Raw genomic sequence first — 72,089 nt, forward strand, 5'->3', positions numbered from 1 at the left:
TTTCCCTTTAGCATTGCTTATGGGAAGCTAGCAGGGAGTTTGGAAATCACTCCTTCTCCTCCTCCTCCTCCTTGGCTGAACTACAGAAATGCCTGCCACTTTGCTGAGTGGTAGAGGAATAATGGGAGCCATGGAAAACAAAACTGCACCCCCAATCTCGATCCTGTCCCCCAATGCTTGCCTCTCTCCAGGGAGGAATATGATTCATCCAGCAACAGCTGGCATTCCCCAGACAGCCCTACTTCACCAGCAGGTATCTGAGCCACGCTCTTGTCCTTTCGCCACCATTAAGAGATTTCAAATTTCAGCCTCACTTCTAGAGCAGCCAATTGCCATTTGACTATGCCACCAGCAAATTGGGAATAGTGGCAAGAGGCAGCCATGGAATCTATGGGTTTCTGGGAACTATAACTGGAAGGCACAGTGGTGCTAAAGTAGCCATAACTTCCCCAAATTTAATTCCCAGGATCCAGACATTCTGTAAATTAGCCCATTGATTACCCTGGTTCAATAATTGTTGCCTTATATCTTTCAGTTTTGTTCAATTGAAGATAATAAACAGACACAAGTTTTAATAATACACAAATAATAATTTTCTCTACTCTAGAGAAAAAAATTCTCTACTTGAAATAATTTAATTGTTCAACATTTCAATCTTAGCTTCATTTTTTACAGTAGGCCCCAGTTCTAATTATGTGGGCAAATATATTTTCCTTATTTTTTCTGTTTCTACCAGCAGACTCTGTTTCTTCATACCCATAGAACTAGGAAGATGCAAACAGATACAAATTTAATTCTATATGTTTTGAGTTGGGAAAATTTCCCCAAATTCATGTAAATCTTCAGAAATGTTTATAAAGGACTTGGCAATTACAAACAAAAATCATGGATGGTATGAGACATACCCTTTCAGATGATTGATGGAGAGAAAATGACACAAGCAGTAGCACACTACTACAACACCAGCTCCATCCTTATATATGATTGTGATATTTCATGCATGCATAGAAGGACCAGAGTTTGTATCACAATTGCAAGAAACTGCTTTTTTCATTTTTACCAAAGCTTGCATCTTGCAGTCACCTCTCAATAGGAAAAATGAAATAGAAACGTATCCATTTCATGGTTAGATTTTTCCCATGTTTTAAAGAACGCTGATGATTAAAAGTTCTCAACAGTTCACTGTGGGTAGTTAACTGAAGATCAAGCCATCCTTTATCCATGTTCCAGGATAACAAAGTCCCTGTGCTCCAGAATCAATAGGTTATGAAAGCTTGAAAGGTGCTGGTCTCCTCTATCCAAGGATAATGTAATTTTTAATTTAATCTTTGAAGCCTTGCATGTTTGTGCTTTTTTTTCTTGAGGGAGGTTTTTAGAACAGCATAATAAAATAGTAGAAGAATTATAATCCACATTTCTTATGCCTCTACTATGTACCACAGAGTTGAAGACTAAATGTGGGAAACAATTAAAAGCCATCTCAGAGAAGTAACTGCTTAAGACAAAAATAGCAGGAAGGCTGGCATTAATTGTATTTTCCCCTCCTTTTTCTGTCACTTTTTTGTTGTTTGTATTGAAAATGCTACTTAACACTTTTTGAAATGTGCTAATGAAGGAGTAAAATAAGAGGGAAACAAATGTGCTGTTCGCATAAAGGAAAGCTGAAATGAGATACAGAGTTAAAAAAAGAAAAGAAATAAGAAATAAAATTCTTAAAACTCAACAAACAAGGCAATATTTTGTCTGGCACTGAAGAGAGTTTAAAGCTGCTCTACAAATGGCAAACCTTTGATCTCTATTCATTGACATCAACATGGCTCTTAACACCTTAGCCCTAAAGCTGATTAAGGCTAAAACCTTTGCTCAAATTCTATAGTCTGACGGGTGGTGTATAAAAAATCCAAACAAAATACAACCCTTCCCACTATGCAAGAGACATCACACATCACCCACCCACCCACAATACATGAAACCCACATACACACCCACCACCACCATCCCATCACAATACAACATATAACAGAACAATAAGAAAGGAAAAAGAGAGCAGGAACTATGGCAAGCCCAATGTGCAGCTCCCTCACCTCAAGTTCAGTCAACAGCCAGGAATGTTTACAAAGGAAAATATCCTCAATCTCATCCAAACAAAATGTTTCAGGGACCAGAGGGCACATGGATGATATACTCCAATTATTTACAGTCCATGGTCAGGCTGATGATATTTTCCTGGGAAGCAAAGAAATTGGTCCCCCCCCCCCATTTTTGCATTGGAATCACAACATCAAACTTACCTGATTAATATGGTTTTAAATAAATGCCAGTTTTTCATACTACTAAGATTTCAATCAATTCCATTTGTACACATTATGGGAAACACCATTAAATGCTACTCATGTGAGGTTTCAGAATATGTGACTAATTCAAAACTTAAGATCTGTTTCATCGTCAGTTATAATTTGTGTAGAGAAAAAAAATCTTCAGATTTTGAAGAGAGAAATTCAGCTTCAAAGACCTAAGTTCTGATAGGGACAAGATAGTTTTATTGTCATAAAATCATGTTGTCCTTTACTCTTAAACCAAAGTCTTGCTGGATGTGGCAGTTTTTAAGTTATTGGCCAAACATTTGAAAACCAGGACTATTGCTGTTGAAAAGTAAGGAAACCTATCATTCTGTTTTAAATTATTTGAGTTTTTGGCATCTTATTTTGAGTAAATTGTGTGATGGCCTATAGATTCTTACATTATAAAGTGACTTGGGCAGAGAGGGTCTGAGAAAGAAAGTTTTAGAAAAATGAAAATTGTAGCTGCAATTGTGCAATCAAATCCCCACTCCTTTTTTATATGTAACTTGTATAGAAAGAGTTTTAATCATAAACCCACTACTGCATTCTAAACCTTTTTGATTCTCCCATACTGTGGATAGTTATGGTGATGCAAATGCCATTTTCTTGGGTATGATTTAACTAACTCAGTGTAAATTATCTAAGCAGTCAATCATGTAGAAAAGGGACAAATTTGGGAGATTTTCTTTAAGAATATTAATGTTAAAAATTCCATGATAAAAACTGATAACTGATATAACTGATAAAACTTCCAGAGAAGAAAAAGATTTTATTCCATGAAGATAAGCTGGAAGAAGTGACTTAAACCCAATAAGTTAATTGGAATTAGGATGGATCTGTTTGATATGTATAACTGAAAGAATGGCTTAATCCAAATTTTGAAATGTAATTTATATACACATACAAACACACACAGAGAGATTTCTTAAGGTAGGCAAATGTTATTGAAAATGTTTTTGAGAGTATTTGTATTAAGAGAAATTTAAAGAAAATTATGTACCAGTTTAAAGAAAAAATTTGTGTTAAAAAGGATGTTTATAAGAGTTTGGAAGAAGGGATATAAATGTAATACTGAAGTTTAAAGCTTGTATGTCAAGAAGTCAGGGAAAAAGATGCATTAGAAAGTTTTGACTTTTTAGTATTGAAAAAAAGGATGAAAAAAGAGTGGGGTGTTTTTCAGTAGGGTCAAAGAATTTGAAAGGATACTATGAATCTTGTTCATAAAAATCATGAGAGTTTACAGAGATTACTAGGTGCCTATAAGAAATATATACTATTTCCGTAGCAAGAAAAATAAAGAAAGAATGGTTAAATTGATTATTTTATTCAAAGTGGAAAGTATTTTTTTCATTTGGATATCACTTTCGTGCTTGTGATTAAAAAATGAAACTTTGACTTTGGTTTTGTTGATCAGAAAGATTTTTCATTATAGAAATGGCTAGTTATAATGTGTAAAAGCAAAAAGTTGAGATTGGAATGTTTGTATCTTGTACTGTGCTAAGTAGAGTTGAAGTCAATGTCCCCCCTCCCTTGGATCTCACACCCCCTTTTTCTTGTTCCTTTTCCTTCCTTAATTTCCTATTTCTATTTGTTTTTCTTTGTATTTTATATAATAAAAACTTTTTTTTAAAGGAAAGGGCTACTTTCACCAAGATAAAACCCAGAAATGCAGGGGAAGAAACAATTACATAGAACATAAAAATTTTATTCTGAAATGATCTCTGGCCACAACAATGAATGTAACAAATATTCACTAAAACAGTCTTAACTCCTGTCATCAGCTGTACAATACAGAAGTATCATAAAACTGGTCACAAGAATTTGGATTTAAAAAACTCCTACAACATATTTAATGTGAAGTGGCTGTGACAGCAGCAGCATCTCACATAAAAATTTACATACATATATACACAATACACATTCAATCATTTTTCACATGTTTTCAGTACACAAGAGTTGCAGCATACCAGTCACATGTCTAAGTTGTTGCTCATTTTAAAGAAATTGGAAAAAAGCAGCTATTGGACTGTGAATACATCTTTTTCATATTTTGTAGCACGGATGTAAATATCCCTAGAAACAAAATAATTCACAAATATTTTTTTAAATCTTACTCATAGCTTATCCAGTTGATAATGCTCAATTTTCATCATCTTAAACCCTTTTTTATGACATAATGTTTAACAGCTACTTCTGTTTGGGGAAAAAATCCTTAGGAAAAATAGATGGATTCAAAGAATTCTGACATGTATTTAAAGAATCTAATAATCCAGTTTGTTGCTACTTGAATAGACATAATTCCTTTGAGCTCTGTCACTGTCCAGTCCCGATGGATTTTCATGGCACCTGCTTCTGGTTTTCCCCAAGAATCATTCTAATCAACAGAGACTACATGACAATAGCCATGAAGTGCTTTTAAAAAATAATCGCTAAAAAAATTCTTCAGGGGTTCTTTCTGACTCCCTGACTAACCACAAAGTAGAAGTGGCATTAAATGCCTTGCACCCAAGTTGTAAAAATCCCCAGCCACATTTAGTGAAGCCAGACATATAGAAAAAGGAATGCACTTTGGTTCATACCAAATGCCCTGGGATTAATTCTCACTATAAAATTAAACAGTTTGAGGTAATTTTCTCTTTATATAAATACAGTTGACTCTGTCTAGTGCTGTTATAATAGCCAACACAATATTGTTCTTTTAAAAATTTAATCAGATCTTATGATTTCAGCTAAGTAATATGTAACACCCTATTTAACCCCTGAATAAAAATGAAAATCCTTGCAACAGAGAAGTCTGTTCCCTACTAAGTAGTATGATCGCCTTATGATATACATTAAGGCCTTGAAAATAGCAGGCAAAATGAACCAGAAACCTTTCCAATTTCTGTCCAGTTCATATGTTGGGCAGTTAGAAAACCCAAGTGGTCTTCTAAAGCAATCATTAATTTATAATGGTATTCCCAGAGGAGGTTTCTAGTGAATTATGCTCATAGAGACATATTAAAAAGAATTGTAGAACTTCAAAAATAGATTTCAATCATACTACATAGTACAGTTTTCAAAGGGTTAAAGAGACAAAGTTGAATACTCCATCACATGGCATTGTTTATAACAAAAGGCACATTGTTAATATCAAGGGCACAACTGTATCCTTCATGGTTCTTTTGCACATCTGTTGCCCCCTGATTATTCCAACACATTGACAATGCAAATTATCCAACCCTTTCATGTGCAAGAACTAAGTAAAATGAGACTGTAGCCAAAGACATTAAATGTCTGTGTCATTACTAAATCTGCAAAGATGCTCTGAATTTCCAGACAATTGTAACATTTTACACTGAACAAAATTTCCAACCAATGCACCCAAATTAAATCCCTTAGAAACAAAATCATATCAAAGCAAGAGGCAACTTCTTTCTACTTTATTTCCTTTCCCCAGTTAAAAATAATGGTACACAAAAAAAATCATGTAAGTCATTGAAAATGGCAGCCTCTAGTTGCTTAACTTCCTCCGCCCCCTAAATGATTCTGCACATGGTATTGTGGTCAAAAAGTTTCCGGCAGAACTGTGAACATGGTCAATCATAAATGCAATATTGGCATTCTAAATCTCATGTATTTGTCAGAGATTAAACTTGTGGATTTAACTCATGAATGACTCATAAAAATTACGAACAATTTCTATGAAATTTGTTAACATCTTCAAATTCAGGTAAAAATGTAATAATTACAACCATTTATTTAGCCTGGTGATTAAGATTTTTTTCCCGATTATTGGGAGAAAAATAGAGCTTTACCATTTTACACAGAGATGTATTCCTATGCTGATGAAACCTTCATCAGGCTAGAAATCTTTCCATTAATTTCAGGATGTAGTTTTCTATGTTTAAGATTTTCATTTGGGAACTGCCTTGTCTTTTAAGTAAATGGGAAAGTACAAATGCAAGAACTCAATCTCAGTTTTTATGGGTCAGTTGAGATTACTATTAGAGTCACAGATTGCAATTAATTCTATGATAGATCATGAATTATCCTATTTCACGTTTACTAATATACACGCATTGCATAGCCACACACTCTAGAAGCTGCATTTACACAAAATCGAGGTCAAATGTTAGGTGATTATTGAAGTTGTTAAAGATGACTAGACTTTCTAGCCAAAATTACTAATAGTGAGAAAAGGGCCTCTTTAAGTTCTCCTCCCCCAATAGGGTATATTTTTGGCAAACAGGTTTTTGTTTATTTCCTGAGAATTCTTTATTTTTCATTTATGCCAATTTTCAAAACATAAAAGTTCAGTAAAATATGTTGCTTCTGTTTCTTTGTTTTGAATGAAAAATCTGCATAAAAAGAAAATAAACTGACCGGAAACTTTTTGACTGCCTGGGGAACATGCTTTAAGTACTTAAACATTTTTACAACTATTATAATAAGATTTGTGCATAATAACAAATTATAAGTTTTACTGAAGTTTTCAGCACTCTAATGAAAGTTGTCACCATGCTAGCATCGGCAGTCCTTTCAACTCTCTTCAAATATTATCAATCTGTATGTAACATCCATTTTAGCAACATTTGTTTCCTTTGAAAAAATATATTGAAAAGGACACATTTTCTGAACATTCTATTCCTCCCAACCTGAAAATCTCAATCTGGTAGTCATTTTCCCCATATTGAATTGTTGAGTAAAATGTTACACTGGTCAAAACCTGGGGAAGGAGAATAAGAGTTCCTACCACTAGAATGGACCATTCAGAAATTCTGTAGAGTTGCTGTGCTTCAAGTGAAAAGACCAGCTTTTTTGTGATTAATCATATACCACAGCTGAGCCAGTAATAAATCATCCTAGCTCTTGGACAGCAGAAATGGTGAGATTTCACATTCTGAAGACTATTGGACTATCTCAGTGATTCTGCAAATTGTCACTGATATACCATTCTCCTTCCCATCTTCCATTCCTTTTATTTATTTATTCAATGTTAGTATTGTATGTGTTTTCCTGTTTTTAATTTTTTAATTAGTAAATAGGTAATGGCTAAAAAAATATTAGAAGACAGGATAAGTGAAAGTCTATGGGCTTCTTTTAGTCATTCATCTGTCTTCTTCCATCTCACCTTTCTTAATAGTTTGACTTTGGCAACAGAGCATCCACCATTATAAAGGATTTTAAATCTACTTCAGCCCAACAAAGGAAAATTTCAGCTTTATCTGCCACTTGTAAAATTCATATTCCATAAAACTCCTGGATTATTGGGCAACAGATTGTGTTAAGATTTCCATTCCCCTTATAGTTTTCTATTAAGATGATTCCAATTGAAAGTCTCCAATGCTCCATTATGAAAACGTACAAATTTACAGTTTGAAAGGCAGCCTGAGAAAATCCTTTTGCTCAGGATGCATATGTAGTTGTACATATGAAGATGAGCAAAAGAAAAGAATGTATTCAACAAGAATTTATTTCTATCAATGTATTTTACTTTAATTGTGAAATTGGGTATTTTATACTGAATTAAATAAATAAATTTAATAAAAACACAGTTGCTATAAGTAGTTTTATACTACATTCTAATATATTCATTTATTTTTCTTGTCTGAGACATTTTTTGGAATGTGGCCTTTGATGTTCTACTCATAACCCAAGGTTGCCCATGAAAGCCTGTATCTTGCTCTCTATAAAATCTAATATTATCTATACTAATATTAATAGAATATAAAGAACATCTTGGCATTTTGTAAATTGCATTTTGATTTTTTCTCCATGTAAACCTTTTAAATAGAGTAAATATGTAAATCAGATATTACTTTCATTTTTAAGGTTCTTTCACTTTTTCATTTGCTCTAGAAACATAAAGACATAACATCTTTTTTTTACCGTTCAGCAGTTAGAAATTTTGAAAAACTGAAGGAATAATTTTAAGATAACAGAGGCATTTTCATTAATGAATGTCTCATGTGTCATCTTCATTAAGCAATTACTAAGTCCAGATTCTGATGACATAGCTACATAATACAATTTTACAGGAAACAATGAGATGGAATGGGTGTTTCCAGTAACATAACCCTTGAAATGTTGAAGTAATACACCACGGTACACATTGGAAGGAAGTTGTCCCATTTCCCCAGCGTATGGAATTTTGCACATATGCCTGTAAGAGACAGCTTTGCTCCTGACAATATTCCCAAAATAAAGGCAACAGAATAGTTTCAATTGCAAATGGTAGGAGGAAAGTAAGAACGAACAAAATATGAATGTTGTGCTTTTGCATTTTTAAAGTCTAGCATCAACTGCTTGATTTTGCATATGGAAATAACTTAAAATATTTGACCAGTGTGTTCTCTCCATCCTTTCCTCACTTACCATTTAAAATAGGTTTGTGGGAAAATGGTTTTTGTTTTCACAGTGAAAATGTATGAATTCTGGGAACACACAAATACAGAATGCATTAATTGGACTGTATTAGTTGTAAACCAAGTCCAGGATTAGTGTTGTAGGTGAATAATATAATGAACACAGACCAAAACATGGTACGTTAGTTCAGTCTTGGCAAGATATAATCCAGTTGGTCTACATTGCTTCTGAAACAAAAATCAATGTTGCCTCTCCATCCCTTCATATCTGAACTTCAGTTTTAAGTATGGAACAGGATAAAATTAAATATAGATATAGGTCAACACAAGATTTTAATTTACAGTGGCTAATCAACCTTGTACTTTATTTGATGCAGCTCAGTATTCATAGCCTTAAGAAAAGAACTGCTTCATTTAATTTTGAGTCTTGCAGTTATATAGTGGGAGAGGAAGGAAAGCTTTTGTCAAAGCAGCTTTGTTGCTTGTATCAGCAGATCAAAAAGCTGGGAGGAAGGGACAGAAGAGCAGCAATGCTACTTGGCTATCAAGCTGCTTAGCTTGACAGTTGGCTTAGAATCACATTCAAAAACTCTCTGAATTTATTTCCCCAGTACAGGATACTTTTCTTTTCTTTAAAAAATTGGAAGTTTGAGGAACATTGAAGTTGTTTCCATGATATATTTTCAGTGTTGGAATGAGTGAAATTAAGACAAGGTTTATGGTTTTATGCATTCATGTTATATTAATCTGTATGTCTAAATGAATTTTGGATAAAAGATAGATCACTTATGCCCAGGCTAAGCTCTCGGCTATGCCCTGGCCTACAGCTCCTACAGTTCTTAGTCTGCATAACCAGTGACACCTCCAAAGGGATAGCTTGAGAATCACAAGGCTGCTGCAGACATATGTATCGTTCCTACAGCTAGAGCAAGAACAAGCTGGGCAGTGCCTATAAGTCATCAACATGCCCAGATTCATTCTTTGGTGCGCAGAAGTTCTGTGTCTCCCCTAATTATATTTTCTAAAATGTGTGTAGGTGTGTAGGTGTGTGTATACACACACACAAACACATGTAGATGTATGTATGAAAGACACTACTATTCTGCAAAGTGGGGTTTTTTGAGACATCAGAATTTACAAGAATGTGTCTCAGTTTTTATAGTCCCATAGATGTTTATTTTTTGTAAAACAAAAATGTGCAGGGAATTGAAATTCTGTGCTTAGTTTGTGATCGGGTCATCCATGCAGGGGAAGGAGAAGGCAAGGCAAAGTTTTTGAGGGACTGGGGGATAGATAAACTTATCTCCCTCTAAGTTCAACTTTTCATGTACATTGAAGCTTTATGGCTACCCAGAATCACATTTGGCTGCTGTGTTCTCGCAATTTGCAATTTTGCAATTTAATGAGCTTATATGCCGCCCAATCCCGGAGGACTCCGGGCGGCTTACAAATATGAAATAAAATAAAATAACACATAGGGGAAAGAAACATACACAGTTTAAAAAACACACAACATACATTTGGCTTAACTGGGGGTTGGACCTGATTTAAAAAATCAGCAACCCCAGGCCTGTTTTTGGTGGCTTTTTGGAAGGCCACGAGAGTGGGAAGGGTCCAGATCTCTGCTGGTAGATCGTTCCACAGAGCCAGAGCAGCTACAGAGAAGGCTCTCCCCCGAGTGGTCGTCAGCCAGCATTGTCCGGTCGACGGCACCTGGAAGAGGCCTAGCCTGTGAGTTCTTATCGGACGTTGGGAGGTGTGTAGCAGGAGGCGGTCTCTCAGATATCCAGGTCCAATGCCATGTAGGGCTTTAAAGGTAATCACCAGCACTTTGTAGCGCGTCCGGAGACCAATGGGCAGCCAGTGCAGCCCACGGAGGATAGGTGTAACATGGGTGTACTGAGGTACACCCGATATCACTCGCGCGGCTGCATTCTGGACTAACTGTAGTCTCCGAACACTCTTCAAGGGCAGCCCCATGTAGAGTGCGTTGCAGTAATCGAGCCTTGAGGTGACGAGGGCATGAGTGACCATTTGAAGTGCCTCCCGGTCCAGATAGGGCGAACCTGGGCAAAAGCCCCCCTGGTCACAGCCGACAAATGGTGTTCTAATGTCAGCTGCGGATCCAGAAGGACACCCAAATTGCAGGCTCTCTCTGAGGGGTGCAAACTTTCACCCCCCCAGGCTAATAGATGGAGAGTCTGGACTGTCCTTGGGAGGAAACATCAATAGCCACTCGGTCTTGTCTGGATTGAGTGCCAGAGAAATGCAAGAAATGTCCTCCCATTCTTCCTATTTGTCACCACCCACGTGGGTGCTCTCTTTCGTCTATGGTGCCAATTGTGACTCAAACACCTTGCCAAGGTTTTTGTGTTTGCCTATTCAGGAATAAATGTAAAGGTTCCCCTTACACATATGTATTAGTAGTTCCCGACTCTAGGGGACGGTGCTCATCTCCATTTCAAAGCCAAAGAGTCAGCGCTGTCCAAAGACATCTCTGTGGTCATGTGGCCGGCATGACTAAACACCGAAGGAACACGAAACACTGTTACTTTACCACCAAAGGTGGTTCCTATTTTTCTACTTGCATTTTCATATGCTTTCAAACTGCTAGGTTGGCAGAAGCTGGGACAAGTAACGGGAGCTTACTCCGTTACACAGTGCTAGGGATTCGAACTGCTGAACTGCTGACCTTTCTTAGCCATCTTTAAGTGGGTAAGCCGCTGAGCTTGTCGATCAGAAGGTCAGCAGTTCAGTGGTTTTAATCCCTAGCGCCGCATAACGGAGTAAGCTCCTGCTACTTGTCCCAGCTTCTGCCAACCTAGCAGTTGGAAAGCATGGAAAAATGCAAGTAGAAAAATAGGAACCACCTTTGGTGGGAAGGTAACAGCATTCTGTGTGCCTTTGGTGTTTAGTCATGCCAGCCACATGACCATGGAGACGTCTTTGGACAGTGTTGGTTCTTCAATTTTGAAATGGAAATGAGCATCACCCCATAGAGTCTGGAACGACTAGGACATATGTGTGAGGGGAACCTTTACCTTATTTAGTAATAAGTCTAATTTAATTCAGAGGAACAGCTGAGTGAGTTGCAGTCTAAAGTATTTAAGCTCGATCCCTATTTTTTAAAATTTATTTTTATCCTACCTTTATTATTTTTACAAATTCCATTAAAGGAGTGGAAATTACTTCCAAATGAACAGATTCAGGACTGTTCTCTGAGGTTCATAAATATGCCAAATAGCACATTTTCATGCTATAAATGTTTACTTTTACATTGGCTAAATAGTGGAATAAGTTTGGTTTTTTTTAATGTAAATATTGTATCTTCAGAAACTTTGCATCAAATTTCAGTATTTCTTCCTGGATATTTGATAGAGAATTGTTAAAGGAATGTTATGAGCATGAAGTAAGCCCTTTGTGGATGCTCTATTGGGATATTTTAACAATGTTATGTGCCATTCTGTAAATAATCCATACTACCGACAGAACCACAAACAGCCATGCAAAACCTCACTTGTAGCCCTGAATATTTTCTAGATCATTGCATGAAAATATGAATAAATGCTTATAGGAATGAAGCCTACTGCTATAACAAAAGCAATGATAAGAAAGTATTAAAATTCACTCCTAAGAAAGCCATGATGAGGAAAAGGAATTTACTCTTCTTTTCCTCACCTAGCTAAAAAGATCAAGCTTAGATAGTTACCAGTGGCCTGCCACTGACACCTCGTTGTGCCATACAAATTTCATGATAAGGCTAATTGTTGTTTACAAGAGAAACATTTCATTTAAAAAAGTGTAAAAACTTAAAGCATTATCCCCATGTTGTTTTTTTATAAAATCAAAACCGTGCTTAACACATTTAAAGTAATCAATGAAAAAAATACAAATGTTTAAAGATATTGATCAAATAAAAATAGAAATCTGAGCTTCTTTTTCATGTGAATAAGGCTCAGTGACATAATTGCGCAATCTCTCTCTCTCTCTCTCCCTTTCTTTTAATCAGCATTAGATTATTCAAACCTCAGCTCACAAGCTTTGGCAACACTGTCCTCTGCTGAATATTCCCATTGGCATCCGTCATCTGTGCCAGATTAGTTCTCAGTTTTGAAGCTGAGTTTGAAGTTGGAGGTAACTTGGAAATGGATGTGATAGCACCAGTGCTTTCTGTGATTCTTTTTGCTGAAGTCTTCTCCCCAGTTGGCGGCTTTGGCAAACGTCTCCTTAGCCAGGGATGCCGTAAAGCCTGACTGGGTGTCATACGCAGCATTGGATCCCACTCTAAACACTGTTTCAAGAAATCGAGGAAGAGCGGATCATCACATCCTTTCAATGCACTCCCCCATTCTCTGCTCTCTGGGGCGCCACGCACTTTGCCCCGCCTGGAACGTCCACCATTAAGCACAACAGAACCATCTGACAAGGTAGTAATGGAACAGTATCGGGGGTAGCCCTTGGAGCTCACAAAATTCTTTGCTCTTTTTGATGAATCCAGTAGTTTCCTGGAAGGCATACCCAAAAGTTCTATCATACAAGCCAGCTGATCTCCTTCATCTTCTCCTGGTAAGAGAGGATATCCTGTTAAGAGTTCAGCAAGAATGCAGCCCAGGCTCCACATATCTATTGGCATCCCATATCGAGCACCAAGGATGACTTCAGGAGCACGGTAAAAACGTGATTGGATATATGTATAGACGCGCTGGTGCTCATAACAGCTAGAGCCAAAATCAATCACTTTAATACCACTCCTACCCTGTTGTTTTAACAGAATGTTTTCTGGTTTAAGGTCACAGTGAATTATTCTGTTTTTGTGCAAAGCATCCAAGCACTGCAAAATGGAGTGGGCAAATTTGCGAACCAAAGGAAGGCTAAAGCCCTGAAATTTATTTTTCTTAATGAGCTCATAAAGGTTCATGCTCAGCAACTCAAATGTCATACATATATGGTTGCGGAATGTGAAGTTCTCCAGCATGTGTATAACATTCATGTTATTATCTTTATCCTGTTTTTTAAGGTGCTCCAGAATTTTAATCTCTTCTGCAGCTTGGCGGTGAAAACGCTTCTCATTTCTCACCATCTTCAGAGCAACATGTTGATGCATCTTGTGATCATATGCCTTTACCACTTGTCCAAAACTTCCTTTCCCTATAACTTTAAGAACTTCATATCTGTATGATATATGATCATGGGGTACTTGTACATAAGATCCCTGGTCATCATCATATCCACAATTGTTTGGACCACTAATGACACCTTGCCTTTTCTTTGCATTTGGACCCAAGAAATATATTTCAGGGTAGCTGAAGATCTCATGATGCTCAAAGGCTGTTAGCTTTTGCACGTATTGCTTCATTGCTTGATCGGGAGTCATGGGAGTAGCTTTTAACTTTCCTGGCCCTTCAGTAGATTTCAAGGAGTTGGAGCTTCCCTGACGCCTATGACAGCTCTCAAGTTGTCTATCTTGTACCACTGGCAGTCCTGATTTTGTTACTGTTGCAAGCCCATTTGGTTGTGTGGATAGAACTGTCCTTTTGTTACTATTATCTTCAAAGAGCTGTTGGATCTGCCCATGGCTGGTAACATGTAGATGCTCATTCATGGTGTGCTTATTTCCACCAACCTAAAATACAAAGCATGATTTTCTAGTTAAAAAACTGCATGCTGATAAAGGTTTCCAAAATTCTATAAAAAAATAATATTAAATTAATTATGGACTTATATGATTTACATGTCCTTCTCTGTACATTAAGACCACTAACGATCCAGATCACTAGTGGATTTCTTCTGCTAGAGGAAACAACTTTGTGTGACCTTTCAAAAGCTTCTCTAGGATCATAGAACACTCCAAAATAGTAATTGATATTACTTTTGGAGTTTTTTTCCATAATAATAAATTATAGATCTAGATCCAATCCATTATACTTCAAATATCTTATGCACTGGCTTGACCTCCCATAGTCCTTTCCTCATTCTTGGCTATGTAAGCACATTATTAGTAACTCATTGGAAGCATTTCACATTAATACGTGTTGCTTCAAATTAACTCTCATTATAAATTCTAAAAAAACTACTAAATAAATATATAGCTTTAATAATGAATAGTAAACTCAATTTTCTTTTTAAAAGAAAATCACTGCACATATTTTAGTTCAGAAGTTTCAAATCAGGTTAGCTTATATCAAAATAACAGCATTCTGGCATACTCCTCCCCCAGGATGGCTGCTGAATGGTAAGGGAATTTTTCTCTCGTGCTGACAATCTCCTTTGGCAGCATTATTCCCTGGATATGAATGGGAAGACTTAGGAATGACCCAAGATGATTTTTGGATGGCTGTGGACCCCTCTTCCCAGGAAGAAGAATCTTAAAAGACTCTAGTTCCTCCCTCTGGGTGCGGCCATAAAGTCACCAGTCACCTATCCATTTTTTCTTCTGGGCGGATTGTTCTCTTAAGTAAACCTGGGTTAAGTACATTTTTGAAGTTTTTGTTTTGTTATGCTTTTTATCTTTAAAAGTTAACTGGTTGCATGCATTTTATTTTAACCCCCTGCTGGATTTTATTTGGAGGTTTTTTTTTGTCTTTTTCCTTTGATTTATTTGGCTGTACTGAATGACTTATAAAGAAATCACAAGGTGTTTCTGGGTAGTGAAGGTGCTTGGACTTGATTTATATTTATATTGGATGTTCTCTACAGGGATTTTGCATTTTATTAACTTGTAAAATGTTTTGAGATTATTTTTTTTAAGTCTTGGCTTGAAATATCCAAAAATATCCTCCCCGTTTTTCTATTTCTATTTTCACTCTGAGGAATATTACTTCAACTTTCTATGTTCTCTGTCTCTGAAGATCTTTCTCTGCTAAATTCCATGAGAGGAACAACGTATCAGATTACAGACAAGGAAAACTGGGTGGCATTTGAAAAAAGACCAATAGCATACAAATCCAAGTTGAAAATTTCTTTTAAAGGTTTGACAATATAGTAATGCTTGCAAAAAAAAATACCCAGTTGCAAGTAACTGTAGGTGAAGCAGATTCACAATAGGAATTTGATTTGAAAGTGGTAGATTTGGCAAAGACTGAAAGAAATATGGATTTTACAGACTTAGAATGAGTGGATTGCACATGACTTCCCAAAATTCAGGCCTGCAATCTTTTACAACAGCAGAAAACTGACTGTGTGGATAAGTGATAAATTAGTTTCCCCTAAGAAGATTGAAAGAGATTGGGGACTAGATGTATCATATTAACTTGGAAAACAATTTTATCTGGACTCCTTCGTGAAGATAGATCAACTTTGGAAAATAGATTTATTTTTTAATCAAACAACAATAAATAAGAGATGGCATTAAGAAACAAACAAAAATATTTGATCCAGGATGAATTAGTGGTAACTGTTAGATTGATTTGGGATAGATGGAAGCTGTGGTGAATTTTCTACGATTTGAATACAGTAATAGTTTGTTAACAGAGGTTTTTGATACTTTATTCTTGCCTTTTTTGTTGCTTTATCTGCTAACTATTTTTTCATTAATATGGTGATGACAGGTTAATAATTTGCAAATAAAAATTTAAAATTGGGGGGAGGGGTGCAGTTTAGCAAGCAGTGGGAAACTCATATTTTTGCAATATACTTATCAGTATTCAATTAGGGAGGATAATCTGTGTTTATGGTTTTTTTTACAATGTATCTTTTTAGTTTAATACCTTAACTGTTTTGTTTTGTTTTAAATTTTAATTTTTTTGTTTTGGAGTTGTATAGTTTTAATAGAATAAAAATCACACAGATAAAAGAAATAACAGTTATTATAATTCCTTAATCTTCTTTTACAAATATGTTTACTTCTTTATATTACAGATGTCCATTTTTGACAATTCAATATTTCTTGCCATTTCTGAACTATTAATCTGATTTTCCTTAATTTAACTCTTCCAGATGGAACTGCAAATCTATTTTGTCAAGCTGCCTGAGAATTGCAGAATAGTTCTTATATATATATTCTCTCTCTCTCTCTCTCTCTCTCTCTCTCTCTCTCTCTCTCTCTCTCTCTCTCTCTCTCTCTCTCCCCACCCTAACCAACCTGCATACTACTGTAATATATACACCACACAGGCAAGAAGCCTATGAAAGGAACATGTGAAAAACAGCATCCAGTAAATATCAGTTTGTAAATGTTTCAAATAAGTCCCCATTTCTTCCCACTAAGGTTTTCCAAAAGCAGCACAACACCTGAAATCTTAGAAATTAAAAGATAAAGTTATACTGACATCATTTCATAAGGGCAAAATGGAAACTAGCTTCCAATGTGCCCAGACTGCCATATGAAACATAGAATCATACATTATGTGATGAATATCCCACCATCCATTCAATGAGCTAAGATTGAAGTACATAATTCTTAGTTAAATATTCTTCAAGTGTATTCTCAAAATGATGTCCAGCATTCTGAGAGCATTGGCTATAAAACAGTTAAATGATGAATGACAGAATGGCTAAATGAATAATCTTTGTACACAATAGTATCATTAAGGTTGGGCCATGCAATGTGCTTATATATAATTTATTTGCATTGATTAACTCTTAGTAAGTTCTCGCTATTCTTCTTTTATTATACAACCTAATCTGTTAAAAAAATATTGATTTCATTGCCACTCCAATCACATTAGCTATTATTAAGACCATAAAATTACTGTCCACTTCAATCAGACACTGCTTGGCTCCTGAGTATCGCTTAGGAACATACATACATATAATAATATAACATGCTTTTCTTTTTTCCCTCTCATTTACATATATGATTTCTTTCTTTGCAACAGTGTTGCAAAAGATTACACTTTAAAGGGAAGAACAGAACAATAATTTATCTTTCCCAATTTATTCTTGTCATGTTCTGCCTTAATGTAGTCTTAAACCAGAGCCTGGATCACATACTTGTCCCATGATGATAAAAAAGTATTTTGCAAAGTAAGAAATACAGTGGAATATAAACTATGTAGCCAAGAGAAAGTCTGGAAAACTAAGCAACCTCTTAAATAAAACTTGTCAATGTTTAGCAGAAATGAGAATGAGAAAACAGTAGCTTTCCAGAGGTTGTTGAACATCAGGAGTAATTATGCTGGCTGGGGATGAATATCAGCATCTAGAAGGCATAGGTTCCACATTCTTAACACATAGAATACCTGTTAGAGATATATCTACTTCTTTAATCATATAGATGCCTCAATAAATATAGAACATGAAGAATGAACAGTCTCTCTGCTGATTTGTCTGACTAAATGTATTAATGCAGAAATCTGAGCCTATATATTATGTAAGTTTTCATAGGAACCCTGCTGAAACTATTCCATTATGCAAAAAGTGCTGAAACTGACCTGGTTAGATGGTAAGATGCAGCATCAGCTCACTGTGTAATGATTCCTCTACTATCCTTCCCAATCTTCAGAGCAAATCAAACTACTGCCTTTCTTCCAAGAATAAGGCATATGAAGCAGCATAACTAAGAGGAAAGATAATCAACTGGCAAAGAGTACAGGGAGAAGGACCCAGATTTTTAAGAGGCACATTCTCAATAAGGATGAGGGTGTTGTTTTTTGCTTAACTGTTTGTCTAATGCAAGCATCCACAACCCCTGGGCCAATGCCCACTACTAGGCGGTGGCCTATTTGGAACTGGGCCAAATATCAGGCCAGCACGCATGCATGTGCATGCAGCTCAACTTGTGCAAATGGTGAGCTGGTACATGTGCACACATGCAGTAAGTTTGAAAGAGAGTGTTGGGGGCGGAACCATGTTATGAAGCACCTTTTGGAAAACTAAAGTAAAATGGTGAAAGGGGTGCAGTATGCATCTGTCTGAAGTTACAATGGAAATATGCTACACAGAGTACCATTGTCCCTAGGAAAGGGAACAGGGAGCCACGGCTGCTTTCTAAGAATCTTCCAAAAACTCCATTTTGTTGGTTTACTAATTATTTTAAGGCATGGATAAGTATCTTGGGCCCCTCCGGAAGTTTCCAGAATAAAACTCCCAGTGCTCAATGATGAGAAATATAGCCTTGTCTTCAAGGCCTAAAATTTCCCATTCTTACACAGCTTTGTACTTAAATGCCTGTTTTGAATAATAATTTAGAAATAAACTTATATTCCCACTTTTATTAATTCAACAGGTAATCAGTGCAAGTAAGTGTACAGTTTACTCCCTATTTTTTTACAGTAGCTTGTTGGTGGGGATGTGGTTTTCTTCTTGTTAAGTCCTTGGTAGGGTATTATTTTCTGCTTAATTGTTTGTCTAGTGTAATCCCCCTGGCCTATTTGGAACTGGGCCACATGAGTAGCAGGTCAGTGATCTTGTGCGAGCAAGGAAGCGGGCACACATGCACATATATGTAGCTCAATTTATGCAAATTGAGCTGCGCGTCATCCCACTTTGGAAAAAAATACTTATGACCTGACCTCAAAGTTATGACTGTTGCACCACCTCGGTGGGCACATGTCACAATTTGGGCACTTGGCAATCAGCTCATATTTACAATGGTTGCAGGTATATCCTTCAACAGTAAGGATAAAAAAGATACTGGTGGGGGGACGGGGACTAATTTTGAATGAGGTCAGTATCTAAAACCTCAATCCAATTCCTGTTTTCTTACTTTCTCTCCCTTTTATATCTGTTTTAGTACCCTTTCCTTTCTTTCACTCTCTTCCCTCTACAGTTTGCCAGGAAAAAGTAAATTACTCTTGCAATTTTTTTAGTTGAGCCAAGGATGGATGTGTAACTGCCCACCATAACTCTTTTTACAGTGTTTTCCTCCAAATTTAATTATCAAAAGAAAACTATTAATGGTTAGTAAATTAAAACATCTAGCTGCTTGTACCTTACTTAAGTAAGCATCCAAAGTACAGACAACATTACCATTGGTTTTCCCAATGAAAATGCATGCTGTCATCAGAAATCATATGACATTACAAATCCATATTATTTCCTACTATCGCTTTTGTACTACTTTAAATGCATAGTTATGAAAACAGTTTCATTCAGATATGATACAAGTTAATCCTATATGGCTGGTGTAGAACAACTGTCCAGTTTAGACTTCTGGTTATTATTTTTCTTTTGCTCCCAACCACCAAATGACTGTATGCAACAATCTGTTTAAAAATTTGTATGGAAAAGAATCCCTCATTAGATAATTGGGCTCATGCTTTTGTAGTTACAAAATAATCTGGAGAAAAACAATAGCAAAAATCTTGAAAAGGTCTCTACAAGTATTTATTTCTGTGTCTCTTTTTTCCCAAGATTGTTCAAAGTAGCTACAGTTAGTCCTCGACTTATGCCACAATTGAGCCCAACATTTATATTGCTCAGTAAAACATTTGTTAAGTGAGTTTAGCCTCATTTTACAACTGTTTTGCCACAATTGTTAAATGAATCATTGCAGTTTTGAGCTAGTAACACAGTTGTTAAATAAATCTGGCTCCCCCATTGTCTCTGCCAGTTAGAAGGGTATAAAAAACAAGATCCCAGCACACTGCAATTGTCATAAATATGAATTAATGGCCAAGCACTGAATTTTGATCACATGACCATGGAGATGCTACAATAGTCATAACTGTGAAAAATGGTCATAAGTTATTTTTTTCAATGCTGTTGTAACTTTGAATGGTTACTAAATGAACTGTTGTAAGTCAAGGAGCATCTATACTTACATCTATGTTGCTTCTCATGTAGCAGTATCTATAACAGTGATGGCTAATCTCTTTGTTGTTGGGTGCCAAAAATGCAAGGGCACCCATAATGCAAAATGTGCCCCCACATGTGCAGGGGCGCACAACCCTCCCCCATCTGCACCATATTACTTGCTTCCAAGCTGAGCTTGTTATTTCGGAAACAAACTTCCAGTTGGCCCATTCGGCCCATTTTTCGCCCTCCCCAAAATGATTGTTTCTGATTTTTCTTTGTCCTGTCTGAATGCTTTACTAATCTTCTAAATAAGAGCATTTGCATCTTCTCAAAGTCCAGTGGTATCTAGATGTGCTTGACTACAACTTTCATTATGTCTTGTTAACACAATCTTGGATGGAGGTGATCTGAATTATATTCCAGTATGCCTGTGAGATGCAGGTTGGTGTATTCAATATAGATATTTTGTTCCATGCCTCCCCCTTTTCTTTTTTAAAAAAAATAAGTACTATAATTAATTGTAAAGTTTTTTATTTTATTTTCTGATAAATCTGGGTGCAAAGCAGGGAAAATGTAGACAGGCCCCTGTAATTCGTATTGATAATTTGCTGTTGGTGCTCTTTCCAAATACCACTAAAACAAATGTGCTGCAATTCAGACTTATTCATCTCAAATATTTTACTACTCAGGGTATGAATGCTTTTCATATGAAGGAGAAAAGATGGTTCCAAGTGTGCATAGAACATATAGGAAACTCAAGTCTTTTCCTGGGATCTCATTGTAGCTGCAAAGAGTAGCCTCATAAGCACAGGGGGAAGTGCAATTGCTTTAATGAGTTATATGTGCAACCTTGGAAGTTTTTTTCCATTCAACTCAAAAGCACCGCACAAACCCTTTTGTTAGCCAGTTACATGCAAAAATGCAAATCACTCATCTCTATCCTAAATGACAAAATGATCTAGAAATTACAACCAATTATATAGAAAAAACCAAAAACTTTATTCTGTCAATTTTAGATTTGCAAAGGCAATAATTTTCTCTTCAAATATATTTATGTTGAAAGGTGCTGGTTTGTACTGACTATATCATATGTTGGTCCCACTGAAATGACAAACATACCTCACTGATTTCAGAATGACCAAAATATGACTGTTACTTGGATCAAATATGTTGTCCTTTCTTGAATGTCCAGAATGGGCCACAAAGAACAAAGCTACCAGAAAAACATTAACTCAATATGGTTGCCTTCTACAATGAATATCATCACATAAACATATTACATTAAGGTTAAGGAAATTTGGGTTTAAAATCCCAGTTAGCCATAAATGATGATATGGATGATGATAATTAATATGGGTTGGATGCAAATTTAGGCAGTTGCAATGAGGCAATGAAGGTCCATTCCTTGCAATAGCAATGACTGAGGCAGTCTATCAAAAATTGTGCTTGGATCAATTTTGGAGACTCCCCTACACCGCTCTACTGCCTTCCCAATTCATCACTGTATCATTTTCAGGGATGGAAGTGGGGCATGGGAAGGAGAAGGCAAGTAGTTCCTTTCTACCAAACTTTTTGCCATACATCTAAGTTTAGATTCAATAATATCTATAATACTTATCAGCACCAATAAGTGGTTTAAATGAATACATCCTAAGTCAGTGATGGAGAATCTTTTTTGGCTCGCGTGTCAAAAGGAGGGAGTGTAGGGGGGTCATGCATGGGGGTGCCACACCCATAATGCAATGCGTGACCCCAGCATGCATGCACGCATGACCAGCGCTCTCCTCATTTTTTGCATGCTTTTATTGCCCTTCCCAGGCTCCAGAGGCTTTAAAGGAGCCTGGGGAGGACGAAAACAGCCTCTCACCACCACCGGAGTCCCTCCAGAGGCTTCAGGAGCTTCCCTGAAGCCTCTGGAGCACAAAAAAATGGACATACTCCCAAACCGGAAGTTTGGGAATGGACGTCTGGTTTGCTTGTAGGGCTGGTTTTAGTCCTCCGGAGCCTTCAGGAGCCTCCCAGAGGCTTCCCTGAATGCTCTGAAGGGTGAAAAACAACTCTATGAGCAAACCAGACGTCCATTCCCAAACTTCCGGTTTGGGAATATGTCCGGTTTTTTGTGCTCCAGAGGCTTCAGGGACCTTCAAGAGGCTTCCCTGAAGGCTCCGGAGGACGACAAATGACCCTACGAGCAAACCAGAAGTCAAGTACATAGGGCCATTTTTAGTCCTCCGGAGCCTTCAAGGAAGCCTCTTGAAGGTCCCTGAAGGCTACGAAGGACTAAAAACGGCCCTACGAACAAACCGGAAGTGACTTCTGGTTTGCTCATAGGGTTGTTTTTCACCCTTTGGAGCATTCAGGGAAGCCTCTGGGAGGCTCCTGAAGGCTCCGGAGGACTAAAAATGGCACTACGAGCAAACTGGAAGCTCGTGAATCCTCCAGAGGGCCTCGGGAGGGGGGGGGCTGTTTTTTCCTATAAAACCTCTGGAGCCTGAAATGGCCTAAGAAAAAGGCTGGTCAGCTGGCCAGTGCATGCATGTGAGCTGGCCAGCTGATAGGGCAACGCCTCGTGTGCCCTGACAAATGCCTCTGCATGCTGCCTGTGGCACGCGTGCCATAGGTTCACCATCCCGGCCATAAGAGATGTGGTAACTTAATTCACATATTGTATAGCCCCTATTTATTGTCTTTTTGCCTTATTATCTTGGATTTAGTAAACCATGGCTATTACTCAGAATTATGTGCATTTATTCAATGAGCTAAGATTGAAGCAAATTGTATTTAGCATAATTGCAAACTCCTGACATACGTTGTGACAGAGTTTCAAATGACTGTGGGTTAGCAGAAGCAAACCAATCATTATGATTTGTAAACCATAATACAACTTATTACACAGTACTCAACCTATGACCACAATTGAGCCAAACTTTAAGTTGCTAAGTGAGAAATTTGTTAAATGAGTTTTGCCCCATTTTATGACATTTTTTTGTCTGATTTGTTAAATGAATCTCTGCAATTGTTAAATTAGTAACAGGGTTGTTGTTAAGTGAATTGGGTTTCCTCATTGACTTTGCTTGTCATAAGTTTGCAAACGCTGGTCACATGACCCCAGGACACTGCAACCATCATAAACATGAGTCAGTTGTCAAGCATCTGAATATAAATCACATTACCATGTGGATGCTCAACAGTCATAAGGATGAAAAGTAGTCATAAGTCATTTTTTTCAGTGCCATTGTAATTTCAAACCATCACTTAGTGAACTGTTGTAAGTCGGGGACTGCCTGTATATGGTTCAGTGATTTGTGTGAATTCAGGCAGCTATGATTTATTCAGTTAACAAGGGTAAAAGGAACAATGGTATAAGGTAGTGTTTGTATATAAACAGTGCAAGGAAGGTTCTTTTTCTTGTCATACTTGACTTCTCATAGTTGGACTTTTTTTGCCATATATAAAGGATTTTCTTAAAAAATATAAGTAATCAGTAATAATTGGTTTTTAAAAATTAATCAGATTCCTTTTAAAATAAAATTCAAAATGGAATTCATTATAACAGGGCAATAAACTCTGTAATATGAGCAACAAAATTAATATAATTTAATGTTATATTATGTGAAGAAAAATACTAAACACATTTCTTTTGTCTACCAGGGTAAGTAAAACATTTTGTGTATGAAGGAGTCCATGCCAGAACAGCTGTTTTTGGGTGGTTTGATCAAGAATTGAAAGCGTGTGTTTCTATGCATAGACCATAATGGAACTGTTTTGCTTCAACTAAGAGCAGCAAGAGCTGCAAAAATGCCCAGGATATGGAAGGAAGAAACGAGGGGAGGGACAACACTGGGAAGACTGGGAGTGGGGGCAGAGGGATGTATCGGACTGGGATATTAGCAGTGGGAGATCAGAGGCGGGGGGGGGGGAGAAAGTGTAGGTTAGTAGAGTGGCAGGCAGCCCATCAGGATAGGCTGTGCTGGGACACTGGCAGCAATAGAGGGATGACAAGGAAGATGCTGGGAAGATTGGGGAAAAGATGACTGGGTGAGGATATACAATGCAGTTGAGAAGAAGCAAAGAAGGTCCTGGGAAATTGGAGGCAGGTGGTGTAGTAGAACAATCCAGGGACAGCAGTAGGAGTAGTGAAGGAGGGGGAGGAAGGAAAAGAAAGAAGGCAATGGGAAGATGATGGGTGGGATATACCATCATGGGAGCCACTGAGGGGGAGAAGTGGAGATCTTCCAGCCTTGTCCTATTTGCCTGCCTAACTCAGAACAACCAAGGCTTTCAGCACTTGGGTAACCATTTGTCAGAACCTCTGGAATGCACTGGTTTGTTCCAGCTCAAGTCCCAAGTATTTGTGCACTTTCAGTCTCTACAGACCAAATGAGGATCAGGTAATTAGGTTAACTTTTTTATGTAATCGGGATCCCTATGGAATGGGGAGGAATAAAATAACTTCAGTGGTTAGGCATAGTAAATTGTTTTCAATAAATAAATGAATGATTTATCATGTCTTATTCTCCCTTCCGATGGATAACTGGATACAGACCACTAAGGCCAACTGGAAGCAAAATGTTACAAAATATTGAATCAGATTGGGGAGGAATGGAAAGGGAATGGGGAATCCCTGAAAAGAACATTGTCAATGGAAAGGGAAAAACTAAATAGGAATAAAATGATGTCAAAATTCTATGTGATATATAGATCATGATCTCCTATTCAACGAAATGACAATAAATATTAGTATAATCTATTATCTTACATATCCTTGTGTACTTTCCACTTTATGCCTTCTAATGACAGTTTCATGATTTTTATTCTCCAATTGTGAATGCAACTGCTAGTCAAATGAAAAGCATTCACATTTTTTCCCATGGAAAAATATTATGTGGCTCATTTTCACTGCTCTTTGCCTCTAAAAAAATCTAGGCAATTGTTATAGCTTAATTATGTGCATATTCAATTGGAAATAAATCCCACATTGAGCAACAGATATTCTGAATAAATGAACATGGGATTGCAGTTTTAATCCTAAACAGTACTACTTACTTGCATTTATAGAAAAAAAAAAGAGATTGTTACAATTGCTATCCAAGATCAAAATCTGTTCTGTGTTTCCACAAAATCATAACTCTTCAATAATATTATAATAAATGTACCGTAAATGATCTAAATCCAGAAGTTTTAGATTGTGTTTTTAGGTTGTATAGAAGGGTGATTTAATTGCAATCTGAAGTATTTGTTATAGTAACAGGTACGGTAATTATATATTCTATTTCATAAATATTTTATATAAGAAAACTGTTGCTACCTGCATATATGTTAAAATAAATTAATTTTGTTGTTTTGAATCATTTATTAAATAAAATTAAAACATGATCTGGCAACACCAAAAACATCTTACTCGGTACAAGCATATTGTAAATGATTTAAAGATGATGAGGAAACTGTTATGTGCTTAGACTGAATAATGTTAAGTCTTATTGTGACTAGGTTGGTTTGGGCTGATGTAAAAATTCATTCTCTATAGTTTATAAAACAGAATTTCTTTTTACATTCAGGTCACAATAACAGCAACAACAGAATCCATGACTTAAAGCTACAAGTGACCATCCATTAACGAGATTTAGGAACACCTCATTATAATCTCGGGTATCAAACTCCTATCAGCCATACAGTACAATGATCAGAGGTACTGGTAGTTTTTGCTGTTACTATTGCTGCTGTTATTTCAATAACTTCTTGAATCTTGGGATTCTAGTTTAGACAAAGTCCCCCCCCTCTCTCTCCCTCCCTCCCTCCGTCTTCAAATCAGTGTTGATTCCTGGTAACTGCCTGGACAACTCCCTGCAATTTTTTGAACAAGATTTCAGAACCACTTCCTGCTAACTATAACTGAAAGAAAATGAGTGGCCCAAAGTCACCCACCTGGCTTTATGCCTAAAGCAGGACTAGAAGTCACACTCTCCTGGTTTCTAGATTGAGGCCTTATACCAAATAGGTTTTCTTAGACAAGGCCTACCTTGTTTTCTTTTACAATTTGGATCTGTTGCAGATTTGTTACTGAGAGCTGAGTAGAGTTTGTTGATTATGGATTTGGCAGCTTCTTTCTATTCGACGCCTCACCTTCAACTTGAACATCTGTCTCAACAGATGACAGTCACCACAAAGTGTCCTCACACCAAAGCAATAGATCACATATTCCATGTTAATCGCCATCAGATAGCTGTCTTTTAAAAAACAGTTAGGCATTATGCTGAGATATTAGAGTAAGTCCATGTGTGTAATGTTTTCTGAAATGGCTCAAGTGTTTTTCAATTTAGTACACCGGCAAAGAGATAAAAGAAAAAAAATTCCTCAGGACTGAGGGAAAGGTTTCAACAATGGCATTCAAAAAGAATGCCTTCACACAAACTTTCTCATAAATATCACTGAGAACAATGAGCATAAAACAATACAATTGTCCAGAGGGAAAATAGGTACTGTACTATTCACAACTAGAAGAGAGAATATAGGGGAAGTCATTACTTGAGTACAGTAAGTGCTTTAAATGCAGGAGAACCCAAGGATTTTGTGTTGGGCCAGCAACTGAAGTCCTGAAGCACATAAATCTTCACAGGACTGGGCTAGATGAATCAGTGAGCAGGCTCTGTTTCAGACAACACCTTATGTAAACAAATAGATGCAGAATGACATCTTTGTGTTATTGTACCAAAAGCAGTGGAGAAGAAAGAAATAATGACCCACCCTACTGATTTATGATGTTAATAAAGATTTGATTTGATTTGATTTTGATGATCCTTTTTAACTAAACCCCAACTAGGATTCTGCCCACTGGATCAAGGGTAAGTAGGAAAAAAGAACCGAATTAGAAATGAATGTCATGAAGTATAGCAACAAAGAAACAGAAGAGTATGAAACTTGATGAGCTATTCAGTGAAGTAAGTTGGAAGTTACATTGTAATGGAGATGGTAAGATCTGGAAAGAAGCTGTGTAGCCTGAGTTCACTCCATTTGTACAGCCATCAAGACATCTGCTTAGTAGCACAATTGCCATAAATAGAAAACAGAAGCCACCCCCTACTATACAGTACATACACTTCCATACACATGCTCACTTGAGCATCTGAAAAATCTTCCATTGTGTCTTCAAACTCTCAAAGAGTCTTATTTAGGAGACAAATGAAGAACCTATCAAGGTTTTTCATCCAGGAAGAACCTATCCCACTAAAGAGACAAAGCTTACTTTTATATAAGGGAAAGTTTGTGTTTCATAATGTATTTCCTTGTGATAGTCTTTCCGAATGTGCATATCTAGGGCAAACATATATCAACATGGTCAGATTATTATGTAAGATGAGCTAAACATATTGAAAAGTGGTGAGAATAGCTCACAGAAAACTGATAATAATAGGATTCTGAGACAGTTAAAAAAACTTGGGAAAATCGAGTTCATGTTTACATTTAGATACTTTATTTAGATTTAGATACTTTATTTGTATGCCGCCCTTTTCCCTGAGGGGACTCAGGACGGCTCACAATTCAGGGGGCGGGAAGGACAAACAAGTTACAAACATGAAGACAATACATCATTAAAAAGCACAACAGTCATACTATTCGAGTGGGGTTGAAGTCTTTAGCCCCAGGCCTGTCGGGACAGCCAGGACTTAAGGGCTACGCGGAAGGTCTGGAGGGTGGTGAGGGTACGAATCTCCATGGGGAGTTCGTTCCAGAGGGTCGGAGCAGCCACCGAGAAGGCTCTCCTCCGGGTAGTTGCCAGTCGACATTGGCCGGCAGATGGAATTCGGAGGAGGCCTAATCTATGGGATCTTATTGGCCTAGTGGAGGTAATTGGCAGTAGGCGGTCTCTCAAGTACCCAGATCCAATACCATGAAGGGCTTTGTAGGTGACAACTAGCACCTTGAAGCGCACCCGGAGATCAACAGGCAGCCAGTGCAGCTCGCGGAGGATAGGTGTTATGTGGGTGAAACGAGGTGCACCCACAATCACTCGCGTGGCTGCATTCTGTACCAGCTGAAGCCGCCGAATACTCTTCAAGGGCAGCCCCATGTAGAGCACATTGCAGTATTCCAGCCTAGAGGTCACAAGGGCACGAGTGACTGTTGTGAGAGCCTCCCGGTTCAGGTAGGGACGCAACTGGTGCACCAGGCGAACCTGAGCGAATGCCCCCCTGGTCACTGCTGACAAATGGTGTTCAAAGGTCAGCTGTGGGTCCAGGAGGACTCCCAAGTTGCGGACCCTGTCTGAGGGGCGTAGTATTTGACCCCCCCAGCCTGAGAGATGGAACACTTGGCCAATTAGTGGGAGGGAAGCACAACAGCCACTCGGTCTTATCTGGATTGAGTACAAGCTTGTTAACCCCCATCCAGTCTCTAACAGCTTCAAGGCCCTGGCTCATCACGTCCATCGCTTCATTGAGTTGGCACGGGGCGGACAGATACAACTGTGTATCGTCCGCATACTGGTGGTATTTTATCCCATGCCATCGAATGATCTCGCCCAGCGGTTTCATGTAGATATTAAAAAGAAGGGGGGACAGGACCGAACCCTGCGGCACCCCATATCTTAGGGGCCTGGGGGTCGATCTCTGCCCTCCGACTAACACCGACTGCGACCTGTCCGAGAGGTAAGAGGAGAACCACCGTAAAACAGTGCCTCCCACCCCCACCTCCCGCAGTCGTCGCAGAAGGATACCATGGTTGATGGTATTGAAAGCCGCAGAGAGGTCAAGGAGTACCAGGATGGAGGCATGGCCTCCATCCCTGGCTTTCCAGAGATCATCGGTCAATGCGACCAAAGCGGTTTCTGTGCTGTAGCCAGGCCTGAAGCCTGACTGGAATGGATCAAGATAATTGGCTTCCTCCAAGGACCGCTGGAGCTGAAAGGCCACCACCTTCTCAACAACCTTCCCCACAAAGGGGAGGTTGGAGACTGGACGGTAGTTGTTTAAAACGGCTGGATCCAAAGATGGTTTCTTCAGGAGGGGTCTCACCACCGCCGCCTTTAAAGCGGGGGGAAAGACCCCCTCCCGTAAGGAGGCAGCAACAACCACCTGGATCCAGCCCCGTGTCACCTCCCTGCTGTTAACAACCAGCCAGGAGGGGCACGGGTCCAGCACGCATGTGGAGGCACCTACAGCTCTCATGGCCTTGTCCACGTCCTCAGGGGTAACAGCCTGAAACAAATAATAAATAACAGCCTGTTATTTATTCTTTTTGAATTAATTATCAATGCCTTCCTGATTTGGTTTACAACTAGCTATACACTGGTTATAACCTTTTCAATGGATTTATGCAACAGGTATATAACTTGTTCATGCACATTTTAAAATATTTTTGTTAGATTGATATCCTGTTTTTTATCCATAAGCTTATGGTAGCACATTAGCCACAACACCACATAAGGTGTGTTTTGAACCAATTGAGGGTGGTTTTGAATCAAAGCCTCCCCCATTGCCAGTCCAACAACACATTGCTTGTCATACACTTATACATTTACATCTACTTATGTATACATACGTAGTAGCACGTCTGATGAGACAGCATTTCTTAACTGCTTCTAGCCACCTTATGACATAAGTTCAATTCCTGTGAATATGTGCATAGTAATATTACTAGATTCTAAAGCTGATAATGAACACCATGGGAGCATATGAAATCAGTGCAGCAATAAATATAGGAATTCATATAGCTTTTCTCTTTTGTTGTAACCACTTCTCAATACATGCAAGTTTAACTAGATTAATTCTGCTACTGATTTTTAGGATAAGTGTTCAATACAAAGTATATAAGCTAATAAAAAGAGACAAGGCAGATTGTTTGTCCTCTTCCCACAGCAACAACCAGTTTTCCATGCCTATTGCAGAAAAAGAGCATTTCAGGTAAAGGAAATGCCATTTGTAAGTAAGTGTGATTCCTAAAATCTTATGGTATTTTTGAAGTAATGGTTTTAATGACAATTAAGAATGTGTAACCATCTTCCAATTTTGTCCAGCTAGATCTACGGTATAAGCATCTATAAGGTTCCGGTGGATCTAGAAGTTCCCCCAAAAAGAAGCTTATTTGAATTAAATGTATAGGATTCTTTCATATGAAATGCAAATTATGTTTTTTAAGTTCAAAGTTGATGTTAAATAATGTCCACCAAGCTATCTATATATTCAAGTGTATTTTTCTTCAGTACCTCTAAATTATGCCTGGATAGGTCCATCTCTAGTAGTAAAATGGCAATGAATGGAAGTGAGAAACCACAGCCCTTTAAATAATACCTCCAAAAAACACCTGTTATCTAGTTAGATTGTAATGGTCACTCAGCTTCCCATTAAATGCCTGTGCACTTGTACCCCTGGAAAGAGGCCATTCTTCTGAGTTACTCTGATAATTAAGGGAACACTTTTAATTTCTCACTTTGAGGAAAAAGCATTCTTAATCACAAAATGAAATGCTTTTTAAAGTCATAAAAAAAGAACTAACCACCCAACAGACTGAACAGAAATGCTGAGAAGCTTATTAAAGAAAAAAGTGAGTGGTATATATCTTTCTCAATCTTGGGTCCTCTGGCTCTGTGTCTGTGTGTGTGTGTGCGTGTGTGTGTGTTGTATATATCCCATTTATATACTATAAACATAAAATATAATTTTCAATATATTTTTATTTATCAGCACAAATAAAAAAACATACATACATACATACATACATACATACATACATACATACATACATACATAGTTGGTTACAATGACCTGTTGTCCAGGCATGGCAACTTCTCATTTTGTTTCCTTTCCTTTTATTTCCACAGAGCTCAACTTGCATTAGCCTTCCAATATCAATAACTCAGAGATTTATTTCTCATTTGAGAAGCATGAACAACAGTGCCTACCTATGACCCTCCCAGGGAGGAAGGCAGGGAATCCCATATTTACATCCTCATACAACAACATGGAACTACCATTAATTGCATTTCATCAACTTCCATCACCTAATTTGAACATTACTTCCCTGGTAGGAAATTCTTAAGTGGCTCTAAAAGTTGCCTTTCCTTCTCCTTAGCCCAAATACCTGCTGAAACCAGACGGGGAGCAGGACCAGGACCTGCTGAGACATGCCGGGGTAATTAAGAGGGCTCCTCCATAACCAGCTGGTTTGGCCTTCGCTCACCCATTCACAGATCCTACTTAGACAGGCTGGCTGGCAGCCTGACTGTGCCTAGCACACTGATTGCTATTAATACCCGGGAGAGGAGGAGCAATGGGGGTGGGATGCCAAAGGCAGGGGGACGGAAGGGGGCTTAAGGGGCCGGCCCAGGATTTGGAGCCGAGGAGGAGGAGGGCGGATCAGCAGGAATTGAGGGGTTAAGAGATCATCCGCGTCTTCTCGCAAGCCAGACCTTTCCCCAACCCCTCCCTTGACCCACCATCTCACCGTGTGGGCTGCGCTGCTGGACTTCAGCGGCGGCAAAGCGATCGGGGACGGCGGTCCGATCCCAGCGCCCGTCCGGGAAGTTCGTCCAGCCCCGATCACTGGGGAAGACTGGAACTGGCGGCTGCTTTCTCCTCCACCTCCCCTGCTCCCTGCGGGGGGAGGCAAAAGACACCAGCTGAAAACGACGGGGGTCGAGCAGGGTCCGGATCGAAGACAACGGGGGGCAGGGGGAATGAAAACGGGCGCCGAAATTGTCCCTTCCCCAGCGCCCCTCCTCTTGTTCCCCCGGCCGCCATGGCAATCTTGTCTGAGGGATCGGCAGGAGTTGATCCCAAACGAGGCGTCGAAGCGGGGCGGGGGGACACCTCAAGGGTGTCCACAAAGGGGGAACTCGCTCGCCCATTAACCCAGCTAAACCTTCCACCCATGCTTGGCCCCCAACATTTCAGAGCCTAAAGGGGAATCCGATCTGGCCGCCAATGGAGGAGTTTTGCAGTCCCCATCCAATCCAGCCTGCCCGCTGCCTCTTGCGAAAGGGAGCGAGAACTGGGCTGCGCTCCCCCAGCCACGACTCCCCCGCTAGACCATTTCTAAACAAAATCAGCGCAAGAAACGCTTCTTCTCCGGCACGTTTGCCTCAACTTGCCCGTTCTCACGCCGAGAAGCTTGTCAATCACGAGAAGCTCCAGGAATCCCTCCAGAAGATTTGAAAACGGGGGTTGAAAGTCAGGCCGTTCGAGGCTACCCGCTTTGGCCAGAGGGGCTTCGGCCGGGGAGGGGGCCGCTTTATCTTTGACCCAGAGGCGTGCGCTCTCTCTCCCACCCCCTCGGGCTCTGCCTCTCCGGCCTTGGGGTGGGAGGAGGGGACCGGGAGAGATCCCGGGGGGAAAGGCGGCCAGGGGGCGAGCCCGCTTCGGCTGCGGCTAGGTCTTTCCTTACTTACCGGCTGGGCAAGCGGCGGCCGAGGCAGCTCCACCGGCACTAGCCGCAGCGACACTGGCGGCAGACGGTTTCCTGGTGGTTAACATGGCCGCTGACGGGGAGGGAAAGGGGAATACATTTCAGGGCTGCCGCGACTTCTCCGGATCGCGGCCGCCTCTGGGGTTCGGCCTCCGCGACCGGCGGTCCCCACCGTCTTTCCGAAGGCAGCCGTCTTCCAGAAAAGAGCAGCTACGCCGGGCAGCCGCACGTCCCTCCGCGGCATCCGTCGCCGCCGAGCCCGGGCCCGCCGGGCACCAGCTCTCCTTGATCCCAGCCCCCGCTGCCACCGCCTCTTCCTCGTCTTCCTTCTCCAGCGGTTCCAGAGACGGCGGCGGCAGCAGCAGGAACGCCGCCGCCGTCCCCCGCCCGAAACGCATCACCTCGCCAGTTTCCAGGATCCCCGGTCCCTCCCGTTAAACAACAGCGGTGGAGGAACAGAAAACAGCCCCCTCCGCCCACCCAGCCACCCCGCTTCCTCCCCTCCCTTCGGAGGGACGGGCACAGACCGCCGGCCTCTCCCCCTCCCTCCCCGTTCTCCTTTTGCCCTCTCCTCCCACGCAGCCGCGCGAGCCCGTTCAGACGCCCCTGCGCGCCCCCCACGACACTTTCGCTTTTTAAAAAAAACGGGCTTGAGGCTCCGCCAAAACCAGTCTCCGCCCCACGGCGCTGTCGGCCGGGAGCCTGTCTGGGCCCTCCTCCTTCCCCCCGAGGACTGCAGCTGTCCTCAGCTCGGATGAGCAGCAGAAGCGACCCTCCCCTCAGAAAAGCGGGAGGGGACCCAGGAAGAGAGAAGGAGCGCAGGCCCTGCAATGGCGATGCTGGAGGATCCTTCCACCATCACCCCTCCCGGGCAGAGGAGTTCAGATGGCCAGCTCCCTCCTCATGTTTAATGCACCCTCGCCTAGAGCCAATATGTCGGAAATCTCAGCCATTTCGCCTCTAGTCTTGTTTCCATGGCCTTTAGTGCAAAGAGAGGCTTGTCACCTGCCATGTACTCTATTGGTGGGACATAACAATTTCTACTCCATCCAGCTTCTCTCAGAAATTTCCTCCACCTTGGCATTCTTGCAAAGGGAAGCCTTCCTTTTTTGAGATAAAAGGGAACACCAAAGAAAAGAAGAGAATAGGAAAATAATGAAAGATAATACAGATGACGCTAAAGAAAGGGAAGAAAGGAAGAAAGAAATGGAATGCTCTCAGGTTATGGACAACAGTTGCCATAAACCCTATTGGGCCATTGTACTTAAGAAGCATGGGAGTTATAGCTGAAGACATCTGGAAAACATTAAGCCAACAATCCCCATTTAAGGAGAAACAGAACTGCAAATGCTTTTAAGTGAAGGCTAAGATCACTGAAGTGGAGAATGTATTTGAAAATGTGCTTTGTACTGCAGTTTTTCAGTGATAAGAAATTCTTAGAAAAGAATGGAACTTCTCTTCCAAAATCACTAATCTCACTACTGTATGTCCTTAATGTTCCTTTTTAAAAATAAAACAGATGTGATAGTGATGAAAACAAATGTCTTTTGGGGGTGATGGACTTATATCTCTATGGTTAAAACAAACTCCTCCTCCTTAGAAAGCAAGAAGCAAAACACTCCTTTTGACTTGTGGCTTCTGTGCCTTGCTGACTGCAGATATTTGTGTACGCGGAAACATTTCTGTGCAGAGCAGAGTTCAGAGCAGAAAAAGATGAGATGAAGCTGGTAAATAGCTGGCAGGGGAAGGAAGAGAACATTAGAATTTAGTTACAGTACAGTTTTTAATGAGAGGTTTTCTCTTTTGAAGAAGAAAATGAGAGTGTCAACATAAGTTTTGTTTCTGTAGCCAACTCCAATTTCTACCATACAGAAATAAATGTGCAGACAGTGATAGTTTATGCTACCATGCAAGGAGTGTGTGTTTGTGTGTGTGTGTGTTAAACCAACAGATAACAGCTGTGGGAGTAGTAGTCAATGTAGGGCCAGGATTCCAGTATCAGAGGGTAACAAATGTGTGCTGAATTAACGTCTCAAATGAAAGAAACAGCTGCCTTACCCAGATATGTACAGCATGAGGCCAATACATGAATAGGATTCTCGAAGAAATAAAAAATGCCAACATTATTTTTTTATTAATAAAGTTTGACCACTATGTAATTTGTCAAAATATGTTCAAAATGCATGTCATGCATAAAAACGGTTCTCACTCAAAGACAATATGCTTGCAGAATACCTTTTAAAAGGAAAGATTAAGTCTTGTGGTTCTTGTATTTACTCAGTTGGACAAAAAATGTATATGAATATTTTCATACACAATTTCAGTATACAATTGTCCTTACAGTGGCCTGCAGCTTCCCTGGATTCCCACAGGGCAGCTGAATCCCAAGCTGAGGAAGGCATTGTAAAGAAAGTTCTCCAACTGGGCATTCTCAGCCTGAGAAATGGGGGCAGCCAGGGAGGTTTCAGTATGATTTTATTTTTATTTAAAACATTTATATTTTAACAAATCTAAGACATAATAGGAAATAAAAACATGAACTTTCAATAATGACCTAAATCAAAAATACCAAGCTGTAAGAAAAGAAGATGAAAATTCTTTTGCAAAAGAAAACTTTTGGGAAATGAAAGTAGATTTTGAGATCAATTTTGGCACATAATTTTAAACTATTCCAAAGGCCCCCCCCCATTTTTTTTACACAGCTATTGTTCAAAAAAAATACGGAGACCTGGAACAAAACATTTCAAAGTCTTAAGATATTTCAAGCTTTTAATGTCTTCTGAAATATGTAAATTTAATAATAATTGGACACTCATTAATAGTATCAGAGTTAACCCAGGGTAAGAAGGGCAGCCAATAAATTTTGCAAACAACAAATAGTTGATAATGCTGCTGTCCTCACTTGGTTTAAATTTTAGAGCAGTGTAAAATTTGACATGAGCCATTCTGTTGTAGATACGTTTTTTTTTTTTAATATACGGAATGATGGCAATCAAACGGACCTCAGGTTTGCCACAAAAAGGCTTTATTGTGCAAATTTATGCAAAATACTTCAGGTGCACTAATGTTGAATATTGAGATTTCTAATTTGTGCAACGTTTAAAACCTTACCTATTTCTCTCTAAGGATTTCCTGTTTTTCAATCTTATTTTAACTCAATTCCTTTTAGTTATTTTTAGGTTTTAATCTTGAAACTTTTTCTGCATAACAAGTTTATGCTGCTGGAACATTTCTTCACTTCATCCCTCTTGTTTCTTACTCTTTGGTTGTTTTTGACTTCTGTTACCATTTTCTTAACTCATTCACAAATATCTTGGATTTTTATTACTTTTGTTATATCTTGTATATATTTCTCCTCCCAAAGTCACTTGCTCTACTTCTTCCTTCAGGCTTCTGGGTTTGGGTTTAGTTCTTACAAGATGAATGACTTCTATATTCTACTGTTCCTCAGCTTTCATCATTCTCTAAAAAGCATCTGTGGGAATTTTCATCCTTGCTGTAATTCTAGCCCATTGTAAGATTTTGCACAACTGTTTAATGGCCCTTTTTTTGTTTGCCTCATTGTCACCAAACTTAATGGACTATAAATGACAAAGCTCTCCTTTGAATCTCTACTCTTCAAGTCATCTTTTGCCTGGCACTTTTGATCTGCTGGGTTGCTGGTTACAACTTCTCTGCTCCTGTTCTCATCTGCAGTTACACATACTCCAACAGCACTGTCCTCCAGCTCAGCAGTTCATCATCATTCATCTGAAATGTCTTCTGAGTCTTGAAGTGATTACTTTCTATGGGCTTTATGACTTCTGACCTCTTTTTCCTTTTTCCCAGCAGTGATCTCTAACTGCCTTTGTGATGCTCTATCAGCAACACCTTCTCTAACCAACAGCCCCTCTACTCTACTTGGTCTCAGCTATCCCTATTTAATACTTCTCAGCTTTGCTGAGATATTTCTCAGTTTGCGAGATATGCAGACATTCACAAGTGACTAACAACTTTAATGATAGACCAGCAGGGACTGCTTTCTGATAACCCTCAAATTAGCTATGCTGTCTCAGAATATTCTTTAAAAAAAATAACCTACATTTGGAGTTTGTTCTCCATATAAATGTTATATAAATCTCACACTCTGACCATAGTGCAAAATCATATCCACATGAAAAAGGAGAGGTTTTCTTACATAGATTTTCCCTATTTGCAGATTTGAAAAAAGATTCATGTACAATATGCAGTTCACAGCAAAAGACAAAGCAAAGTAAGAAAGAAAAGATAAAAATATTAAGACATGTGCATATGATATTATCTATCTATCTATCTATCTATCTATCTATCTATCTATCTATTTATCTATCTATCTCTATTTATCTGTTTGTCTGTCTTCCGGTCTGTCTGCCTGATATGTGCTTCCCATCATATCAAGAGGTGACTTATTTGTGACTGGTTTCCTTTGTAAAGGCTTTAAGCATCTATTCATATATGGAATATGCAGCCCCTAAAAAGCAAAGAAATGGTCACAAGAAGAGTGGATAGCTAGAACTGTAAATGTTCTTATTGAGGGTATCACATGCAGTATCTACCAAATGATATTTTGTGGCATTTGCAGTACAGAATGTGATATTCCAGGAAACATATAGCAATAACTTTGATAGATGTGTAAGAACTGCAGCATCCTTTCAATCCCCACTAGGAAAATGTTATATTCCTGAGATATAACCAGTTGTTGAAGGTTTTTTTTTCCAGCACTCTTGTCTGAGGAAAAGAGAATCTGCCTTAGTGGGTAAACAAATATAATAATGAACAAATAAAAAAAAACCAGAATTGTGCAGATATTTCATCTTTTAATCTTTAAAGATTTTTTGCTGGAGGAAAAAATAAAAAGTGTAAAAACACAGAAAGTGTCATTTGAAATCACCAGCCATGTAAATGTTCTGTGATTTGGAGAGGATAATTGCATAATACTTCAATTTTTTGAATAATCTTGCTCCATTTGCTTGAATCAGGATCTGAACTTAAAATGAATTCAATCTGAATCTTTTGAATAGTGGTAATTTCACAGAATATATATTTTAATATATTCTTCATTGTTTCATGATACAAGCTTCCAAGCTGATGTACATCAAATAATTAAAGCACTGGAGGGCTAGCAAATTCAAACTACAACAACTATCCATAGTGATTTGGTCTTCAGAGACAAAGAAGAAAAAGGAAATCACACAAGTTGAGTGGCAACACCCAGTAATCTTATCTGTCAACAAATGTTTCACCAAACAATAATGGATGGGATTGGATCAAGAATGAAGCATAATGTCAGTTGAAACTAAAATCAAACTATAAAATTATTACAGAGATAAGGAACAGGTTAGAAATTAAAACTTCTTGATGCATTAGTTTTTAAAATGACCAAGGCATGACCTAATGGATTGCAACAATTGGTTATTAAAATTATGTATTATCCAATAAATTCCTAAACCAGGAACTCATTATTTACAAAGTACATCGGTAATGGGTGAACAGCTAGTGCAGCTCCAGCAAAAAATAAACAAAACAACAAATGTTCTACTTTGAATGAAACATTTCATGCTTGCAGCTTGTTGACAGGGTAACCCAATGGTCTTCCAAATGTTACTGAGCTCAACTTCCAGCAATGAAGCTAGTTTTGTCAAGGGATCCTGGGAACTGTAGTTCAACAATATCTGGCAGGCCTCCATGTTCCTCTTCTAGAAAAACAGAACCCTGCAAGAATAGAATTATTTAAATACCACAGTAAACTCCAGTGGAAGCTACTTAGAACAGAAATAGACTAAGTTCTTTCACACATAAACACTCAGCAGTTTTACTAAAAGGAAGTTACAATGTCAAAATAAATGTGGTTGTACAGTATTTTATGTGCTGAAAAAACGCTGTTATTTTCATCAGTATAAATTGCATGTTCTTCATTGGTTTCATTTTAGAAACTACACTCCAATCCAATCCTGTACAACCTAGTGCTTTACTCTCATGAGAGTAAAGGACTCTCATGAGAATGGTCAAATGAGCTAGAGATTACAACAATTCAACAGATCTGGAATGCATCAAATTGAGGACAAAGAATTCTTGCTTTAAAAATGTTTTAATTCTAGGCATCTTTTTCTAAGAACTGAAATGTAAATATTAATGGTTGAATTGCTATGCCATTAAGCAAGGATCTGGAGACAGATGTCCAAAGCCTCACTCAGAGAAAGGAGCAAGAGGAAGAAGCCAATATGCTAGGCCAGCATATTTTAAACCAGGAATGTGAAACTGGACTAACAGCTGCATTTAACAACTGACCATCATGCTAAGAGCCACATCCCAAAATATAGGCATGGTTAGGATAATGAAACAGGCAGGAAGAAGATAAAAACTAAATTTAATTAAAATTAATCATTTAACTGTTAATATGAATATTCTCCCATTATTTAAAAATATCTTTTGGAGGACTTGTAGAGACCCCATACAAGGCTTCTGCACCTTTGTTTAAAAGAAAATGGAACGAAATACATTTGTTAGCTGGAGAAGGAGCCCCCATTAGGAAACTGAGTTTATAGACTCCAAGTTACTACTGAGGTGGAAGTTAAACTCTATGCATAGCTTGCTTCAGTCATCATTATTGATTCTGCTGAAATCTACAAAAAATACCAAATACCAAATCTACAGATCAATACCAAATGGTGTTTGAGATATTGTTGCATTTAATCTTGCTTCTGTCCCATTTCCCCCTTCCTGCCCTCTTCTCACAAAACACATAAAAACAATTCTGAAATAGTTTACTCTACACCGTTGAAGGGCAAAAACCTATCATCTGTTATTGTATAAGGGATCTTATGAACCATTGCTCCTAGACACTGAAAGCGTTACTAATCCTGAAGGGATGAAATACACCAAATAGTAGAGAAATATAACTTTCTGCAGGGCAATCATTCACTGTTTTAGTGGCAGAGTGGTTGAGACCCAGAGTGCATTTTCTCACATTTCAAGCTTATTTGAAAACTGACTGTCTCGACATTTTAGGGAAGCTGTCATTTTTATAGCACAGTTGAGCTAAATAGGCATTTAACTGGTCCATGAGGACTCTCTCTAGAAACCATTCTGTATGAATCTAAGGCTCATTATTTACCCTTTCAGGCAGCTTCTGAGGTTGTGCTCAGACATGAAGAAGCAATTGCCTGATCAGAAAGGCACACTTTGGTATTACTATAACTAGTTTGCCATCCCTTCTCATCCTAATAATTACTTTTCCAACCTGTGATGACAAAACTGTTGAAAATATTCCCTTATCTATGATGATACTTCTAAGTACCTAAGCTTCTGAATTACTTAAAAATATCCACTTTTATAGGCTCATATTTATTTCAGTCGTGCTGGATAAAACCTTTCTATAACCTTTTTCAGTATATCTGTATTTTAATGCAAGAATACATTTTTTGTACTTGGAATCTCTGAAGTGAACAGTTGGGAAAAGTATTTAATATCATTATCATAATAGTACTTCATAATTCCCATCTCAAGGTCATTATTCTAAGCCAAGAGTAAACAAACTACAATTTGAATTCAACAATACATGCTAGCTACTAGCAAAGGATTGTTGCATTTTACTTCAAACAATTATGTTACATAACTTTACCTCTGTATCAGTGTTTGCCAATCTTGGTACTTTTAAGATGTGTGGACTTCAATTCCCAGCATTCTCCACCCAGCAGTATTGGTTTTTGCTTATTTCCAAAATAAATATGCATTCAAGATCTAAAGAACTAGGAGTTGATAAACTCTTCTCACAGAATATCCATATAGAAATAAACATAAGAAATTGATAAACCTTCCCCAAGAGTGTTTTTATAGAATATTCAGAAAGATATACCAGTAAAATAGCTTTCCCTAATTTGATGCCTTCCAGATAAGTTAGAGATATACTTCTCAGAATTCCATCTTGGAGAACAACTAGTGGCTGAGAATTGTAGGAGTCAGGGTCCCATGAAGGAGCTTAGAAAAGATTAGGCTGAAAGAATAGTAATGGATATCAAACAGCCTCAGTAATTAATTTACTTATACAAGCAACATATAAAGAACACTGGGGAATTATATTATTTTTATTCCAATTCCAGTAGTTTCCAAGGTTGGTCAGCCTTATCCAATCATGTATTATTATTGTCACTACTATATATTATATAAAAAAACATCCCATTGATTTTGGAATAAAGACTGCATAGAAAGTGACGAATGGGAATAAGAGCTAGTAAGACTTGAAAAAAAGAAAGCAAATAAACCTAGTTTATATCAACACTATTATTTCCATCTTCATGCCCTTCTGTTCTTTTTTGTGTTCTACATAATGTTACTCATCCCAAAAGGTTATAGTGTGTTGGGTAAGGTATATACTCAAGAAAAAATATTGTAACTCTGTGAATTGTATTTCTGACTTATCTGGAGAGCATCAACCTGGAAAAAACATTTTATCTGATGTATCCCCCTGGAATATTATTTAAAAACACTGTTTGGGGAAGGTCTATCCATTTTCACTTTTTTATTCTCAGTTGCATCCAATTGAAATCTTACACATTTTTAATACATGCACTTCTAAATCATTGTTCTCTATTTCTAAACTCCTCTGGTCTAGAACAGTTGTGGCTTTATGTTTATTAGGTTGTTTCAATGCCACCTGTTCAATCTAGTGAAGTTGATCCCCTTTAATAGTAACTCCTGTAATCTTTATTACTCCTTGTATCTAATCAGGAAGTACTTGCCTGGAAAAAAGAGGAATTGATATTTACATTCTTTTTCAATTAGTTTCATTTCTTCATATAAACTAATGGAGCTGCATAGTTCTTACACTTTTTTCTAAAACCTTAACTAAGAATTTCTTCTCAAGCTTGTGAATTAATCTGTCATTTCCCTAAAATCTCCAATCTTAAAGGAAGATTATTTTTTTAGATTTTTTGATCCCAACTTTACATTTTTATAAATAATTCAAGATGGCAAATATATCTAATACTCCTTTCTCCTTCTGTTTTCCCTACAACAACAATCCTGTGAGATGAGTTGGGCTGAAAGAGACTGACTGGTCCAAAGTCACTCAGCTGGCTTTGATGCCTAAGATGGGACTAGCTCAGAGTTTCTTGGTTTCTGGTCCAGTGCCCTGCCCATTAGATCAAACTGGCTTTGTGCCAATTGGAATGCAAAGTAATGCCACAATTCTTGTTTACAGATAAAGCAAAGGAAGGGCAGATGCAATAAAAAGCCAAACACTTATCTAAAAAGGAGAGTAAGAAATTGACGCCAGGGATGAAAGTCTAAGTTTCACTCTGTCTCTCTGTCTTTAAAAGCCTTTGAACTCTGCTTCATTTCCTTTTCTTTAGCTATTGTCACACTATATTTTAGCAATCTATGTAAGCCTGCTTGTTTTCCAGAAATTATTTCCATCTTGTTTTTGTATGAATAATTTATACAGAATGGATTTGTGTTGGATTAAGAAAATATTTGTGATTACTGTTACTTATTTCACAGTTTGTCGGCTCAGGGCAGAAAGCAGTAAGGTATAACACTAAAGAAAGGCTGTGACTTTGACAGCAGTAATATATCTTACTTTATAGTCAAAATGCTTTATAATGCTCTGGTTCCACTAATGTTCAGAAGTGTAGAGGGTTTTCCTTTTACTGTTCTGAAATATATCCTCTAATTCCTTAAAAATCAATTTCCTCTGCAAAACAGGCCTCTATTTTTCTTCCTTATTCTTACTGAGCTTTGAATGTCTTTCAGTGGATTTTTAAGGCTTATTTGTTGCTATGAGGGGCAGAGGCTATTGTTATTTTCTGTCACATATCTATCTGTCCCTTACAGCATCCCCGAGGATCCCTTTTTGATGTATCCTCTTGGGACTTAATTAAGGGTGAAAAGCCAGGGAGGCTGCAATTTGTTGAATACATGATTAGGTAGTCAAGGAAAAGATGTTACTCCATACCCCTCAGCCATCTCAGCACAAAGATAAGTACAAGAACTCCTCACCCACCAAAGGGTTCTTCTCAGAAAGCAGCTCCCTTTTTCACCAAATGAGAATGGCTGAAAACTCAGTCAAAGAGAAATTGGGTGCAGCATTTGCTCTTTATGGTAGCTATGGGGCTTATTAAGAAATATTTTCTTTTTGGGGATTCCCCCATTTCATATATGAAAGGTAAAAACAGCCCTGTTTCTTGATATAGTATTTGCATAAGCACATCCATGCAATTGACTCAGAAACAGTATAGAAGGATTTGGCATTTCTTACTTGCAGGGTATTTTTCCTTTATTGCCTCTTATTTCGGATGTAGTTTTGAGAGATCTGTAGCTAGTTCTCATAATGCCTCTATCCTTAAAAGGGGGATGCCAGAATAGTCAGGATCTTACACTGAATTGAAGCTCAGGGATTGAACTTCAAAATTACACTTCTTTGGACATTCTTATATGTCGTTGAATAAAAATCAAATCCAAACCACGATCCTTTTTTCATTTTTATTCATCAGGTTCTGAACAGCTAGATGGATGATATAGTTGGTATGCCTCAACAACTTTTGCAAAAATGTTTCAGTGCTCAGGATACTTCATTTTGAGTGTTTTAATTTGTGCATCTGAGGCTACATTAGTTGCTGAAGAAGGGATATATTGTCTAGTTGAAAATATCAAGTAAAAATGAGTCTATTGTGTTCATAAGAAAGACAGGGTTGGTTTTTTTTGGCATATTCATGTCACGATCCAAGTGATATTTACACAAAATAGTTCCATTCAGGGTCAAGTATGACCCTGAATGATTGAAGTCTTCGTTAATTAACTTTATTTTAGTTGGTATTATTGTATTGTAGACTGATAATTTCATTTTTATTAGTTTTAATAATTTCTACTTGAATGAAAATGGCTAAGAGATGATGCATGCTGCAATATTTGGATAGTTACTTATAAAACAGACCAATTGTAACACAAGAGCACTTTAGCCTCTAGAGCATGTAAGAATACAAATCTCCTCCCCCACTCTTCATTCAATGATGGGCAGTTTTTCCATTTCAATAGTAGATGCATCTGAAAACTCTATTTGTTTGTTGATTACAAATGTTTCTATCCTACCTACTTCATATGACTCTGAGCATTTTACAGCACATCATGCAATATGTGTTGGACAGGATAACTCTTTTCAGGTTGTTTGCTGTCCTTCTTTCTCTCACATTCCCATTCTAACATTCCTTAGTCTTGTTCATCCTTTCCGAAGAGAAAAGACCAATGGGATATGCTAGATACCCTTGGTATCTGTTTGAATCTCCACATCAATTTAATATGTCTTAACTTCAGGAATGTTAAAATCTGTGGACTTCAATTCTTTTTGACTATGTTGATTTTATAGTATTGTATTTACATTATTATAAACTATACAGTTTTATCATACTGGCTGAGGAATTCTGGGAATTGAAATACATACATCATATGAAGTTGAGAAACATTGATCTAAGTGATAAACTGCTGGCCTCTGCCACTTAAAATCTTCCATTTGCTACTGTGGGAAGTTATCATCCAGCCCTCTCCCAGAAAAATGAAATATCCTAGGAAATATTGAAAAGGCAGAATATTTCTCTGGATGTAAAAAGAAACATGTTTTAAAAGACAGAATAGTTGCCTATATCTTTCTGCCCATCCCCAGCTAATGGGCCATTAAGATGGCCCGGCTAGCCCACTTTACATAATAAAGACAGAAGTCTTTACTTTACCTCACTGCAGCTGTAGGGGGAAGGGATATTACTCAACTGACCACAAGGCAACTGAGAACTCATCACAGCCCCTAGAGAGTAGCCCCCTGCATGGCACCATGGGAGTCTGACAACCAGTCAGAATACACTTCTTACACAGGAACAGGAAACAGAGAGGTGGGACTGAACAGGGTATAAAAGCCTAGCAAGCCCCTTCCTCAGCCCTTCTCTCTTCTTCTCCATCAACATTGAAACATGTGATCACCTTTTCTGGTCAGGGCTCAAGCCATGTGGCCCTGTCCAACAGTAAACCATCTTTCCAAGCAGCCTCCATGTCTCCAGTGTCTTCTTCCCCACTTGGAGCTGAACCCAGAAGGACATTTCTTTCAACACTACAATAAAGTATTTTCAAATGATATTATGAAGTTTGCCTCTGAATATTTGAATATATGACCTAGGAACATTTTATCCACTTCCCCCTTTAAATGAGTATTAACTTGAGTTATGAACCAAGAAAATTGGCAAAAATAATGTTATTACTATAATATGCTTAGAAAAAATATGACCATAGTAGGTGACATTATAATAAAGCTAGGAATTAAACAGTTCTAATGGCAGCTTCATTCTATCATGAAATAGAAATTGTTTTTTTCATATGGAAATATATTCAGTGACTTGAATCATTGCTTATCTACAAGCAGCAGTTAGAATGTCTGGAAAATAATTTTAGGAAGTGCTAGAAAATGTCATTCCCTAATATCAAATCAAAAAGGTGTATTCAAGGTTATAGACCCAGAAACTGTATCAAAATAAAAGCAAAATAGAATATGGTAAAATGAGATAAGAAACTAAGCAGGAAGGATAAACAAAGATGCAGAAAAATCAGATAAAAATGATGGAACACTCAGCTCTTTAACTATAATTCCAAATCAATCCAAAATTTATTTGCCATTAATTAGCAACCATTTGTATATTTTAGGATGTTTCTCTACCAGAATCCGCCTAGTTTTCTAGAAATGGCCTAATGAGAGTCATTAACAGGTTACTATGTATATCTCTATAGAAGTTACAATAAAGTAACGCATGGACCAGTGATTCATTGTTTTCAGACTGACATTGATAAGACCCTTTTGCAAAGTATAACTGATGATATTTACTGGTTAAGGTTCCAGGCTGATTATGAACTTAATTATAACTTTTTAGAATTAAAAGCCACCCGGAATCACTTAGTTCAGTTAGTGGCAATAGAAATTGAATAAATAAAAAAATGAATAAGTATCCCAGTTTTATTCCTAGTAGATGACTAGTAATGCAAAAATATAAATATAGCCTTCCCCAATTGGGCAACCCAACTTGTGTGGTACCACAACCTCTAACTAGCCTATTATAAGTATTCTAGAGAGCACAAAGCTGACACTTAAATCATCTAACAATTTGACCCCAAGAAGTTTGAAAAAAACAGAATTCATATTTTTCTTCCATAGTAATATTTCATGTGTAGAATGTTTTTATATAATAGCCAATGTGAAAACTGATTGATTGAGCAAACAGTCATTGGTCTTCCCCTAAAAACTAGCTTTCAAATATCCTCTATACTGGATTAAAACTGGATCTAGTGCTCAAAGGAAAGAAGAAGAAAAAAGGAGAAGCAAGACACTACTGAAGCAGAAGAACCCGAGCATAACATCCATGAGGGTGGTGGTATGGCAAGTGATTAAATGTATGTTGAAGCATTGTGAAGCAACATTCACCTTTTCATACTATCATGTAAATGTAGACTTCCAACACAGGTACTAAAGGGAAGAATTTGCATTGTAATGCCACTTTATTATTGTGGTTTGGGATATATGCATGTTCTAGATCATGGGTATCAAACTCACCACATCACATAGCTGTCACATGATGTATCGTGATTTTTTTTCCTTTCACAGAGCTGGGGTGGGAGTGGCCTGTGCATGATGCATCCGGCCAGTGGGCTGTCAGTTTGACATCCCTGTTCTAGAGGGTTACAAAGTTGTATTGGAATGTGAAATTTTATGCACACAGGAAAGATAGACAATATTTGTTACGTATGAACGTACATCAGAAATCTTCATCAGTTTTCATGCTCGCCACAGATTGGCTAGAATCTACATAGGTTTTCATGTTCACCACGGATTGGCTAGAATCTACATAAGTTGTCATGCTCGCTGCGGATTAGCTGTCCTGACCCCAGGGAGTTTGAACTGCTGTCATTGGCTGGCTGGTCTGCCTGGAGCTCCTTAAAGGGCAAGCTCCGGCAGCCCAGCTGCAGAGTGCAGTCACATTTTGCTGGAAATAAAAAGTGCTGAAATCACTAGCGACTCTCGCCTGCTGCATTCGTGCTGATCTAACAGTATTAATCTTATCTGGAATTTGTGTCTGTGTGTGTCTCTGTATCTGTATGCCTGTGAATATTTCCTTCCTTTTCTCCCACATTTCCTTTTCCATAATAAACTTTTACATATTTGCTGATTTGATTTCATTGACTTAATAATGATATATCTCATTACAAATTTTCCACAGGAACTCTGTATATTTAAAATTATCCTTTGTGTTTCAGAACTGGCAGAAGATTGTTCAGTTCAGTATTGCTGACCATGGGTATAAGATTGAAAACCATATTCCTTTCTACTTTTCCAAGTGTTGGGCTGAAGAGAAAGAGGATTGGTGGAAGGTTATGGATATACCACGATATGCCAAGAAATGCCACTTGCTTGATGAGACCTAATTTATCTTTCACACGGTGTATGTGTGTTCAATGATGTTTTTAATGTACCATCATACCCAGTTTGCGACAAGTGCCAATTGTGAATTCTGGCTGTTATTGTCCATTATATTTAGAGAGTGCCTGATTGGTAAGGTCTGCATTATAACTATCGAATACATAACCACAGTCTGAGCTAAATTGCTAATTTACAACTATTGGTAGTTTAGTTTTCAGAATGAGACAGAGGGAATCCTGAAATATAAATAAACTAGTAAAAATTAATATTGCAAAACTGGGAAGCAAAGGAAAGTTTGGATGTATATTTTGAGTGAAAACTATGCTAATTTAAGAGTGGAATGTAACCTTGATTCCTGTAATCTCCCAAGTGGGAGCCTTTCCATCACCTTCCTTTCCCTTGAGTGCTGATGTGAAGGCCTTGAAGTGACAGTAATTGCTGAAGAATAAAAAAAAAAAACACCAGTCCAAGGGCACTACCAAAGACTTGGCCCTAAGGGTTTATAACTTGCAATGGCTCTGAAGATGATACACAGCAAGTAGTTGCTATGGCTTTGAAAACTTGTGCTTAAAACTACAAACAAGTTATTCTTCTTCCTCATTCCTCAAATACAAATTGTTAACAATTTGTAAGCAAATCACTTTGAATTATTTAAAGAAACTCTTGCATAGTATAAATTTGTTCCTCCTTTTTTTTACAATGAAAATACTCTGGTCTTCAGCTAAAATACACAACAACAGTTATAATTAAATATTATTTTTAAAGTTCATTTATTCATGAACTCCGTATTTAAAAGGTTTTTGCAAAACAATTTTATGCAAAAATACCAATTTAATAGAAAAAGATATTGTTCTATCTCAGTGATAAACAGATCCTCAAAGATTTCTTTTTTGTAGATACAAGATTGTTTTAGATATTCTTAGGATTATTTTCCTCTTAAATATAAAGCCATATGTATCAAGTGAGCTCTGATTTTTGCTGTGAATTTTCCCCCTCAAAACAGTATTTTAAAAACTACATGATTAAATCAGTAGTTAAAGCATTGTCATTTTTTATTTGATGAAAAAAAGATTTTAAAAAACATGCATATTTTTTTTAAAAAAATGGTAAAGGTAAAGGTTCCCCATGTACATATGTGCTAGTCGTTCCCGACTCTATGGGGCGGTGCTCATCTTCGTTTCAAAGCCAAAGAGTCAGCGCTGTCTGAAGACATCTCTGTGATCATGTGGCCGGCATGACTAAATGCCAAAGGCGCACAGAACACTGTTACCACCCCACCAAAGGTGGTTCCTATTTTTCTACTTGCATTTTACATGCTTTCAAACGTCTAGGTTGGAAGAAGCCAGGACAAATAATGGGAACTCACTCTGTTACACAGCGCTAGGATTCGAACCGCTGAACTGCCGACCTTTCTGTCTTAGCCACTGAGCCACCGTGTCCCTACTAAAATGGTACTGATATAATATTAGTAGATAATTTTCTTGAAGATTTAGGCTATAATCCGTCAATGTGACCATATTGATGCTCAAAGATGAAATTTCCCCCCTTCCTGGAGTAGGTGATTGTAGCTATTACAATTATCCAGAATAAGAATATGCTACTCAACCTGAATCACTTTTTATTTTGAGGTAATGTACATGCAACATCCATTTCCTGTTAACTTCCACTACAAATTTGACAATGGTCATGATAGCATAGTTCCCAATAGCAGAAATGATAGACTTCAATCTCTTTCATTTCTGTACTATAGCCCAATTTTTAATAGACTGGACTGTCCTATTTTAGAATATAGAAGCAAGATTACATTCTAATATTTTTTTTAGAAAAATCCTTACCAAAAAAGAAAACAAGAGTAATTGGCTGAGATCCTGGCAGAATGTTTTTCTTTGATGAAAGCTTTTGCAAGAAAGATACATCACAAAAGCTATCTGCTTAGCACCATTTTTGCATCTCTTCCTTCAACTTTTGTAACTTCCATTCATGGTGGTTAACAAACTCTCTTTGATAGTGAAGTCAAAGAAGTTGAAAATCAACTTCTGCCCTATTGCATCTGCTAGAGTTGATGCATAGAGTAACACTAAAATGGAACTCTTTCTTTTAGGTCCTATTGTCTTTTGGACTAGCCATCAGCTGCAGAGGACATAACCCCATGTCCATATGGTCTATTTCTATTGAAATGAAATGACATTATTTACCAAAACATGTCAGTTTTTCTGTGCCTCTGCTTCCTACACATCAATACCTTTTGCACAATTCTGATATCAAAGAAGCAGCAACATACACGATGCAAAAACAAGAACAACTCCCAACCCTCTGATTCATGGCATTCTTGGAAAACCAGCTTTTTATTTATATTTTTCTCTCCACACTTTCAGATGAAATGCTGCTTTCATCATGTTTCATCTGTGCTTGTCGGCATATTTTTCTTTGGAGACTGCCTGCCTTGCCTTCCAGCTTACATTTTACTCACACATTATTGTCTACAACAGTATTTGTCAATCTTGACAATTCTAAGATACTTGGATACCAAGTTCCAGAACTCTCCATCCACCCATGGCTGTATGGGGAATTCTGGGGGTTGAAGTCTAGACATCTTAAAGTTACTAAGGTTGAAAAAGACTGCCTTATAAAGAAATTCTAAAATTGAGTTTTAGATTGCTGCTGAAGCTCAGGATTCACATTATCACATTTCACAGATTTGTTTATCTGCTACTAAGATGAAAGCGACGTTTTTGCTTTTAGTTATAGTTTCAAAATTTAATCTTCCACTGCAAGCAGTCCCATAGCAATGTGTCAAGAAGAATAATTATCCAAACCTCCAGAGAAATGTACACATACATATATGGTAAAATAGCAGAGTGGAAATCAATAAATATAACCCACTTCTTTAAAAAAAGGGGGTGGGTGGGGGGAAAGCTACACAAGAATGTTAGCAATAATGCTACATATTCAGCTGAATAAATCCATTGCAAGCTACATGATAACAGCAATTTCCCGCTACATTGACTTCATGTGGTTCCCAGTCCATGAGTGAAACAGTCCTAAGTGTTCCTCAAAGTTAGTAGTGTTTATCTTCTTATTTTATCACCATCCAACTGTATTCTTTGCTATATTCTAACAGTAACCTCTGTTAAACTTTACAGTTTCAACTCCTGGGTTTGAATTAGATCTTTTGTAGAACTGCAGAAGCAACATGAGGTAAGAGTGCTCGGGTTGCCCAGTCCTATTCTTTGCATGCAGAATTTGAGTCTCAATAGATAATATGATCTGATGGCTATATTTTCCACGAATACGATTAATATTTTTATAAATCATAGAAGAGATCACCAAGATCACTAGAAATCCACTGTGTAGAAACATTGTAGGATGTGGTTTTGTTTTAGGAACAGGTGAATCAACCTCTTTGTACTTGTCACACTGTTGCACAAATTAATCCATTAATCTGTTTCATTCTATTTCTAGGTTAACTAACATTTTTGGAAGATCGCAGGGAAGTGACCTTTCAATATTTAATTTTAAGGTGTTTTGAATTGAATTGAATTGAATTGAATTGAAAGTTTATTTATAGGCCGCCCTTTTCCCTGGGGGGACTCAGGGCGGCTTACAACTCATGGGGGAAGGGGATACAAACCATGACACATAAGAACAATACATAATTAAAAGAACACAACATTCATACCATTCGGGTGGGTTGGGTTACAATCTTTAGCCCCAGGCCTGACGGGATAGCCAGATTTTAAGGGCTGTGCGGAAGGTCTGGAGGGTGGTGAGGGTACAAATCTCCACGGGGAGATCGTTCCAAAGGGTCGGAGCTACTACCGAGAAGGCTCTCCTCCGCGTGGTTGCCAGTCGACACTGACTGGCAGATGGAACTCGGAGGAGGCCTAATCTATGTGATCTAATTGGTCGCGAGGAGGTAATTGGCAGGAGGCGGTCTCTCAAGTATCCAGATCCACTACCATGAAGGGCTTTATGGGTGGCAAGTAGCTTGAAGCGCACCCGGAGATCGACAGGTAGCCAGCGCAGCCCGCGGAGGATAGGTGTTATGTGGGTGAACCGAGGTGCACCCACAATCGCTCGCGCAGCCGCATTCTGGACTAGCTGAAGTCGCCGGATGCTCTTCAAGGGCAGCCCCATGTAGAGCACGTTGCAGTACTCCAGCCTAGAGGTCACAAGGGCACGAGTGACTGTTGTGAGGGCCTCCCGGTTCAGGTAGGGTCGCAACTGGTGCACCAGGCGGACCTGGGCAAATGCCCCCCTGGTCACAGCTGACAAATGGTGGTCAAAGGTCAGCTGTGGGTCCAGGAGGACTCCCAAGTTGCGAACCCTGTCTGAGGGGTGTAGTGTTTGACCCTCCAGCCTGAGAGATGGAACACTTGCCAAATTAGTGGGAGGGAAACACAACAGCCACTCGGTCTTATCCGGGTTGAGCACAAGCTTGTTAGCCCTCATCCAGTCCCTAACAGCCTCAAGGCCCCGGTTCATCACGTCCACCGCTTCATTGAGTTGGCACGGGGTGGACAGATACAACTGGGTATCGTCCGCATATTGATGGTATCTTATCCCGTGCCGCCGAATGATCTCGCCCAGCCGTTTCATGTAGATGTTGAAAAGTAGGGGGGACAAGACCGAACCTTGCGGCACCCCATATGTTAGGGGCCTAGGGGTCGATCTCTGCCCTCCAACTAACACCAACTGCGACCTGTCCGAGAGGTAAGAGGTTTTCTGTGTTCTTATTAGTGTTTTCTACCCAAATGTGGGTTTTTTAAGATGTACAGGTGAAACTCGAAAAATTAGAATATCGTGCAAAAGTTCATTTATTTCAGTAATGCAATTTAAAAGGTGAAACTAATATATGAGATAGACTCATTACATGCAAAGCAAGGTAGTTCAAGCTGTGATTTGTCATAATTGTGATGATTATGGCTTACAGCTCATGGAAACCCCAAATCTACAATCTCAGAAAATTAGAATATTACATGCAATCAATAAAGCAAGGATTGTACATAGAACAATATCGGACCTCTGAAAAGTATAAACATGCATATGTACTCAGTACTTGGTTTGGGCCCCTTTTTCAGCAATTACTGCCTCAATGCGGCGTGGCATGGAAACTATCAGCCTGTGGCACTGCTGAGGTGTTATGGAAGACCAGGATGCTTCAATAGTAGCCTTCAGCTCTTCTGCATTGTTCGGTCTCATGTCTCTCATCTTTCTCTTGGCGATGCCCCATAGATTCTCTATGGGGTTCAGGACAGGCGAGTTTGCTGGCCAATCAAGCACAGTAATCCCACAGTCATTGAACCAGGTTTTGTTGCTTTTGGCAGTGTGGGCAGGTGCCAAGTCCTGCTGGAAAATGAAATCAGCATCCCCATAGAGCTCGTCTGCGGAAGGAAGCATGAAGTGCTCCAAAATTTCCTGGTAGATGGCTGCATTGACCTTGGACTTAATGAAGCACAGTGGACCAATACCAGCAGATGACATGGCTCCCCAAATCAACACAGACTGTGGAAACTTCACGCTGGACTTCAAGCAGTGTGTGCTTCTCCATTCTTCTTCCATACTCTGGGTCCTTGGTTTCCAAATGAGATGCAAAGTTGCTCTCATCAGAAAAGAGGATTTTGGACCACTGAGCAACAGACCAGGTCTGTTTTTCTTTAGCCCAGGTAAGATGCTTCTGATGTTGTTTGTTGTTCAGGAGCGGCTTGACAAGAGGAATACAACATTTGAAGCCCATGTCCAGGATTCGTCTGTGTGTGGTGGCTCTTGATGCACTGACTCCAGACTTAGTCCACTCCTTGTGAAAGTCCCCAACACTTTTGAATGGCCTTTTCCTGACAATCCTCTCCCAGCTGCTTGTGCACCTTTTTCTTCCACACTTTTCCCTTCCACATAACCTTCTATTAATGTGCTTTGATACAACACTTTGGGAACATCCAACTTCTTTTACAATTACCTTTTGAGGCCTTCCCTCTTTATGGAGGGTGTCAATGATGGTTTTTTGCACAACGGTCAGGTCAGCAGTCTTTCCCATGATCGTGATTCCTACTGAACCAGACTGAGAGACCGTTTAAAGGCTCAGGAACCCTTTGCAAGTGTTATGGCTTAATTAGCTGATTGGAGTGGGACATTTTGAGCCTAGAATATTGCACCTTTTCACAATATTCTAATCGAATGTACTTGGCTGAAGTTAATTCCTTGACTTTATTATGCATTAAGTCAGAGGCCTCTAAAATCTCCTAGTACTTGTAGCCTTGTTCTGTTTTTACTGCCTTTATCATTTCTTCATTCTCAAGTTCTATTCCATCATCTTCTATGACCTTGCCTGCTTTGGTTGCCATTGTTGCACATTTGTCAATTCCAAGCTGCATACCAATGTCTTGGCTAAATTCTTTTGTGCTTTCAATTAATAAATTTAGTTCAGCTTTTGTTTTACCAAACAGCTTCAAATTATCCATGTACACCAAGTATGAAATTTTCAGTCCTTTCTTTGCAAGTTCATATCCATAGTTCATCTTCTTCAAAATGATTGTCAGTGGTAGCATTGAGAGTATAAAAAGTAGGGGTGAAAGGGAATCGCCCTGGAAAATGCCTCGTTTAATTTCAACTTCACCCAGTACTTCTTCATTAGCTATAAACTTCATTTTCCAGAGGTTCATTGAAGTTTCCATGAATTTTTGTATGTTGCTGCTGATGCCAAAGATTTTCAGGCATTTCTTGATCCAGCAATGGGGAACTGAATCAAATGCTTTCTTATAGTCTATCCAAGCCATGAACAGGTTTGTTTGTTTTTTTCTTTGAATTCTTTAGGATTTGTTTGTCAATCAGCAGTTGGTCCTTTGTTCCTCTTGAATTTTTGCAGCATCCTTTCTGTTCTTAACTTTTTCATTCTCTAGAACCTTCTCAACCTGATGTTCCCAGTGGTTTTTGCTGTACTCAAATCCAAACTTCTGGCACAATTTCCAAGGAATGATTTTAGCAACTTGGTCATGGCGTTGTAGATAGTCAGTTTGTGCAATTTTGCTGCACCCACTGATCAAATGGTTGCAGTAAATATTCTAGATATCAGGAAATATATCTTACTTGAATTTATAATTCTCATTCTATTGTTTAAAAGAACATTTAGTTATTTTTAAAAAACAAGTATTTTAGAAAGCAAATTATAAAGGATTCGTATTCTCTACTTACTACAAAGTAAGAGAATATTCAGAAAGTGAAAAGATCAAATAATTGTCAAAAATTGTAATTTGTTAACAAATGACATAGATATTTGTTTTCCACCTTGCTTCAGTGAAAATATTCAAGGTGCCTGTTAGCATATGGTTTTCTATACAAACCTGAAGCATGCCAGCCCTACTGAATTTCAGTCACATACTGTAGCTTTGGATTCTTCCATTGGACTATTGAGTCCATTGCAACCCAGCACCCTCCAGATTTGGCAATTCTATATTTCCTTGCCTTTGTTATACATGTTAGGACTCATGGTGACAAAAACCCAAAAAAGGTTATCATTTAAAAAATATTTTGCTCACATGTAAAGTTTGCTTATGTAAAGATGAAGAAATCTACTGTTCAAAGGATCTAACATTGAGAAAAAATCCAGCCTTCTGCCTCTGAAAGCTGTATTTAATCAACAAGTTATGGAACTGATGAAAGAAATGTCCTTCTGAGTTTGGCTCCAAGTGGGGAAAAAGGCACTGGAGACACGGAGGCTGCTTGGAAAGATGGCTTATTGGTGGACAGGATCACATGGCCTGAACAGAAAAGGTAATCACATGCTTCAATGTTGGTGGAGAAAAGAGAAGGAAGACTGAGATGCTGAGTCCCTGGTTTTATGCCCTCTCTGGCCTTTGATCTTGAGCTTGTATTCTGATTGGTTGTCAGATTCCCATGGGGTCATCCAGGGGCAACTCTCTAGGATGCGTTTTGAATCCAGGTTTGGTTGAGTTCTCAGATGCCATGTGGTCAGTTGAATAAAGGGCCAATATTATCATGCCTTAATCCCATCCCCCTGGAGTTGAAGTGGAGAAGTCTTTATTATGTAAAGGGACTAGCTTGGCCTTCTTAATGGCCCATTGACAAAGTGGGGATGGGCAGGAAGCTACAAGCAGCTATTCTGTCTTTTAAAACATGATTCTTTCTTTTCACCTCCAGAGAAATTTTCTGCCTTTTCAATATTTTCTAGGATATTTCATTTTTCTGGGGGAGGGCTGGGTGATAACTTCCTACAACCCTTTTAAAAGGTCAGTGTTCTTGAGGAAACCAAATCTTGACCCAGCGGATGAAAACAGCTATAGGCCAGTGGCTAATCCACCTTCCTCGGTAAAGTGCTTGTATGAATGCTTGATTAGTCACTGCTCCATCTCCAGAATCTTGTACATGAAACTTATTTTTTAAAGATCCATTTCAATCTGACTTCAAACTTGACTAAAGAACAGAAATCCTCTTGATTATCTGCAGGATGACCCGTATTGAGAAAATGACAGGGGAAGTGCAACACTGTTGATCTATCTGGAGCTCTCAGGAGATTTCAATACCATCTAGACAAGACAGATATACTCTTGGTAGAGGGTATGTCCAGCCAGCTGAGTGAAGTATCCCATTTGTATACGTGCAAATAAGTTGTATGATGGGGTTCCCTTTCAAAATTTTATTCACATTGACATTATTTTGGAGCCAGGCAAAATCTTTATATTTTTGCAGGTGTAACATTTAAAATATATTCTTATTGTTTTAGATTTTCACAACTGTCCTGCTACTGTATTTTGTAAGTTTGTATATTGTCCTTATTCTTTACTCTATTTTATTTTATTTGTTTTAAATCCAGTTCCATTGGGGCACCGTAAAACATCCCCAGAGCTCTGGCTATTGGGCAGTTTAAAGTTTTAGATAAATAAACAGAGTTCTAGTGATAAAATACTGAGGATCATTTCTTATTTTTAATTAGCAGTATTTGGATTACAGAGGCCTGGGTCAAACATTTTTTCTAAATAAAGTGGTTAACTTTTAATTTTTGGTTGCAAGCAGCTATAAAACTTGGAATAATCAGAGGGCCAGGGTTGTGAATTTTATTAATAGTACCTTCTTTTCTTTCTCATCATAATTCAAAGACATTTAATTAAGTGATCTTTGTATCACATTATTATCTATTCCATGTCCTGTGGATGGAATTGTCCATTTTTAAAAAAAATAAAATAAAATAAAAAGGCTGTATGTCATTGAGCTATAAGCAGGACCATGCAGTTAAATCCAGTAAAAACGAATGCAATGGCTTTGTTTCTGCAGAAACGAAATTAATAAGAATGATATGAGTGCCTTGCTCTTGCATTAAAAACTTATTACTTGTTTAATTTCTGTTGCAATAGTCTGTTGCTCTAGTGTATTCTAAATGTGGGTGTTTTAATTGGTTTACGGCCACTGCTTTATCTGCAAATACTTTGTTCTTCCCAGGGGGCTTCTGTTGTTCAACATCTCATGCCATACCTTTTAAATTAACCTACCACACCTAGCATCAAAGACTGTATTTATGCAATGGCTGAAAGTATTCACTTCAGAATTCTAAATTGCTCTGGTGCTTAGCTAAGTCTGGATACAACGTGATCTAAAAGGACTCAAAATTTCTTGCAAGGAGGAACATCTAGAAATCCCCATTAAAAGATATGATTGCTAGCACCAGGGCTGTTAGAGCAACTGAAAAAATACTTTTTAAATTTATTATCATTTCTTAGATTTATAATCTATAGAAAGCCAAGATCACATTAAGAAATCAGGGTGTCCATTTTCCCAGAAATCCCCCCCCCCCTGGTTATTTCATTGCATCATCATAGCACCCACTGCAGGTTTTGGTGATCCAGTTGAAAGCACACAATGCAGTCCTCAGACATCACAAAAGTGGCAGTGTTTGGAAAAACGCTGGTACCATAAGATCTTGGATAGTTGCTACAAGTCAGAGAGAAATGTACTGAGTTAGAGAAATCATGCTTTAATTTGGTTTAAGGCAATTTCCTCCATTTAGCTGCAGAACCAGTTCTTGGGGGCCTTTTCAGCCTGATTGAACTGTCATAGTTTCTTTGCTATCTTCACACACCTACTTATCTTTTCTGAACCCTATAGCCTGGACTATTCAGATTTGTTCCAAAGATGTGCAAGGATATATAAAGGTTAATATATGCTTTCTGACAGCATGCAAAATTAATATTAGAGAATTATATATAAAAAAGAAAAAAACATACAAATCTACTACTTGGATTACATCTGAAGTGAGCATTCTTTGGAACATTGTGCACAATGAATATTCTAATCCCCCAAACTTTAAATAACAGACAATTAACTGTTTGGTGCAAATGGTTCTTCTTTAAAGAAAGTTATGTTTAATCAGCTCAGAGTTTAATTTTATGCTAAACAGGCTTTTAGGTATGAACATTTTCTAAATTTATATGCAAAGCACAGTCAAATGCATAGAGTCCGTTTTTAAAAATATGTGATTTATTAAGTTTATATGCTGCCAATCTCACTCTGAAGGAGGGCACTGTGGTTCAGTGGCTGGAAAGCTGGTAGCCCACTTTCAAGGCCCAAGCACCACACGACAGAGTACGCTCCTGTCCTTGCCCCAGCTCCTGCAATCTAGCAATTCAAAAGCATGCAAATGTGAGTAGATAAATAGATAGCACCTCAGTGGGAATGTAGCAGCAGTCTGTGAGATCATGCTGGCCACATAAATATGGAAATGTCTTCAGATAGTGTTGGCTCAATGGCCTTGAAATGGAGCTGAGCTCTTCCGCCTATAGTCGGTAATAACTAGCGGAGTAAAATCTGCAGGGACTCCTTTACCTTTTTACCATCTCAGTCTGCAAAGTGACTCTGGGTTGCTGACACTAATTTAGTATTTCATATTCTTATCAAGCAATAAAAAATAATTAAGAATTTGCCGCAGAGACCTGTCTAGTCAGTGTAGAAAAGAGTTATATCCATCATTATGATGACCACCATCACTATCACAAACATCATCATGATCCAAATCTTGTTTTTTACTTACACCCACAACACACACACACACACACACACACACACACACACACACACACACACACACACACACACGGTGCTGGAATATCTGTGCAAAAGTTGTCTGCACTTTTTGTAATGCACTCTACTGAGAGAAAACAGCTTTGCATTGTTGACACAATTCAATTTGTAGAGAAAGAGGCAGCTCACCCAGTGAGTTTTACATTGGTTTGTATTACTTACAAAGTTGACCCCAGTTGTGTACAAGAAACCTAAAGTAGAAACCGAATAGCTCTACCCCATTGTTGTTTCCTAGCTACTGGTACATTCAGAGATCTAAGGCTTCATATCTTACACTTCCTGCAGTTCCCAAATAAACCAGTAGAGATATGTTTTCCTTAGTTTGGAGCAAGCTACACATTATGCAGAGATGTCTGAAATATCCCCATGACATTTCTTTTCAAACAGGAAAAGATACCTCCTGGGATGTTAATGGGATGGGAGAAGTAGCAGGGGAGGACCAGCTTAAAACAGGTCAACTATTTCCCATCTGTCATTCTGCCATTTTAAATTCCTGTCCCTGTAAGTTTCTTTGTAGGTCCCCAGATACTGTATTTGCCTATGTGTGCTATCTTTTGAATGGGAAAGTTTCTGGAGGGAGCAAGAGAGAACATTGTGCAAGTATAAAGCCTTTTCTCGTCAGCTTTTTAATTCTGATCACTTTTCTAAATGCTGCTAATTTCTGTTTTAAAAGTATGAAATGGCAAGGGCATGATTGGCTCACTATCATTTCATGTAATGACAGTGATCAATCATGCACTTGCATTCATATACAGTATGTGAGCCTTCATTGAATACAATATTTTATATACATGCTTCATGAATATTCATCATCAACAAAAGCCTTGATTGTATTTTTAGTATGAAACTGGATTGTTCCATTGAATCACTGACAGCTGCATGGAGTTTGCTAGCTTTCTATTAACCTCTAATCAGATTTTTTAACTATGAACTATGAACTCAGAAATGAATATTCTGACATTCCTAGGACAAGAATACTTCTTTTTTTTAAAAATTGTTAAAATGTTTTTATTTTCCATTTTCCATTTTCATACAGTCACATATATACTGTGCATAACCGGGGCCATACAACATTAAACAATAATCACAGCAGTTCCTCTTGTCAGCAATACCCCCAGAAATATAAATAAAATAAAACTCAAACTCAAACTCAAATAGAAACCCAATATACCTCTTCCGCTCTCCATACACCTCTTTCTTCCTCCCCCTCCAAATTACTATCTTCCCTTCATCATTCCCCTCTACCCTACTTCCCCTCCCCCTCTACCACTCCTCTCTCCCAGTACACTCCCTCCCTTCCTTCTCACCCTCCCTCCCATCCTCTCTCCCGCGCTCTCTACCCCTCTTCCTTCTATCCCACTCCTCCTCCCCTTGGTGTATTTCTACTATGTCAATGTATTCAGCTTGTCCTATGTTTACGGAGAAATTAAAGAGAAACAGTATACATGTGAAATCGCAATACATTGAAATCTAACTCATAGTATATGTCCCCCCCTCCCCTCCCCCTTAACACTCCACCTCCCTCCCCCACCGACTTCCCAGAGCCCGTACACGGTACAGATTTTTAACAAACACAGTCTAAAATATATTGAGACAAAAGAAATAAAAAAAAGAGATTAATAACATCTCTACATTGATCTTAGCTTCTTCCTGTTACACTAACTTTGAACAGTTTAACTCATTCCTGATCCTAAGCGTAGACTATCTGGAATTTCTTAGTCCCGTATTTGTTTTGTATACAGTTAATCCATTTTTTCCAGTCTCGTTTATATCTCTCATTTGAATGATCTTTAAGATATGCCGATATTTTAGCCTTCTTGGCTAAGTTTGTAACTTTCAATGTCCATTCTTGAATAGTAGGCAAATCTTCCTTCTTCCAGTATTGCGCCACCAACAGTCTTGCCGCCGTTATTAGGTGCAGAACCAAGTTAGTCTCTACCACTGTAAAGTCAGTACATATACCTAGTAAAAATAACTGAGGAGTAAACTTTATCCTTCTTTTAAAGATATTTTGCATAATCCACCATATTTTTATCCAAAATGCCTTAACTTTTGACAGGTCCACCATATATGAAAATATGTAGCATCGAGAGAACCACACCTCCAACATTTAGGCTGTACGTTCGGATACATAGAAGCCAGCTTTTTAGGATCTAAATGCCATCTATAGAACATCTTATAAAAAATTTCTCTCAGGTTTTGAGCTTGTGTAAATTTCACATTTCTTACCCATATTCTTTCCCATGTATCCAACATTATTGGTTCTTCAATATTTTGAGCCCACTTTATCATACAATCTTTGACTAATTCTGTTTCCGAATCCATCTGTATTAGTACATTATATATCCTCTTTATATGCATTAAGCTTTGATCTCTTATTTGTTTAAACAAATTATCTTCAACTTGGATAAAACCAATTTTTTGATCTATTTTCCACCTGGCCTGTAATTGCCCATACTGGAACCATGTTTGAACTACCTTCTCCTCTTTTAATACCTCTAAAGATTTTAGTTGTAGAACCCCCCTTTCCAAAATGAGAAGCTGTCTGTAGGTAGTTCTATCCTGTTTTTGTGCTGTATTCATATTTTCAATCGCATGTCTAGGAATTGCCCACATGGGTATCTTGTCATTTAATTTATATTGGTATTTTTTCCAGACCCGCAGTAAAGCATTTCTTAAAATATGACTTTTAAAATTCTTATCCAATTTTTTGTTGAATAACAGATAAGCATGCCAACCATATACCAGATCGTGTCCCTCGATATTCAGTATTCTATCATTGGTTAAATGAGTCCAATCACTAATTACAGATAGCGCCACTGCATCATAATATAGTTTTAGATTAGGTAATTTCAAGCATCCTCTCTCGCATACATCTTGCATTATTTTCATCTTAACCCTCGGCTTCTTTCCTGCCCATACAAATTTGTTGATACCCTTCTGCCATTCTAAAAGATTCGCATCTTTTTTAAGTATAGGTAACATTTGGAAGAGAAATAAAAATTTTGGTAGCATGTTCATTTTCACTGCTGCTATCCTACCCAACAAAGATAAGTGCAATTTCTCCCATTTTTTCATCTCTATCTGTATTCTATGCCAAAGTGGTTCATAATTATGCTTGTATAATTTCCCGTTTGAGGTTAAAATATTAACCCCAAGATATTTGACTTTTTTGATTACCTCACATCCTAACATACCTCCTAGTTCTTCCTTTTGTTTAGTATTCATATTTATAGCTAATATTTTGGTTTTTCCTAAATTTATTTTAAAACCAGACACTTGACCATATTGATTAATCGTATTCATTAAAACCATACTGGATTCCTGCGGTTGTTCCAATATTATGACCAAATCATCCGCGAAAGCGCACACTCTGTATTCTTGCTGCCTAATCTTGATCCCTTTTAGACCATCCAAGCCCCGTATTTTATTCAACAATACTTCCAAAGTTATAATAAACAATAGTGGGGACAAAGGACAGCCCTGTCTTGTACCTTTTCCAATTTGAAAAGAGTCTGTTAAACTTCCATTGACTATGATTTGTGCTGTTTGCTGTTGGTATATTGCTTTAATTGACTGTAAAAAGCTATCTCCTATCTGCACTTTTTGCAATATCTTCAACAGAAATTGCCAGTTAACTCGATCAAAGGCCTTCTCAGCATCCAAAAATATGAACGCAGCAGGAATTTGATTGTTCTTTCCCAAATATTCTAATGCATTAATAATTAATCTAACATTACTTTTCATCTGTCTCCCCTGTATAAAACCTGTTTGGTCAGTGTGTATCAATTGTTGAATAACCAGCATTAACCTATTTGCTAGTATTTTAGTAAAAAATTTATAATCTACATTAAGTAATGAGATAGGTCTATAATTTTTTGGTTGTCTTCCAAGATGGAGGCACCTTACCTTCTGTTTGAATCTTATTAAATAATTCTCTAAGAGGTTCTACCATTTCTAACTGTAAATTTTTTATAGTAAACCACTGTCAAACCATCTGTACCTGGTGCTTTCCCTAACTTTAGTTGCTTAATTACCTGCAAAATTTCCCCCGAGGTTATTAGTTGGTTCAATTTTTGCCTGTGCTCTTCTCTAACTGAGGGTATTTTCTCTTTATCTAAGTATTTGTCTATATCTACACCATTAATTTTATCCCCTTTATACAATTCTGTAAAAAATTCCAAAAATGCCTTTTGAATCTCCTCCTGTTGAAACACCTCCTTCCCTCTATAAATCAGTTTGGTTATATTTTGAGTTTTCCTTTTTTCCTAATCTGATACGCTAACCATCTGCCAGGTTTGTTTGCGTTACAGAAAGTATTGTGTTTTGCATATAATAAACTAGTGGCTACCTGGTCAGAGATCAACATGTCAAATTGAGATTTTAATATTGTAATTGCTTCCTTAACCTTTGTATCGCCTGGATTCATTGTTAACTCCAACTCTTTCCTCTTAATTTCCTCTTCCAATTCTGTTCGTTTTAGCCCTTGTTTATGTCTATGTATTTTATTTATATTCATCAGCACCCCTCTCATATACGCTTTGCTTGCATCCCATACAAATTCCATAGGTATACCCTTATTCATATTCAAAACAAAGTATTCAGATAACAATTTTTTACAATGATTAATGTACTTTTCATGTCTGAATAAGTTTTCATTCAATCTCCAAGACCTTCTTGCCTGCACTGCCCTTCCCAATTCCATCCAAACTGGGTTATGATCCGAAAGGACCTAGCTGCAATCTTTGTCCTCTTCACCCTAGAAAGCAAATCATTAGTGATTAGTATAAAATCAATCCTTGAAAGGGATTGATGTCTATCAGAGAAGAAGGTGAAGTCATATTCCTCTGCGTTTCTTTCTCGCCAAATATCTCTCAATTCAAAGTCGTCCATCATGTCAAAAAAAGGTTTGGATAGCTTAGCTCGCATTTTGGTGTTTGGGCGAGAGGTCTTATCTCTTTTAGTATCTATCACACTGTTCCAATCACCCAGTAGTATACAAGACCTATAGTCCCACTGTACTAATTTAGCATGAAGATTTCTATAGAATCTGTCTTGCTGTTGATTAGGAACATAAATTCCCAAAAGTAATGTCTTTTCCCCTTCTAAGATTAGATCTAGCGCAATATATCTTCCAGAGAGATCTGCTTCAATTAGCTCAGCTTTGATATCTTTTCTTAAGTATACAACTATACCATGTTCCTGGACGGGACTTACTGATGGTAGCAGCTAAACACAGCTGCTCCCGTATTACCAGTTGCTTTATCTGTTAAGATGATCATCTATCAGACATCTGACAGACACCTTCCTCTTCAGGAAAAGAAGGGAAAGGAGAGGAGTTTTGTCAAGCAAATGCCTTTCTGATCTTTGCAGCTTCTCTGTCTGTGAAGAGAAGGGGGGCCAGCTGAAGGCAGAACTGCTCCGTGCTGGAATTCTCTGGCTGCCTTGCAGCCCCAAGTAAGCTTCCCTCCCACTCAGTTCAAAGATTGAATTACTTGATTTCAAAATGAGCAGAATTCGTATGTGAGAGCATTAATTGTTTATTTAAATCCTAGCTTCTTTTATACAAGATCCTCTTCTGTTATTTTATCTATTTAAAGAGGCGTCTAAAATGGCGACGAGCCAGTTGAATTGCTGAGTAACATTGTTTATCTAATTATACGGAGTTTCAAAACTTCAAAGAAAGGGAGTGAATTTTGCCTCACAGCCGGCCAACAGATCTTTACTAATTAGTTTCACTTTTAAAGTTTTAAAAGACTCTTTGCTAATATAGAGATATTTAAAACAGAGGTGAATATGCTGAACTGTTTCGTTACAATGCTTATTTTTTGAAACCTTCTGCAAACCTTCTGCAAAGTCCTACAAAGTTTATAAAAAAAAAAGTACCTCATTCCACAACTGTATAGCGGGCCAGTAGAGTTTTCCTAATTGCTTGAAGATATAGTTTGGAATGGCATCAAAACCAAATCCTAATCTGAAACCGCCCTCTTCCTCAGCCCCCAGAAGCACATCGCCAATACTTGATACAAAGTCACAGCCACCGCCCTCTATGCCCCCTACTGGAGAGTTACTAACGACAGAACTCTTTCTGAGAGAACTGAGCAAAGCTCATAACAAGCTGACTAACAAACTGACAAAGTGGAAAACAAACTGAAAGAGTTCAAAGAGGATATAAAAGGGGAAATAAAAGACGAGATAAAAGAACTTAAGGCTGACTTGTATGAAAAAATTGATACCAGGGTTGCTAAAATGAAAGATGATATGCTGGGACTTGTAACTGTACTGACAGAACATGTTTCTGGAATCGAAGATAGTCTCGAGGATCTTAACGAAGCTAATACCAATTTGACATCCAAAACTGAGGTGGTGCAACAAAAAGTTGAAAATGCTGAAAAAGAAATTATTATGATACAGTACAGGCCAATGGAGCTGGCATTAAGAGTAAGGGGGTTGCGTGAGGATAAACAGGAGAACTTGAAACAGATTTTTTCAGAAGCTTTTGATTGTCTGGCGGGAAGACCGGGGTCTAACTTTGACTGGCACATCGATAAAATTTATCGCGCTAATGGGTGGCAAAACAGAAGCAACTCCCCCGAGATATAGTTATATATTTCACTACAAGAGAGCTCAGAAACATGATACTACAAGAGTCTTATAACACTAGGCTCCAAATTGGGGGCCAGGATTTGACTGTTTTGAAAGAAATACCACCTCAAATGCTAAGAACAGGAGAGACTATGCTTTTTTAGTGGAAGAACTCAGAAACCGTCAGATACAGTACAGATGGGACGCACCATTTGGTATTATACTTACATTTGACAGGCAAAGATATCGTCTCAATTCCGTATGGAAAGCCTGAGATTTTTATCACAATATTTTGAAGGCAGGATGCCCTGCCCCTTCTGGATCTGGAGAAAGACCACAAGAAGGACAAGACAGACAGCAAACCACACAACTACCAGAGAAGATGGATCATCTCCCCTCCCCAGAAGGGCAAGGTGTTATGGAACAAAGACCCAGCCGTATGATTACCAGACGAATGGAAAAACAAGCTAAAAGGCAACAACCTCAACAATCACCGGCCATCGATCAAGAAGTTACAGCAACAAGCTCAGAAGCCGTGGGAGGAGCTAGGCCAAAGGTTAAACAGGCCATGCAGGAGGCTCTAAAAAAGCTTCAGGTAACCAAAGATGACAACTAAGATTTTAACATGGAACATCAATGGACTGAATTCTCCACAGAAGAGAAAGAAAATATTTCACTATCTTAAACAGTTTAAGAATGATATAATTTGTTTGCAAGAAACTCATATCAAACCAACTGATCAAAAATATTTGATTAACTCAAAACTTGGTCAACATTTTGCAGCCTCTGCTATGGAAAAGACAAGAATACTTCTCATGTTATGTTTGAAGAGGAAAGTATAGTGACTCCAAATTCCTTCCAAATATAGATCAGTGCTGACTAGATAGTTGATGGCTACAGTACAAAGAATGGCACAGTAGAGAAACGCAACAGGAGCTAAATACAATACCCAACTGGAATTGCCCTTATCACAGAATTAACAGGCCTGGTGAAAACACGAGAGAGTGCTTGGGAAAAAATTATTTTTGTGAAGAAATAAGATTGTCATGTGCTTCCGGGGGCTTTCAGTGTGAGACATTGAACTATGTTGACATCATCCATTGTGTGAATGTTTACTTTCAAGTGGGATTTGGTAGGGTAAATACAGTATGATCAATATTTATGTAATGACAATTTCCCCTCCCATTTCCAGGCAATATCATATTTAATTCATCTCAAGCCCAAACAACGTGAACCCAAGTTTCCTTAGGTTGTTATACCAAATAAAACTCAGGATTTCTATCCTATTTTCCCCCCTCAAAATGTTTCCTTATGAACATAAAACATCTGGGAAGGAGGCAGAGCTAAGACCGAGAACTCAAGCCATCTATAATAGTGGATATTTATCAAAAAACCTGTATATTTTGAAATGCTATTTCAAAACTTCAAAAGTACCATTCATAGATTGAGTCAATATGAAGGAGATTTATTTATTTATTTATTTATTTATTTATTTATTTATTATTTACTTATTTATTTAGTTATAACATTTATATGCTACCTATCTTACATCAAAGAAACTTGAGGTAAGTTAACCATCAACATACACCCCTAAATTTATACAAGAACCAAATAAGTAAGCATGTGGAAATCTCTTCTTTTCAGAATACTTTGATGTATTTTACTTCTAAAATTTGAGTACAACTATGTATACAGGGGAATGTTTGCACCGAGCTGTATAGATCAGAGTGAAAATACCAAGCAATATAATATGGTATAAGTTTATAAACAGAACGAAATAGTAATAGGAAGTGAATATTAGAAAGTGCATGTACAAGAATATGTTCAGTATATGCAGACTTTCAGGTACAACTGACAAAAATGGACATTCAAAGCCTAAGATACTTTTTTTTCTTCACTTGTTGCAAATTCACTTAAGGAATAAATCTCTTGAGGCTTTGTTTGCCTTGTCTTTGGAAAGCTTCTGCATATTCTAAACATATGTCTTCTATTTTTTCCCCAAAGCCATTGAATTATTCTGTAAACCATGACAGTTTGGATTAATTGACTAGCCTGTTTCTTTTTATTGCTCTTTGCAAGGCAGAACAGTACTGACCTTTTCCCAAAGTCCAGACTAGAATAAAGATCAAATAGTATGCTGTATATCTGTTAATACTAGAGCTGGAATGGCTTGTTCCATCCATCTCCTTATTATTGTTATTAAATTATAAATGTAATAGAGTAAAGCAAATAAATAGATGGCACTGTGTACTTCATGTGCAGGAGAAAAATACTTAGTCACTGTTTCTGTATTATTTTACAAATATAAAAGCTTAAAAATTCATTTGGCTTAAAAAATATTAAACAGTCAACAAACAGACCAGGCCAATTTCAAAATGATGATGGGTTGATTCTCACATGGCGGCCAGAGCATGGAGCAAGCACCATTTCTAGCACACTAACGTAATTGCATTGCACAACTGATTAAATCAGTATCAGATAAATTGCTCCTAAATCTATGTTATGAAATCTGTTGTCTTTTAAAATAAATAATACTGTCAGGGACATTTTTTACCTCATTTTTCTTTTATGATACTTATAAAGGTTGCTTCTAGGCATGTCTTAGAATAATATATGAGTCTCAATCTTGGCAACCTGAAGATGTGTGGACTTCAACTCCCAGAATCCCCAACAAGAATGCTAGATTAAAAACATGATTCTCTCAAAATTTCATTTGGAACTGCAGGGAGACATTACCATAGGACAATGTTTCTTAAAGAATGGTTTTTAGACCCCTGCCCCTCCCAAAACCCTCTTAAGGGTGTGTAAAATAAAAAACATTTTCCAGCCTATGTTCTATTACTTTTCAATATTAAAATCCCATCCAACAATCATGAGAAGCAATAATGGCAACAAATGCATCATTTTGATTTTTTTTAAAATATTGCATGCCAGGGATCTCCAATCCCAGTATGCAGTCCATTGGAAACTGGGCAATGCAGGCAACATGCGAGTGGGTGAAGCTAAATTTGCACAAATGGCAGGCAGGTGCACGAAACCATCCCCTCCCCTGCTCACTGCCACTGCTACTAGTCCAGAGAGCCAGAAAGGTTGGGGACCACTGTGGTACACTAAATATCAGTAAATATAACCCAGACAAAATAAAGCTCTTTTGGGATCCTCCATATTCTTTTTTAAGTAGGAGGGGATCTTGAAGAAATAAAGTTTAAGAAACACTGCTTTAGGACAATGGCAATTTTCTGATGCTGCTTTCAGCAGAGTCTGGGGATATTCCTCTTGTAAATGAAGAATACAAATTCTACAACCACCCGGAGAAATACTTTTTGGTTTCTGATCTTTGCCATTGTTACTATGTTTAGAGTCTGATTGGCAGATCAGAGAGTGGATAGAAAGATAGGAGGATAGAACATCTTTATTGCACTGATTGCCCTCAGGATCCAGTCACTTGATTGTGCCACTCTAATTGGGAATTGCTATAGATTTACTAAGGCGGCAGGCAATTGGGACATGAGGAAGAATGGGGCCGGAAGCTAAAGTAAATATGAACTAGCTCAGAAAGTCTGAGTAGCACAAAATGTAGTCAAATAGCTGTTTTTAATTCTAAATTTAAATTTCTCCAGGCTGTGAAAGAATTTGTGAATTATTCAGTACTTTTCCTACTTCATTGGTGAGGGTTGGTCATTATTGTGAATAAGGGGCCCAACTAAAGTAGGTTTTTGGAGGTCTGGATGAGGTTTATGATATATGTAACCCCATGGGCCATACTGAGGCAGGAGGGGGTACACAGGTAAACCCACCAGTGGCTGGCCAGGTTAGGTGGTCTTAATAGAGTGGACCTTATAAACTTATATTAGCTTGACATTTCACTCTAGTGTACTTGACTTCTAACTTCCTCATAAGATTACAAATCTTACGGGAACATGTCGCAAGCTACTGCACAAGGATGGCACAAGAAAGTAATGTGGGTGTAGAATACTGAAAATAGCCAAATGACAGAATAATGTGGACATCATCTCAGCACTTTTTCTATCCTGTTTTTATGACCTTTAGGAATCACTTCTGCATTGTAGTTTTCCAAAATGTACTTCCCTGTCCTAAACAGGGGGCTTGGACAATCAATATGTATACGCCTATTGTAACGCCTACTGATTTACGAAGTTTGATTAAAAGGTATAAAATCACTGCCCAGGGCATAGCCCAGGCAGTTCAGTTTTTGGTGTGCAACACTCTGAACTCTTGATGCATCAATAAACCTGTTGTCTCGCCTTCGTGGTCTCGAGTCCTGGTCTTTCGTAAGTAGATTGCTAAACCAAACCTCAATCTGCTGCTACATTTCTGGCGAGCCAGCCAGGAGTCAAGCGGTCTTGGGACACTCTGGAGCGTCCACCCCGGTGTCGGGGCTCGTCCTGTCAGGGGGAACCTCCCTGGCACCAACGAACCCTTGATCCGAGCGACTTCCCAGTGACGGAGGGCTCCGGCAGCAGCAGTTGGCGATTCCAAGAACCACTAGAGAAGGACCAGAGACCAAAACTGCAAAGTAGAGATTCTAGGAGCCACAGTGCCAACACACCTTGGTAAGGCCACACTTGGAATATTGCATCCAGTTTTGGTCACCACAATATAAAAAAGATGTTCAGACTGTAGAAAGAATGCAGAGAAGAGCAACAAAGATGATTAGGGGACTGGAGGTTAAAACATATGAAGAATGGTTTTAGGAATTGGGTGTGTCTAGTTTCATGAAAAGAAGGAGAAGGGGTGACATGATAACAATATTCCAATATCTAAGGACTATCACAAAGTCAACCTATTCTCCAAAGCACCTGAAGACAGGACAAGAAGCAATGGGTGGAAACTAATCAAGGAGAGAAGCAACCTAGGACTAAGGAGAAATTTCCTGGCAGTTAGAACAATTAATCAGTGGAACAACTTGGCTCCAGAAGTTGTAAATGCTTAAAAACTGGAAGTTTTAAAGAAGAGATTGGACAACCATTTGTCTGAAATGGTATAAGGCTTCCTCCCTGAGCAGGGGGTTGGACTAGAAGACCTCCAAGGTCCCTTCCAACTCTGTTATTCTGTTATTTCAGAAAGCTAACAAGTGTTGGAATGTTTGATGTTCTTCTATTCTAAGAATGTAATGGAACAAAACATTTTCATTGGAATGTCTTCAGGTGATTGCCACTATTAATAAAGGATCAAACCATTGCATTTGGACAGCTTACTTTATAGTCTTCATTATGTGTCCTTGGGAGAAACACCACTGATTTCAGCTGAAGCCATTTCAAAGCAATCATGCTTTAGACAACATCTTGACTTATGATGTCAGACAACCAGCTACATGACAATGTACCAACAGTCCAGAAATGTTGAGGGGTTAAATTGCTATTGAAACTATAAATGAGAAAATAGAGACTTAATAACAATCATCCTTGCAACAAGAACAAGAACAAAACCTATGACCTAAATTGAGGCTGTTCTCTTGATGCTAACACGTTTTTATTTTGTAGATGGGGCCCTGGGAAAACAAGTCAGGAGTTTAGGATTACAAGAGAGTGGCTGGTGCTTTTTGGTGGCTCCATACTTCAGCAGCTCACTTAAGGGCTTCTCGCCTTGCCTCTGCTATCAAAGCTTGTTCTCACAGCTTCGATAAGTCAGCTGGAAGGAATTCCATCAAGAATTCCCACATGACTAATTCTGCCCTGCATAATACATTACTCTCTGTTTACAGGAATATTGTATCTTCTGCCAGTCATATTTAGTCTTAAAATACCCTGGTAACCTCTACAGAAGCTTCTCTTGCTCCTTCAAATCTTGCTCTGATCTGTCATCAAGTATCCCTAAAATATTCCACAAGCAAACTCTTCCAAAGGATACTGATTGTGCTCCATAGCATGCATGGCACAGAAAACATTGCTGCAACCAAACAAATCAACTGTCAAAAACTTGGCATTTCTTTAAATTGACACCATGCAGTTCAGGCTTGAAGTCTTTATCTATACCTTCACACTCTCTCTTGATATGTACTGGTTTGGCACTCTTACAAATGCATGGCATGCATTAGTAGCAATGATAACATTAATGAAATGAAAACAAAAAATATTGTAGCAGGAACATGAGAAATATTTATTCCCGATTCTATAGAAAGTTACTGGCTTCTGCCACTGAAGCTGCTAAAGCAGAGGTGGTATTCAGCAGGTTCTGACCAGTTCTGGAGAACCGGTAGCGGACATTTTGAGTACCTTGGAAAACTGGTAAATACCACCTCTGACTGGCCCTGCCCCCATCTATTCTCTGCCTCCCAAGTCCCAGCTGATCGGGAGGGAATGGGGATTTTTCAGTAACTTTCCCCTGCCACGCTCACCAAGCCACGCCCGTAGAACCGGTAGTAAAATCTTTTGAATCCCACCACTGTCAACTAATCACACAAGAATAAAGACCCTGTTGCTTTTTTATGAGAAGTTGGCAAGAGAACATTCAATTTGAAGTTTGGCGTAAGCATGAAGCAAGGCTTCAGAGCTGATCAGTCTTCCAATGGCAGTGCAGTGTTGAGAAATGGTGCCAGGTTCCAAGGAAATCGGGAGATTCAGGCAGTTCAAATGAGTATAAATATTTATTGCAAGCTTAAGTTCTTTATAAAAATCTGAGCTACCAATGCTCAAAGCAAATTGGCGGTGGATAAAAGCCAAAGAAATTCAGGTGGGCTGGACTTAGATCTCTTGTGGGCATGCAGGGCCTCATGACTGATGACACATTTGAGTTCTCCCTCAGGATCAGCCTAGGTGTCTCCTACGAGTGGAAAGCTAACTAAACACCTGAATGCAGAGTGTGAATTTCATTCTGCAGGTAACTTGGCAATATATCATATATCACATCAGCAAAAGATATCAGAGATTGATAGCTTTTTTTTAAGAATAGAATAGAATAATAGAGTTGGAAGGGACCTTGGAGGTCTTCTAGTCCAACCCCCTGCCTAGGCAGGAAACCCTATACCACATCAGACAAATGGTTATCCAACATCTTCTTTAAAACTTCCAGTATTGGAGCATTCGCAACTTCTGGAGGCAAGTTGTTCTACTGATTAATTGTTCTAACTGTCAGGAAATTTCTCCTTAGTCCTAAGTTGCTTCTCTCCTTGATTAGTTTTCACCCATTGCTTCTTGTTCTACCATCAGGTGCCTTGGAGAATAGTTTGACTCC

General features: G+C 38.3%; 1 protein-coding gene across 2 annotated transcripts; it reads right to left on the bottom strand.

Annotated features, from left to right (window-relative positions):
- Positions 1-11,643: 11,643 nt before the first annotated feature.
- On the bottom strand, positions 11,644-33,242 carry DYRK2 (dual specificity tyrosine phosphorylation regulated kinase 2). Of its 2 annotated transcripts, XM_014067274.2 has the most exons (3): positions 32,748-33,242; positions 31,805-31,953; positions 11,644-14,312 (listed from the first exon to the last, which is right to left on the bottom strand). In XM_014067274.2, exons 1-3 carry the CDS (start codon positions 32,830-32,832, stop codon positions 12,717-12,719), a joined length of 1,830 nt encoding a protein of 609 aa, XP_013922749.2. In that variant the 5' UTR covers positions 32,833-33,242; the 3' UTR covers positions 11,644-12,716. The 2 variants fall into 2 exon arrangements, with proteins under 2 accessions (XP_013922749.2, XP_087579594.1); XM_087723468.1 differs by lacking the exon at positions 32,748-33,242 and having other exon boundaries at positions 31,797-31,899.
- Between the last annotated feature and the right edge of the window lie 38,847 nt (positions 33,243-72,089).

This window comes from Thamnophis sirtalis, unplaced genomic scaffold, assembly GCF_051295495.1.
Source record: "Thamnophis sirtalis isolate CommonGarterSnake01/CBP01778 unplaced genomic scaffold, rThaSir2_p1.2 scaffold_9, whole genome shotgun sequence".
NCBI lineage: Eukaryota > Metazoa > Chordata > Lepidosauria > Squamata > Natricidae > Thamnophis > Thamnophis sirtalis.

What these genes read in the sequence shown, in the direction of transcription:
- DYRK2 (XM_014067274.2), bottom strand. Translation starts at nt 32,832, where the DNA reads ATGTTAACCACCAGGAAACCGTCTGCCGCCAGTGTCGCTGCGGCTAGT. An exon ending in GGCCGCCGCTTGCCCAGCCG is followed by an intron (nt 31,954 to 32,747) that starts GTAAGTAAGGAA and finishes CTCCCCCCGCAG; the next exon opens with GGAGCAGGGGAGGTGGAGGA. An exon ending in CCAGCAGCGCAGCCCACACG is followed by an intron (nt 14,313 to 31,804) that starts GTGAGATGGTGG and finishes TTTGTATTTTAG; the next exon opens with GTTGGTGGAAATAAGCACAC.